The sequence below is a fragment of the Candoia aspera genome, chromosome 4 (assembly GCF_035149785.1).
Source record: "Candoia aspera isolate rCanAsp1 chromosome 4, rCanAsp1.hap2, whole genome shotgun sequence".
In the NCBI taxonomy this organism is placed as follows: domain Eukaryota; kingdom Metazoa; phylum Chordata; class Lepidosauria; order Squamata; family Boidae; genus Candoia; species Candoia aspera.
In genome coordinates, this window is record NC_086156.1 from 78460130 (window position 1) to 78532218 (window position 72089).

The 72089-nt window shown below is 40.7% G+C and overlaps 2 protein-coding genes and 1 pseudogene across 3 annotated transcripts; all 3 read right to left on the reverse strand.

The window, feature by feature from the left end:
• Positions 1 to 6748: 6748 nt before the first annotated feature.
• LOC134495331 (keratin, type I cytoskeletal 14-like) lies at positions 6749 to 19289 on the reverse strand. Its single transcript, XM_063300698.1, has 8 exons — positions 18701 to 19289; positions 16756 to 16838; positions 13476 to 13632; positions 10963 to 11124; positions 10723 to 10848; positions 9922 to 10142; positions 8097 to 8137; positions 6749 to 7003 (listed from the first exon to the last, which is right to left on the reverse strand). The coding sequence occupies exons 1-8, from the start codon at positions 19208 to 19210 to the stop codon at positions 6909 to 6911; spliced, it is 1395 nt and encodes a 464-aa protein (XP_063156768.1). The 5' UTR covers positions 19211 to 19289; the 3' UTR covers positions 6749 to 6908.
• Positions 19290 to 26584: 7295 nt separating this feature from the next.
• Positions 26585 to 39473, reverse strand: LOC134495335 (keratin, type I cytoskeletal 14-like). Of its 2 annotated transcripts, none has more exons than XM_063300701.1 (8): positions 38958 to 39473; positions 33566 to 33648; positions 33303 to 33459; positions 30529 to 30690; positions 30309 to 30434; positions 28478 to 28698; positions 27875 to 27915; positions 26585 to 26682 (listed from the first exon to the last, which is right to left on the reverse strand). In XM_063300701.1, exons 1-8 carry the CDS (start codon positions 39471 to 39473, stop codon positions 26585 to 26587), a joined length of 1404 nt encoding a protein of 467 aa, XP_063156771.1. The 2 variants fall into 2 exon arrangements, with proteins under 2 accessions (XP_063156771.1, XP_063156772.1); XM_063300702.1 differs by having other exon boundaries at positions 26681 to 26682; positions 27854 to 27915.
• A 4873-nt stretch (positions 39474 to 44346) lies between these two features.
• Positions 44347 to 51641, reverse strand: LOC134496331 (keratin, type I cytoskeletal 14-like; annotated as a pseudogene).
• Positions 51642 to 72089: the final 20448 nt, after the last annotated feature.

A 72089-nucleotide genomic window follows, 5' to 3' on the forward strand; every position in this document is an offset into this window, starting at 1 on the left:
CCAAGAAACTAGGGACGGTCCCTTCTGAGATGATTGCCACACCCCCATTCCTTCTGAGCGCTCAGCTGCCTCATATCTGACCGTTGCCTAGTCTACTGCTCCTACTCCAGTCTCCCAAGGTCATTCCCACATGCTATTACAATATACAGTACATTTGAGTGGAAGAGGTTGCATGTTGTAGTGGATTCTCTAACTTATTAATAGTAGCTAGTCTGATAAAGGAAAAAGGAAGAAGATTTTTGAGCAGGAAGTCTAAGTTTCTGGAATTTTTTTTAATAATAGAATTATAACAAAATTTCCAGTCCTTTTCTTTCTTTTTTTATTGCTATGCTTCTCAGTTCTGAGGTCAGGCTGACCCTTTAATGCTTTTGTATAGACTCAGCTTTTTTTTGTTGCCTAGTTTTGCATGTAACATAAAATAAACCAGTAGTTGGCTAATGAGCCATCACCTCATTACATTTTGTGCATATCAAAGCTGTCTTGGGGTGGCAAGGCTAATGTTGCTTTGAGCTTCATTCAGTTTCTCAGACCTCAGTTTGCTTAATGTGGCCAGCCACAAGGCCCTCCCTTTCTTCTCTGTTGTGCTAATGGAATGTTAATTCCATTAATTCCACACTTTAATGCTATTGCTGCCAACACAACAATATATGTAATGAATATAAAAAGGGGGCAAGGCTTCAATTATGTGGTTGCTACTGCCATGTTAATTCTTTTGACCCAAAGAGTCCTCCTGGGTCAAACCAATGCACCCACTTGATCAAACCTTACTGAACTTTTTAATGCATGATTAGGACAAGTTTAAGATTTTCAGCAGTGAATAAATGGCCAGGCTAACATTTACAGGTGCTGGCCTAAATGTGTTCTGGTTTTAAGAATGCCACTTTTTTCTGTGCCACCCTCTTTCTCTGTAGCATTTTATCTCCCTGCCTTTATTTCTAAGTTGGACTTGGACATTTTCTGCATTGTTCAGTGAAACCAGTTTTTTGCTTGTTTGCATGCTGCTGTGGTATCAACCTTGCTATCTCTTGAGTTAAAAGAGGTCACAGAAGGAACATTCCAAACATTTATTGCAGTGAAACTGTTGAAGATATCCAGCTGAGACTTCGCAAGATTCCCATTTTTTAAAGAGTCTGCTATCCTGTATATTTCCATCCCTTCTGCTAAACAAATGGAATAGCAGTGGGAATTTTGATGCTTCTCTTTTTTATATATAATAGTTTTACTGAAGTTTACAAATACAGAGATTAAAAAAACTAATACAAAATAAAAACATACAAAGTAAAAATAAAAAAGAAGTGCAGAGAAAAAGGAAAAAAAAGAAGAAAGAAGAAAGAAAAAGATATACAGTATAAAGAAATGACTTCCCCCTCCATCAAGCCAAGTACAAATAACTTCAGTAATTTATCACCTTCTCTGATATTTCAACAAAAGATCTCTTCTTCCCATATCACATCTCTTATCAATAAACAAGTTACAAAGCCTCATTATTCAGTCCTAATCAGCAAAAGTCCGTTGAGACTTACCAGAAATAATAACATACATATTTTAACCTTAAATAAATCAGTTTTATATTCCTTTACTTTACTTTTAACACAGTAACTTACCACTTTCTCTAAATATACAGCAAACCCCTCCTCTTCTTCCCATATCTTACCTCTTGTCTATAAACAAATCTTTAAAGCCTTGTCATTCAGTCCTGTTCAAAAAAAGTTAAGAGCTACCAGAAACAACATATATATTTTAACCTTGATCAAATAAACCTACTTTGTATTACTTCCATTTACTTTTAAGAACCCTGATTTTTAATCCCTTCAAATAGTCTCCTACAAGTTGATTTCTTATCATTTTCTCTTTGTTTTCTCTCAGAAACTCCTTCACAAGTTTAACATGTCTCTTTGGTAAATCCAAGATAAGAAAGCCAAGTCACTCTTCTGATTTATTATTTGTATGTCCCCTTTAATTAAGACATCAGCTGGTTTCATTTGTAAATCCAGTATAACATCATTTTCTATATCATTCTAATGGCCTGAAATTTTTAAATCCATTTTCAGATCTACACTGAAATCACCCTCACCCTCAGTCTCTGTTTTATCCAATAAAATCTGCTCCTGTTCCACAACTTCTTTTGAATCCATTTTTATAATAGCAGACAATTTTAAGCATAATTTCTGAGGGCACTGTTCCCAAATATCCTTGAATTCTTCCACAGTCAAATAATATTGCTCCATTCTGTACTAATGGGTCTCCTCTCCTTTAATTATAATCTTCAGTTCTCTCTGGTTGCTTCTAGTCAACCTTCAAAGTCCCCTCTTAACATGTTTTTTTTTCCTAGTCAACAACACTTTCTCATGGGAGGGTTTCTTGCAGTTAGTTTCAAAATCTTCATATATATTTTTTTGTAAAATTTTAAACAACCCACATGAAGTATTCTTGTAATTAATTTCAAAAACTTATTTCAAGTCCATCTGGCCCCTTAATCCATTTATAACTTTCCAGAATCAACATTCTAGTCACCCTTTTGCTCTTTATTCAAAAAAAATATTTTTTTAAGTCCTTAAACTGGCATGAAATTTCTTTTTATCAAGGATAGAAGGGAACTCACCCGGTGTAATGAAACTTGCCCTTCTGAAGGTTCTTAACATCCAGAAAGCCATTAACAAGCAATTTCCTAAAGTGGTTAAGAAAGGAAATATGCAAAACCAGTGTCCTTTTGTTTAAAATAATTTATTAAATTTTTTGAATAAAACAATAGAAGAGAAGCCAGTGTCCTTCTGAAGGCACCAAACTGCAGCTTAGGTGAGATGACTTTCCCACAGTTCCCAGAGCACTAAAACTCACCAGAGACTGCTGTCTTACAGTCTCCTTGTGGGGAGCCACTGTCTGGAGTGCTTGAGGGTGATCCTGGTCCTCTCCTTGCTCAAGAGAGGAATTCCAAGGAGCTGATCCATTGACCGGCTCCTCTTTCTGCCAAGGTAGTCAGCTCCACTCTCATGGAGGTGTCTTCAGTCTGCCATTGTTTCCCCAGAAGTCAGGCCACTTTGATGCTCCCCCACTATAAGTTATGGGTAACTCTTTTTTCAAATCAAATTTTGAAGCAGCTGGAATCAAATAGGTTTAACCATGAACCCAAATTGAATTACACCCTGTCAGGCTCTGCCTGCTACCCAGTAAAAACACAGACGCTAGCGTAGGCTTAGGTTCTGGATTTATTCGAGTAACAGTATGCGTGCCCTTTAAGAAAGCTGAGAGTGAGTGGAGCGCGCCGGAACAGGATTTAAATAGCCCGCGCCGGTCAGCGCTCCACCCCTTCTTACTCCGGGTGCGCCCCCGAGCCCCGTCGGTTCCGTCGTCGGTAAGTGAGGGGTCGTGGAGCCCCTCCTGTGCTCTGGGCGTTTCCTTGATTGCTTCCCTGGCCGGTGATGGTTCATTGCCGGGCGATCAGGTTCGTAATCTCTTTGACAGCTCGGGCACGCCTCGTGGTCTGGTCTTGTCAATTGCTTTCTTTGCAACATTGTATCTTTCTCTTCCATGCCTCTGGCTAGAGTTGATACTTTGTTGCCAGCACCTGTTGCTCTCTTTTGTTACCTAGTTGCTTTTTCCCTTAATCCGCCAGGGACCCATTTCCCTGTATTGTCATGCAAGCCGTTGCGATGTCACAAGCATCGCAACAGTGATCATGACACGCCCTCTTCAAATCTCATGTCTCCAATCTGAATAGAATTAGGCTGATTTACACAAGCCTGTTGGATATTATTTATTTATAGTCAGAGACCAAGACCATTACATGGTAAAAATAAATAGAGAATATTAAGGATAAAAAGAAAAAAAAATCATCAGTATGCAGCAATGCCTGATCAGGTAACATTATAACTTGGAGGTTAACAGTTGCAGCATTAAATCTAAGTCCTTCTTTCAGCCTCTGCCAATGGACAGAATTTAGTTACCTTCCTGGTTACTTCAGAATAAACTAACAAAATACACTAGCAGAAAACATGCATCTTCCTTATCCACCTGATCCAAGTGATTAGTTAGCAGGGGCAGAGAGCCAAGACTGATAGATGAGACAATATAATAAAAACTTGCAAAGCCAACTCAGTTAATCCCTCTAAGCAGGGACAGAGACAATTTTGAAGTAGGATGTTATAATACTTGCCTCTAGAACCATAGATTGCATAGCATCAATTCTAGCCAGTGGACCTACTGGGTGTGTATGGTAGCATGGGCAAAGAAGTTTAAGGTAAAAGGGGGGAAATGCTGCCAAGAAAAATGAGCATCAGGAGAACAAACAACTAATTTAACCTTTGAAGGCAGGCTGTCTCTTTAATGAGGACCATTGACATGACTGCAGAAAACTGATTCAAGTTAGTCCTATCTATCCTTCAGAGCAGAAAACTTGCAGCAGGGCTAAACTGCACTTTCAGTAAACTAATTTCATTTAGTAATAATAAGTCGAATCAATTAAAATAAAGTAGAAGGTAGCAAGAGGTCTCACCGTGTGCCCCTTCTCACCTTTGACCATGATGGACCATAGATCATAAACATCCATGGGGGGTGGGTGGAGGGGCAGAAATGGACATGTGTGTTGTGATGCAAACCATATGACCTGCATACCTAGATTTGACCTCAGGATGCAAGTACAAAAGGCCAGACGTTGTGTTGTGATGTGATGTCATGCCATATATTTCATCATTCTTATGTCATTGCAGCTTCTGTAGAATGCCTAAGCAAGGATTCCATTTCCATCATTTCAACATCATCATCTCCAGCATTTTTTTCTGGTTCTCAGGAGTCAGTAAAGGGAAGGGAAGTCAAGCAGTGCTATCTTTCTCTCTCTCTTTTTTTTCTTTTGATGTTTAGGTAAACTTGTCTGTGTGTTTGATTTGGTTTGCATATTAAGGACACAGTTTCTCCTGCAGCAATGTAATTATCATCATCCTAACCACAGTTAGAAATGAAGCTTTAGTTTATCTCTAATGCTAGTAGCGTTCCTGCTCTTCAAAGCTTTGCTCAGTGCAAAGGCAGGTTAACTTGTGTTTTTAATATACTCATTTTGATAGACTTGCACTTTTTTCTGACCATCTCTTTGTATATGCAAGCAAGCAAAGGCTATCATCCAGAGGTCTGAAATCACACCATCTGAAAGCATCAAAGCCCATAGAGTTGTGGGTATGGTTAATTGAACAAATGTTGTTCAGGGACTTGGGATTTCATGACTCCTTACTTGACAGAGTACTCTAGTAAAGTGGCTGCAGGGAAGCTAAGTCAAGCAATAACAGCTAGAAGGTGAACTCTGTCATGCAAGGGTGTCTGCAGCTGCGATCAAAAAAGTCAAGATGGCAGCTGTGGCTGTGTGATCAAAGCCCACTTCTTTTTTGTGTGTGTTGTGCATGCTATGTACATCAAAAAGACTGTGGCTTTGATGGTTCAGCTATGGTGGCTGCCTTGACTTTTTTTTGACACACACACACACACAAACACACACACACAGATGCCCCCCGGTTCTACATTTACCACAAATCTGGGAAATCTATTTCTATTCCACTTGAACAGATTTTCCCTGCTCTGTCACATTCCCAGGAGGCAGCTGTAAAGGGCATCACTGATACAGTAGTCCTCGTTTAGTGATCACATTTGGGACCTCAACTCAGTCGTTAAGCTAAGCGGTTGCTAAGTGAAACTGTGACTCTGCTTATGATCTTACATCAGCTTTCCTTTGCTTTACAGACCTACAAAGGTCATAAATGTGAGGATTAGTTGTAAAGTTACTTTTTCATCACCATCAAAACTGTGAATTGTCACTAAGTGAGGCAGTCACTAAATGAGGACTACTATCACAGTGAAAGCTTCATATTAAATTGGCAAGTATTAAGGATAATAATAGAGGAATGCAGCTAATCCAACTTTTCTGAGCCACAGGCACATTTGAAATTTTGAGAGCCCGTGGTGAGTGCCCTCACAAAATGGCTGCCAGGTTAGCATAGCCAGTCACAATACATGCCATTTACCCTCAAGCCTACTGATTCACCAGCAGCCTTTCTGCCAACCGTCTCCACCAATATTCTTGGTGACCTTCATAAGACCCAAAGGCATTCCTACAGATAAATATGTTGCTTTAATTTTATTTTTGTATTATTTATTAAATCAGATGGGCCCAGGAACATGCTAAGCAGCAAATAAACACATTGATACCTATAAGGACCAAGCTGCCCATTTCTGCCATACTTTATTGTGATTGTTGAATCACATATTTGGCAGGGAGAATTTCAGAAGTCATCTCGACCAGGCATAAGCAAGCTGATTTGTCTGGACTTGAATTCCCATCAGGTCGAGATAGTAAGGCTGGTTGGGGGTTGTGGAAGTTATAATTAGATTCCAGGCCAAAGTCAGGAATGGGCATAATTGGGACCTGCTGAAACTGTCACAGCCTGAATCCCCCTGCCCTTACTGTTTGTTCCTTTTGCTGAAATTCAGGGGTGTCAAGATGGCAGCCCTGATGGTACAGTTGAAAATCCACCTGTTTTTAAAGTGTATTATGTATTTTTCTGTCCTCTTCAAGCAGAGATAATGGTGAGGAAGAAAAAAAGTATTTTTCATGTGCTGCACACAGTTGTATAGACAAATTGGACCTCTTTTTCATTTCTCACTGAAATCCATGATGGGCTGAGCTTTGGAGAATCCCCAATTTACTTCCATGAAAAGAGCTTGTGTTTTGCATGATCAGAAGAACAGTGTTATTGTTAATTGCTTACAGACAAGTTTATTGGCTGAAAAAGGCAGATAATTATTTAACTTTGTTCCTCTTTTGACCCAAACATACATACTGTAGAATATCAACTAGACAAAAATAATACACTACAACTACTTTTTCGGATATGTCTTGGAGTATGTAGCATCAATGGTCCTTTTCACTAGGAACTCTGTTTGATCTGCTCACGTGAAGAAACCACTTTCCCATCTTCAATCTCCTCAACAACCATGCGGACTTGGCGAGAGACTTTTGACACTGCAAGAGAAAGAGACATAAAGGGCATGTTTTCTTCAGTTAAATTCAAGGGGGCACTTGCTGACATCAGATTGTAGAGAGAATATTCAGGACCTGAAATGACCAGAATTCTCAAGAAGCTTCTGTTGGGCCTTAAACCAATTAGGAGGTTGTTCTGAAAGGTCTCTTCTGCTCTCTGTTTCTTATGTAAGGAGAACCAGAAAGTGTTATTGCTTCCAAATCCCACCTTTTTTTCTCGACTACCAATACTTCTGACATATAACTTGAAGGGAAAAAGTAGACTTGCTATGAAGCAATTCCCCAACTGAGTACCCTCCAGACATGTTGAAACTATAGCTCCCAGAATTCGCAGCTGACCTCATCATATTGGCAGGAAATTTTGGGAGTTGCAATGGCATTGTGTCTGGAGGACACTAAGCTGGGGAAAACTGCAATATTACAATGGAGATCTTGGTAATAGGAAGGATTGGGAATGGGATAATATTATTACAGTCCTACACATGTTCACTCAGATATATGTTTATTCCTTAAAAGGGATGTGTGAGATTGCATCTTAAGGCTGAACAGCCTGAAATACACTTAAGATCATGGGATATTAAAATTAGTAACATGCAACTCAAGATGGTGAACATTTGACATTTCTTGAAATATCTTCTTCTGGCTTATTTAGCCAGCCGCAGTATTAATTTTATACATAACCAATATGTACTGTATGTGCTCAAATTACAGGAAGGACAGAGGGAATCCATTTACCTACTTGCTTACTGTTTTTAAAAGGTTATTGGGAAATAATCTGATTAAAAAAAATATATCAAGAGTTGGGTTTATCACTGATTCCCCATCTTTCTTTCTGACATCCCAGTCCTCTATACTTGTATGAGATGTAATCCTGGCTTCACTCCCTGGTAAGTGTGCACAGCAACTTTTCACAACCTGAACTTCTCCAGATATATTAGACTACAATTCCCATGAACCCTAATTAATGTGGCCTGTTGATAAGGGAACTGCAATTCAATACAATCTGAAGAGCAATAAATCAGTGAAAGCTAGGATGCAATGAATTTATAGTTGTTTAACTAAGTTCCATTCTTACCTTCTCTACCAGATGTAGCTGCATTGTATTGGGATGTGATGCTGTAAGAAACAAAGAAGTTCATGGTCCAGTTAAAAACCCTAATAGTTTTTCTAGCACACAATGCAATAAGCTAATGAGCCAATAATATAAAACTCATGAACATGAAAATAGGGTGGTCTACTAAATAAAACATTACTAGTTAATATTTTAATCAAATATTTATGTAAACATATTTCTCTCAACATGTAAAAATAATTACCTTTATGATACTGAAGGATGAATTTATTTATTATTTAAGAAAGAAGCTCAAGAGCTCTGGAAGACAGTTTACTTAGGAATGAAACAAACCTTGAAGATGGAATTGGGTTTTTTTTGCCTTCTGTTTTACTGGTAAACATAATTAAACCTTAGATTTCTATAAAGTATACAGAGTTAACTCTGTATATGATAACAGCTGCCACAATACTTTATACTTCTTATTGGAAACCGTGTATGATTCCCTCTTTAGAAGAAGAAACTGTGGGAGTATGCATCAAGATGAGAAATAAGTTGGTATTTGACAAATAAGCCTGATAAGGAATTCACTTCAACAAGGGAACCATTTATGGATTCTAATTCTACATATGGACTTCTATTGCATCAGAGTCTGGGTTTCTCTTAACATAGAACTTTAATATTCACTCTTGCCTGACCTTTTAAATAAGGATAGAACCTTTTAGATGAGACAAAAGCTCTGATTAATTTTTTATTTTGATTTATGGTTCTTATTGTATCAGCTATCTTTGTTAATCATTGACTGTTGAGCTGATTTTAATAACAGTTTTGCTCATTTTAAATAGGGCACTAATCTAATGTTAATTTAAATTCTTAATCAATTTTATATAACTTGTAAATCTCTTTTTGATTTGCTTATTTCTTTTCTCTTTTGGGGCTGGGGGGTGGTTTGTGCTTTTAATTATCTGTTATTTAAAAAAAAGAAAAAGAAAGAAACTCTAGTTCCCATAAATAGAAGGAAATTTCATATCTTTGGTTTCTTGTTATTATTTCTTCTATTATCACACTAAAGCCAGCAAAGTCTTTTAAAAAATCAGAAACTATTTCCCTGAAATCAGAGGAGGAGATCCTGTTTCACTTTATGAACAGGATTCCAGAAAACATGTCAGGGCAAAGTAACAATCCAAACTGGATGAGGATATGTTGGCATGTGACCCCATCATTAAAAATACTTTGCCCAGCAATCCTACTTTATTCACACATACACTCACTGACCATGCTGATTGTAAAATCCTTCTCCACTTAAAAATAGCAACTGGTAGTCAAAGCACTCAAACTAGATATCAAATTGATTCACACTTGTAAGTCAGAGCATTATTATTTATAATGGGACAGAGAACATTTGGCTGCAAGTCCATCAAGCAACACTTCTAAGTCTCAATGTGAAAAAAAAAATGCTAGAAATAGCAGGTGCAGTAAGTGACATAGCAAGGATGTGAGGGAGCCTAGCATACAGTAGATGTGAGCTAAGAACATTGGGAAGGGGTATTGCTTTTCTGTCTCTCAGTTCTGATGTGGGACTATGGATTTTGTAATTTGGGTATTTGCCAACTTTTGTGCTCAACCTGTATATGCATCCAGTGATCACTCCACAGAAAACTAAGCACTGGTAACTGCTCAGCACAAATGGAACTTCATACTGCTTTGGGAACTTGGAATAAATATTAACTAGTTATGTTCCCATCTAAAAACCCTTCATTCCATGCATGTCATTTTAGATCACTTCTCTCGCTTTTCTCTCCCAATCCAGCTATCCTTGTCAAACCCCACAGCACCCCCTTTAACATACTGGGCTTCCTCTCCTTCCAAGAGGCGACGGTAGGTGGCAATCTCCTGTTCCAGGCGTGTCTTGACATCAAGGAGGACCTTGTACTCATGGTTCTGGCGCTCCATGTCACATCTCAGGGCAGCCAGCTCCTGCTCCACATTGGTGATCAGAGTCTGGATCTGAGCAAGCTGAGCACCATAGCGAGATTCTGTATCTGCCAACGTGCCTTCCAGTGCTGCTTTCTGGGGAAGGAGAAGAGCAGGAGGCATCTGAGTTGGGGTTCCAGAAATATTAGGTGCCATCATGAATAACACACACTATCTCAGATACGAAGGAAATCCAAGTGTCTCATACACAAAAAGAAAGTCCAGTGTGAGTAAGCTTCCATGTTCTCCAGCAGGTGAACAGAAAATAAAGAATCCTAGATTGGGCCAGGCAGCTTCAGAAGAGGAAAGAAGCCCCTTCACTTGACCTTGAAGGCAGAGACAAATCTGTCATTTTATTGTTAAGAGGACTAAACTTAACCAGGACAACTAAACTTTTCTGGATTAGGTATAATGTCTCTCTTTCTTTTTAATAACAGGTTTGGTTTGGTTTGGTTTGGTTTGGTTTGGTTTGGTTTGGTTTGGTTTGGTTTGGTTTGGTTTGGTTTGGTTTGGTTTGGTTGTTATTGAGGAGAACCTATTGCAAGAGAAGATAGTCTGGATATTTTAAGTTATGACACCTCCTCACCCACTCACCCCCATCATTGGAATAACCAAAATTATACCACAAATGATAGATGTAGGGGGAAAAGCCATTAGACTTTAAGTGTCTCCATACCATGCTGAGTTGAGCCTGCAGATCTATCTCTAAACCTTGAATAGTACGTCTCAGTTCTACGATCTCTGTCTTGCTCGTCTGCAGCTGTTCAGTATTGGTGGCAACTTCCCGATTTAGCTCTTCAGTCTACAAGAAAAAAAAGAGAAGACCCACTGTTTAAACCCAACTCAGAGCACTAAGCATCTGAGGGAGTATATGGCATGTGTTCTGCAAAGGCCCTCCTATTAAAGAAAAGCACACCTTGCTGAAGAACCACTGCTCAGCATCTCTGCGATTCTTCTCCGCCAAAGTCTCATACTGTTCACGCATCTCTGCCAGGATTTTGGTTAAGTCCACACCAGGAGCAGCATCCATTTCTACAGTTATTTCTCCACCGACCTGCTTTCGGAAAATACTCATTTCCTGTGGGGCAGAAAATATCTATCATTCATATGTATTTCTATACAAAACTTTGTAGGAAGCTGTGTTATATAGACTTCTTGTCTAACATATATTGTCTTCTCCGGAAGTAGATCTTTAGTGGATTTTTTAATGTCTATCTTTAAACAAAGAACATGAGACCTCCAATGTGATCTCTCAAGCATGTCCTCACTTGCTTGTAACCCTGGTACAAACACACCCCAACAACCCTTTTGTGTGTGTGCCATGTCTTCATGATGCCAACTTCATTTGATCCTCAGCTCAAACCAGAGGCAGCCTTAGTTGTTGGCTGTCCTGAAACAACTACAGTTGTTTCACTGTAGTGTTTTCCTTCTTATCCCAACACAATTTTTGCTGTGGATCCAATCTGGCACAGTTCATCAACCATTCTGCTGCTGACATGGCCAGGTAAATCCCAGTGATTAGGATCAAACCAACACCCGTTGGCCATTTTAGGCTGGTGCAGGCAAACTAGACTCTTCTGTGCCACCATCAGTCCAAACAGCAGCTGACCAGCAATAGGGAGGTGGGAGCTTCACAGTGTGAGATAATTGGCTCTTTGTCTCTTTTTGGGACAACCCTTCCCACATCTGCCAGCTGCTGTTTGAGCTGCTTTTGAAAGTGAGTTTAGCAATCATCTAAAATAGCACTAAACCCATGACAGCACTATTTGTTGGCATTATTTGTGGCAGAATGGAATCTGCCAATGGGGGCAGTACATTACATGCCAATATAGTTTTCTGTTGGCTTAGGGACTGGGCCACCTTAACTCAGCCATGAGGAAAAGCCCTAAATATCTTTCTTATAGCCTACTGAAAGGGATCTACAAATCCAGAGCTAAAGTGCCTCTGGTAAACACATTAGCAATCATTACATACCAATTAAGATTGAGGCTGTTATGGAAATTTTATATTTCTGTGTTTTACTCTGTTATATTTTGCTGCTTTCTGGCTACTAAAGCTTTAAGAAGAAAAGCTTCTCATTTCACTTTGTTTTACTCCAGGCCATCTTGGGTTTTAAAAACAGAGAAGCTTGCCTCAGAATTTTCTTTTTGGGGTGGGGGGTGCCTGCTGGTCAGTTATCAACTCCTGGGGATTGCCTGGACTAGTCCCTGCAGTTTTCTTGGCAAGGTTTTTCAGAAGTGGTGAAGTGGCTTGCCATGGCCTCCTTCCTAGAGCTAAGAGAGAGTGACTGGCCCAAGGTCACCCAGCTGGCTTTGTGCCCAAGGTGGGACTCACAGTCTCCCAGTTTCTAGCCTGATGCCTTAACCACAACACCAAACTGGCTCCCTCAGCATTTACTGAATGTTTTCCCTCACCACTGAAGAGATTAAGTCTCTTCAACAGTTGGGGTGGGGGGGTTACCCAGTAAAGTAAGAAAGGATCTGTTCTGTGTCATTGGAGAGCTGATGGGTGAAGAGCCATATCTCCCTCTACCCTCTACTTCTTCTCCCAGTCCAAGCTGCCAGGACTGAGAGGGGTGGCAAGAGAAGAGAGGGAGGACCCCATTTACCAGCTACCTGATTGCACCTGGAGCTGATACATGGCAGGTAAGAGAGCCTCTTTGAAAGAACCAGGCTCTCCAGATGTCAAAAACAGATGATAATGATTTATTACATTTTTATGCCACTTGACTCCCAGTGACTCTGGGCGATGGGAATTATACTAGAAAACAGTGCCCAAAGACCACAGCTGCCCCAGGTGCCAATGGGAGTGAACAGATTCCAGACTGCCATTGTATCAACAACCACATTGTTAAGGAAGCATCACAGATCTTATCCACAGGAAGAATTGTGTTAGAAGAGGGAAAACACTGCTTTAAAACTGGAGCAGCTAAAGGTGACTTTCAGTTCCTCAGCTGTGTGCTGCGGATAAGACAAAAGTCCTGAGGACACATCATTTAAGAATAGTTAGCCAGCAACCTTTGTGCTACTGCTGTAGTTACAGGGACATGAGAATGAACCCATTGATATACAGTCTTTGGCAAATATCTTTCTGCCTTGCCTGCTTTCTTGGGAAATACCAGGAATTGAATTTGGGACTTTTTACACATGAACATGAGCTCTAGCATAGATTCATGTTTCTTTCTTAGGGCCATAGCCTCTAAATTAGAAGGTCTTCCTGCGCCACCACCAAAAGCCTGTGACTTAAGCATTTGCATATCATCACAAGCTGTTTTAAACATGGGCTAATACTGATTGGGCACTCAGATGTCAAATCCTGAGTCTGGCAACAAGAAATATCCATTTGCAGAGGGTTGTGTGGCCTGAACCAATAGGTGCAAAAAAATCTCATTAGTGGTGGATTAGTTTTGTCGCTGGCTTGGTGTCTTACCTCTTCATGGTTCTTCTTGAGATATGCCAGTTCTTCTTTCAAATTCTCAATCTGCATTTCCAGGTCTGACCTAGACAGGGTCAGTTCATCTAAGACTCTGCGCAGTCCATTGATGTCACCTTCAACATTCATATGCAAAGCTTGCTCTGTTTCAAACCTGGAAATACATGTATACAACAAAGCATTAAACCACATATCCATTTTGAAGCCCTGATGTTACTTGCAACTGATGAACAAGCTGCTTACAGACCTAGATTAAATGGACAATTAAAATGAAATATGATCTTCCTTTATGGAAACTGTTATATGAAACTTAATATACATATTTACATGTATGATAAGCCTTTATATATAATTGTTGTTTTGCCTTTTCTTCTTATTTTCTTTCTTTTTTCCTATTGCTTCCCCCCCCCTATTTTGTTTTATTAAAGGCAAAAATGTTTTAGAACAATCACGTATCCCTGTTGTTCAGTTTTGATCCAATATCATTTGGGTCTGAGCTGGTGTTGTGCTTTTAAAAGTCCATTCTCAAGATTAAAGTCAATGCCATTCCCGTTGGTTCTCATAATCATAAACTTGGCTAATATGTGCCTGTTTTTATTTAAAAATTTCAAGTTTGCTGAATCAACCCATAGCCTCTTGAAAGTTCATGAGATATTATTCAATGAAAGCCAAACTAGAACTCTTACTTATCTTCTACTTTGCTTGCTCATTTGTTTAAATACATTGTCAGGGAATAGGGGGAAAAAGCTGGATTCTTTAGCCTGCCATGTTTCTGGCCAAAACTGCCACCAGAGCTCCCATTTGCAATGGAAGAAAAGCTCCCACCGGCACTGATAGGAGTTTTCGTATAATTATGAACACTAGAAGGGGGGACATTAATTCTGGCCAGCACCAAAGCAGTGAAAAGGAGTTTTTAAATCATAGGCCACAGCCCTTTAGCTATACCAAGTTAGTTCATGACGATGTTATGTGCAGTTTGACCCATAGAGGAAGAGGTTGAAATGTACACAGGATGGTCTCAAGTCCCTCAACTTGACCTATAGAGTCTCAGAATATCAGCAGGGCCCTAAAGTTGCTCCAAGGGTAAACCTTGTTCTTTTTCAGTCCTTGCTCTTGACCAATTATTGTCACCACTGTACAGTGCACTGAGCACGGGAGATTTCAAGGTTGCCTTCCCTTCACCTGTTGTTGTTATTCAGTTGCAGACTAAATTAATCCAGTAACAGTAGGCAAGGCCCATCTGTGCCTTGTCACAGAGGAAATGGAGGCCAGGAGCTCAGTCAGTGATCCCTTGGTGTGAGAAGAAGTTCGAAAATGTATACAAGAATATCATTATGCACTGGTACCCACTCGTATATTCAATCCCAAGCAGACCAGGCCAAGCTGTCCCAGTGCCTAGAGCAGTGTTTCTCAACCTCAGGAACTTTAAGATGTGTCTTGGCTGGCTGGGGAATTCTGGGAGTTGAACTCCATACTGTCATGAGTGCCGTTGAGCTGAAGACATCAGCACAACGGCACACATGACAATAACGAGGAAGCAGAGGAAGGGGCACAAGATAAGCATAGCACGCACAACAACAGCCACAGACTCTAGCCGGAGGAAGCAGCCATCAGCTCACAAAGGAGAAAGAAGAAAAGACAAAGGCTAAGCGGATCGCGAGGCACACCCAAGCTGATAGCACAAGCGCAATGGAGATCGCCCAGCTGACAGCAATCACCGGCTGAATGAGGAAACCAATGATGGGCGATCCCGGGGCACCAGCTGGGGCCTCGCAACCCTTCACCTACCGGCAAGACAGCATGCAGGACAAAGGGGGGATGACGTAACCCAGGGTGAGGGGGCGCTGACCGGCGCGGGGTATTTAAACCCCGCACCGGCGCGCTCCTCTCACTCTCAGCTTTTTTCGCAACTGTTACTACGTAAGAAATAAACCTGAACCTGCTCTCATATGAATCAGCGTCAGTGTTTTACTCTGCGGTAGGCAGTGCATGACACATACATCTTAAAGTTCCTGAGGTTGAGAAACACTGGCCTAGAGGCTATGTGGGGTTGAACAGGGAGAAACAAGCTCAAGCTCAATCCTGGTTATTTGGACCCAGTGGATGTGGAGATTATCCATCCTTAGTCCTGAGTGGGATGCCACTACCCTGCTCAGGGTTGGTGCTTAAGTTGGGATATTTATGAACTTTCACTCCTGCATAAAGAACAGGTTGCAACTGTGGTCGGGAAATCCTTTGTACAAGTCCATCTTGTGCAACAATCGCACCCTTTGCTGGATCAAACACCCTTCAGACAGTCTCTTGTGCTTTGGTCACATTGCATATGTATTATTACAATGTGCTGTACATGGGGCTACTCCTGAAGATCACTTGGAAGATGCAGCTGCTCCAGAATGCGGCAGCCCAGGGAGTTACTGTCATGCCTTGGTATGCCCATGTAACACCTCTGTTTTAGGAGCTGCACTGGTTATCAATAGGCTTCCCAGTGCAATTCAAGATTCCAAGTCTGTTCTGTCCTGTTTCTGCATTAATCCATAATAATCTTCAAACACTAAATCTGATTTAAATATACAGCTTTGAATATGTTGTCTCACAAAATGCATATTTCTGAATTTCAAAAATGTGCATTTTGGCATATATTTTGATCAGAGCACTACAAATCCAAAGGATAGCTTGTCCAGCTCAGAAATATAGAATGGAGTTGACAGATTCTGAGCACCAGTATATGATCTCATGAAGTGTCTGGACCCAACAACAACAAGTATTGCTCCAAGTGTTGCAGGATTCCAGCAATCTTACCCTGAGATTTTGACAATCTAATGTAGGAATGCCAAAATCTCATATATTCTCATGAAATCTTGCAAGACTTTGGTGTTCTTGTGTAAGATCTCTCAAAATCTAATGAGAGAGCATTGTATCTCATAGGATTGCAACCTTTTTTTTATTTTAATTTTTAAAAAGTTAATTTGGGAGATTCCTGGATCATCCAGAGCTTTTGAGGATGACTTGGGACCTGTGGGACCTATGTTGCTGACCTTGGCTTAAGAAGTGAAAATCAGGTCTGCTTACTTCTAAACGGAGACCAAACAAAATCTTCAGGCATCACTACCTGCTTTGGCTCCTATTCTCATTCTTTAATCTAGCTTTTATCTCTTAAATCTGAAAGTCAATCCAGTTACTTAGTATGTGCAAAATAATTCCATCAGTTCAGTAAGCCATATAAAATTTGATGTTATTGTTTTCCATTTGTCCTTGAATTTAGAAATCAAAAACTTACTTGGTTCTGAAGTCATCAGCAGCCAGGCGTGCATTGTCAATCTGAAGGAGAACACTAGCATTGTCAACGGCAGCTGCCAAAATCTAGAAAAAACAACAACAGGTAAACTAAGAAGCAATCTTAAAGAGGTCTTCCCTATCACAATCCAGTTCACCAACCCAGGGATAGAGAACCCTGGACCTCAAATTGCTGATTTACAACTCCCAGCAACCATAGCTACATAGCTATACCTTAGTGAGGGATTTGGGGTGTTGTAATTCAACAACATATGGAAGACTACAGATTCCCCATCACTGCTGTAACTATTTATGACACCACCCTAACTATATATAGGACGAAAGCAATCATGTAATAAGAGCAGTTAACAGCACTAAGAAAAGGTGCTTGGATCTTTTTATTGATCAGGATAAGTATCTATCCACCTTGACAAATTTAATACTTTTGTCACATTGATCCTTATTTATATAGCAAATGAAGTGTTCAAAGAGCTCTGCTAATCCCTCACTTGAGCCTAGTACAAAATCATTTGTTATTATTACTCAGTACTTGAGTCTGAATCCATCAGACAAAGCTACACAAAAGGGTGAGCTGTATCAGCGCCCTGCCCTGCCCTGAAGAGCTCTCAGGCATGCAAGCCTGGAATGTGAGTAACATCTGGTATGCATCAGCAGGCCCGTATTCAGGATGTGCAGACATCATTTGCAATTTTTTAATGATTTCTGGAGGCTTTCATCAGTAGACAACTGGAATTAAATAATTGCTATCCTGAAGCAATCTGCTTTCCACTGTTGTTTTCTTGGACCTCCAATTGTCATCCGCTTAGAAATGATCTAATGAGGAAACAAATCCACTTCTCCCTTATCCATCATTTTTCATTCTTAATGTCATGAAAGATCTGGATTTTCAAAGGCAGCCATTTATCCATTATCTTCTATTTCTTGCAGATGACCGCTCTCTACTTGATTAATGGTAAAGTATAGCCTTCCTTTCTGAGAGCCACCTGATTTAAAAGTTGGCCAGTTTAAAGGAAGGAGAATGGTCTTTAATATACCCATCAACACTGACCATCTGGACAAGCAATCCTGGAGTCACACAGGTCAGTTGCTCATACTGATGCCCAACATGGCAAGACGCATCATATTACTGTGGCAGTAACTACATTTTGAACATAGAAAAGCAGTACATGCATATTTTACACCCATTAGGTCTTCCCTTGTCCTTTTTATGTGATGATGTACAAGTGTCTATTCAAAAAGCAACATAGAAACCTCTCATATTGTTGAAGGCTATATAACATTTTCTACCAAAACTTAATTCAGATGGATCCAATTATCCTATTATCAGTTCTAGGACTATCTCACTATACTAATTGCTGTTCAATGTACCAGAAATCAGATGGACAGTCCTGAATTCTGCCTTTCAAGAATAGGCCTAATCATTCCATCACTTATCCATGATAAGCAGAACTGAAATTAATTTTGCAAAACAGTAAAACATGGAAATAAAACTTACAACCATCTTACTTAGATAATGCATATGACTTCAGAGTTTATCCTCATTGGATACAGAATATGGATTACCCTGGCACAGAATATATTTGACAAAGTTTTTATCAGTTAGAGACTCATGTACCTAAGAATTTTTTGTCCTCATTATTTTGAGTACACATTAACACCATAATAATGTCAGAATTGACTGCAGCTCTCTATGAAGTATAAACACATACTGGCCATTTTAGATTTCTACAGGGATTGCAGCTAGCAGGGGGACGATGTGACAAAGTCGCATAGGCAACAAGTACCCAAAGAATGGTAATAACAGTTTATAAATATACTGATTTATAAACCAGTATTCTCTGAACCCATATGCTTTTTCCTGGCCTTAATAATGCATTGCTATAGTCAGACTGGGAAAATGTTCCCCTCTAATAGGCATCGAGTCGTACCTTGCTCCTCAGGTCCTCAATCGTTCTGAAATAAGAGCTGTAGTCACGGTCTGGACCAGGTCCCTGATTCTGGTACCACTCCTTGATCTTAATTTCCAGACTGGTATTGGCTTCCTCTAATGCCCGCACCTTGTCTAGGTAGGCAGCCAAGCGGTCATTAAGGTTCTGCATGGTTTGCTTCTCACCTCCAGTCAAAAGGACATTACCACTGGCCACAGAGCCTCCACCAAAGCCTCCCCCAAGACTTGCACCAAAGCCACTGCCAAAGCCACCACCATAGCTACTGTAGTAGCTGCTGCCTCCATAGCCACCATCAAGGGCATTGCCGACACCACAGACATAGCGAGAGGAAGAGGCAGAGATGCCACCAGCTCTGCCATGGATGCTTGAGGTTCTGTATCCCCCACCCAGAGGGACAGAGGAGAGCTGGGAAGAGCCCCCACCAAAGCTGCAGGTAGGCCCCTTCATACAGGAAGAGGAGGAAGTGTACTGCCTGATGGTAGTGGACATTTTGCAAAAAAATGGAGCCACACAAGAGAGACTTCTGAGCTAAAACCTAAAAGGCTCAAGATGGGTAGTGGCTCTTTCTCTGAATTCCTGTCTTATATCTGGGAGGGAGGCGTTGCCAAACACACAAATATTTGGCATTCCCTCAAGATTTCATCATGCCCCCACCCTACCCCCAGTGTCTAAGTCAGTTTCCAAGACCATCCTTTTCCCTCTACACATTGATTCGTGCTGATGTCATGTTCTGGCAAAAAGACTGTGCCTTGGGAAAGGGTGGGGTTTCCTTTTGATTTTATTGTTCCGTTTTTCCTCCTCGGTGCATCATCATCATCTGTTATTCAGGGAAAGAGGTTCTTCACCCAGGACTTAAAAAAAAAAAGTATGAAGGAAGTAAGAAGGACTTGTGAATGCTTCTCCCAGATGCTGGTCTGAAAAGTTGGATCTCTCTGCCTCTGTAACATTCTGGTCTTCCTTCTGGGACCTCTCGCCTTCTTCAACTGTCTTTGGAATGTAAAATGTAGAATGTAAATGTAAAAAAATACTGAGCCAACTGCTTCTTGACCCTGAAGCATGTATCACAAGTAGTTCTAAACAAAGATGCCTTGATAAAGATTGCTTTCCTATTAACTCTGACAAACCTTCAGTTGCAGGTGCACGACCAAGGCTGTTTTTAGCACAACTTCTTTTTGCAGAGCTGATTAGAATTAGGCGCTGATGAGGGTCCTCCACCATGAAGCCTCCCCATTCTTAACTGTCAGGGATCTGTTCATCTTACTAGTGATGAAGAAGGCTGAACATGACTGAGAGTTTTTGCCTCAACCCTGGATAGCCTCACCCCATGTCCGAAAATGCAGGATAATGGGAAAACTGGATTTTCCTGCTTATGAATTTCAGCTTCCAGACAACCCTTCTGACAGCACATGACTATCAAACTCAAAAATTATGAATGCTGGTTTTCAGCCCAAATTAAGGTGAGAGAGAACAAGGCTTTATGGGATGATCAAAATGATTGTTCATAGTGATTAATGAATCTTATCCCTTTTGCTTTCTCCCATTTACAAATGTTTCAGCTCTTAAATTCCTCATCTCTTGCTTATGTAGAAATGTGCAAATTCTGATAAGCTCCTATTTTTAAAAAATCCAGCCATCTTCAACAATCCCAAATCCAACAGCATTTCTAGAAGAAAGAGAACAAAGTTTTCTTCTGACATTAAAGTGCAGAAGCCTGAAAGAAAGAAGCTATATCAGCTTTTGTGCCACATCATGAATTTGGCTGAATCCACAGGGATTCAAAGTCACATTTTTAAGAGCTGAGTAATCCAGATCCTACCCTGGGTTAACAAATCTTACCAGATTTGGTTTCTCCCACATTCAGATCTCTTCCATCTCAACTCACTTGTACCCTCTTTATGAAGAAATGTGTAAAAAATTGAAATATTATCAGAAAGCAAACTAAACAACATTTCCATTAATTTCTAATCAAGGTGTGCTGTTTTTCATGTCTGTCATTCCATCTTTGAGTTCAAAACATATAAATCAATACATTTGATAACCAGCACAGGGCTGGAAAGTACACATGCCATTGTTGTTGTTGTTTATTCGTTTAGTCGCTTCCGACTCTTCGTGACTTCATGGACCAGCCCACGCCGGAGCTTCCTGTCGGTCGTCAACACATGCCATAACTTACAAAAATAAAAATGTCATCTCCCATGCAGTGTACAGAAATGTGGGACCACTGACTACAAATAGTCAATATACAGACTATATATCTTATTCACTTGTAAAATAAATATGTTTAGCATAGTATTCCATAGCATCTGTCATGCTTTTCTTTAGAGGTCTTTGGATTCCAGTCTCCATGACATCATCAACCATACACACTTGCAAGACCAGCCCAATGTGTGTCTCAGTGCTCTCTGAATGTCCTGCCAATGGTTTTGCTGTCTTTGAAAGCAGGTCCTAACAATTCCACCCAGAAGCTACAATAATATGTTTTTATAAGCTGGCTACTTCTAAAGGCAGGAAAATGCCAAGCAAGAGAAAAGCTGCAGCTTGAAAAGACATCCTAATAGCGAAGCAAAGGGACCAGGGAGGTGAAGCCTTCCCATAAAATTACACCTCAATATAAATGGACTGAAACAAGTCTTTACAATCTTTTTGGCTGCTTTTTAGCCAATAATTGTGACAACAGCATGTACTGAATTATAATTACGCCTATACAGATTCTTTTTCAATTAGAATTGCCAGCTCACTTTTGAACTACTAATTGCTGGGCTTTGAAGAGCAGTTAGGACATGTTCTAACCACAGATCATGTTTACATCCAGCATTTCTTTTCCCTGGATCTGTCCTTTGATTTGAAAGTCTCAAATAGCTTTTGACGCGTACTTACAAATCTATAATCGCCAATAGGCTTTGGGAGAAAATAGAGGTGGGCTGCTGTGTTGCACCTTTGTAAACATCAAACAGAAAATGAAAGAGACCCTAATTTGGAATGATCTCTAAATTTACATGATTCCAGTTCATTCGTTTTATCCATTAACTTTTGTCTGTTCTTCTTGGCCATATAAATAAATAAACAAACAAACAAATAAAATTCTTTGGGTGGCTCTTTTAATCTGTGTTATTATGCTTTTTTGTTGATTTACTTGTATGTTTACCCAACATCACCTTAAGAGCTGTTGTTGTAAAACAAGAGATGGCAGCATGGGGCTCCCAAGCCCACTTTTTTTTTAAAAAAAATATTTTGAACTCCTTCTAATAACACCAGTGAAAGCTGGTACAATTTCTCATGATTCTAACAATTATTTTAGGATTTTGCACCTTACAAAAAGCTTTAAATGTTTTTTTTTAAACTTTACCACCACCACTACTACTACCCCAAAAAAACCACACAAAAAACAGAAAATTGTGGCTCCAGCCCCTTGGGCAGCGCAGCCTCCCCACTAAGGGCTGAAAAGAGAAAGAATACTTCGAAAATATAGCCCTTGACATGAAAAGTTTCCTGACACTCCTACAAAGCAATTAGAGTAGTACAATTAAGTTACACAATTTTACAGTTGAATCTCAACAGCTTCGTCATGAAATCAGTTTGGATGAGAGACGATCTGAAATCATCTGTAAGCTATTCTAATTCTACACTTCCTTGGACTTACCCTGGAATTTCAATCATTACAGAACTAAGCCTCACTGTGTTCCAGTAGCTTATTGACACGTGTCTATAAGTCTGCAGCCTTAGAACTTCTTTAGTGTGAAGAAATGTGGACAATGCCAAGCTGTTACAGAAGAGATATTTGAGTTCTGAGAAAATAGAAAGCCTTAGAAGGAAACTCAGCATTAGAAAGCATTAGAAAGAAACAAGAATAGAGTTGCCAGTGGTTTTTCCATTCACATTCATCAGAAAGATTCAAACAAAAAGACTTACGGTATGGAGCAAAGAAGACAGAAATTGAAGTACAATTGTGCACTGATGATGAACATGTAATTGCTAAAATGTATAAACTTTTGTTGAGATTTGAAACAGAGGAAGAGCAGGTTAAAGAATGTATGATAAAGTGGGCTAGGAATTTCGGTTACAATATACAGATGGATCAATGGGAAAATACGTGGTTAAAAGGGTTGAAATTTACACTGTGTTATGATCTCAAAGATAATTTTTATAAAATAATGTATCATTGGTATATGACGCCAGAGAAATTATCTAGAATGTATAAAGGCACTTCAAATGTATATTGGAAATGTGAACATGAAGGGACATTTTATCATGCTCAGTGGACATGTAAAAAAGCTAAAAAAATTTGGATTCAAATACATACATAGATACAGAGGATTTTAAAGATTAATATTCAATTGAAGCCAGAATTTTTCCTTTTAGGCCTGATGAACAAACAGAAAAAAGCCACGGAAGATTATTTCAATATATGATTTCTGTGGCAAAATTATTATATGCACACAGACAGAAAGATTTGACACTCCCCACTATAGGTAGTTTGGTGAAATTGACAGATCTTGCTGAGATAGATAAACTAACTTCTTTGATTAGAGAAAAGACATTATCTACATTTACTGGTGGCCGGAAACCTCTTATGGACTTTTTGCATAAAAATGAAAAAAATGAACTTGTGATTTATGGCTTTGATGATTAGACAGGATAGATTATAGAATGAAGACAGTCATGATGTAACTTTAGAGAGAGAGATCAAAATATAATTGTACTTATAACTGCTGTGAAGAATATCAGAAGCCACTTTTTGTATCTTTTTTCTTCATCTTTTCTTTTTCTTTAGCTTTTTTCTTTCCTTGCTCTTTTTGCTTTCTCTTTGCTTGCTTGCTTTTTCCTTTCTCTTCCTTACTTTAAATTAGTTTGTATTAAATTTTATTAATTTCTTTTATTTATAAACATTTATATATAAGCTCTTGAGGTTCCAGTGCAATACCCGAATTGCATTAGAGTACATTCCAAGGCTCTTCATGACCCTGTCACCTGGCCTTGCCTCCCTTGAAGGGCTGACTGCAAGAACCACACTAATCATATTAACAGTCCTATCCAGTAGGAAGGCTAATAGTAGTTGCAGACAGCCATAGTTTGAAAAAAAAGTCCTTTGGGTGCTAACTTCCTGTTAAAAGAGTCACGGTGTAGTTTTGCAGAGTGATGTGAATGTTACCCTGCTCCTTCTACAGCCATCCATCCAAAGACTTCATGGAATCAATAGGGAGCAAAGCCACCCATGGACAGGAAAAAAAGATGGGTAGAGCAACTCACAGCTATGACAGCAACTGTGGGGACTTTTCTCATTTCCTCTTTGCACCATTTACAGATAGGTCAGTCTTGGCCCTTTCCTCTAGGAAGTCCCAGTGGGCTGGGAATTATGGGAGTCACAGTGTCGGTTTGACTGGAGGATACCAACTTGAGGAATTACGTTCTAGAGCAGAGTTTCTCAAACTTTGCAACTTTAAGATGTGTGGACTTCCACTCCCAGAATTTCCATTGCTGGCTGGGGATTTCTGTGAACTGAAGCCCACACATATTAAACTTGCAAAGTTTAAGAAACACTGGTCTAAAGGAACAAACAGGAATGTTTGGCTATTGTTCTGCCTGTTGTAGGAGAGAAATAGGGTTGTTGTTGCGAGGAAAATAGGAGGAGGAAGGAGTATCTGGTATGTTCCCCACCTTGAGTTATTAATAAAAAAATAATAAAGGTGGGATATAATTTTTTTTTTAAAAGATGACCTCCACCAACCACAGTTGCGAGCAAGGTAGTTATTCCTGTCATCTCCCAGGGCTCAAAATCCACCAGGGACCGCTGTCTTGTGGTCTCCTCATGAGGAGCAACTGTTTGGAGTGCCTGTGGGCAATCTCCTGTCCTTTCCTTGTCCAGAGAGTTTCCAAAGAGCCGGTTTAGTCACCAGCTTTTTGCTGCAGGCGTGGACTCAGCTTTTCGCAGGGCTGTCTTCAGTCCGCCATTTCTTCCTCCAGAGTCATTCCATATGAGGAAAGAGAATTCGTTTTCTGAATTTTTTAAGGGAGAAGAAAATTCTAGTGAAATGTGCAAGGGGATTAGGTGGCTTTGCCCTTCTTTGGTGATGAGGTAGTCAAGGGTGAGTCTTTCATGGTACTCTCACCTCTTCTGCAGTCTGCAGTCTTTGGACATTTCAGTTACATTCCAAGTGAAGCTATCTTGAAATGACTCTCACTTAGCTTTTTCAGCAGCTGAATTATTACTCTCACTGCCAAGGGGGAGAAACTGATGGAGAAACCCTCCTTCCCCTTGAGAAATGTTGATCACAAATGGTCTTAGCCATTATCTCCAACCACAAGGTTGCTGAGAATTTTCAAAGGCCACTAGAACCCATCTCTATTTATCTTGAATCCTAGCAATAAATGCTGTATGATGTACATTTCAACCAAAGTGCAAATTATCTTGGACCATAGCAATGAGCCACTACCTTTCCACTTTGCTTCCCAGGCACATTAAAAAATGCATTGACGTATTGACAAGCAAAGTCTCCTTCAAAAAAATCCAACATAAAATCTCTTCAATCTGCACATTATATGTTAGAATATATTAGCCTTCCCACTGCTTATATGCATTAATTCATCATTATTTGATATTATATATTGATATTAGCAAACTAAACATCCAGCTCTATGGTCTCTTGGTGCCTGTTCAGTTTTCTTGGGTAAGGCTTATAATTCCTACCTTAAGAGCTGGGATATTTTAAAAGAAAATGCTGTTATCTCCTAAATTAGGCTCTGCCTGAGCTTTCTCTCCCTTTGTGGAGATGCTGAGGCCAGAACTGTCCATTATAATGAATGGTAATTCTCTGAGAATTCAGCTACTACCAGGGCATTGCTGGCCTCAGTATTAAGCCAACTCAGATAATGTAGCCAGAATGTGTATACTAGCTATGATGGAATGTACATGCTTGTTTCAAGCTGGGTAAGTCTAGTATATTATTTTAGTAATATTATGTTTCAATTTGGATGTATCTTTTATGTTATTTTTACATTATTTTTAAGTTGCCCTGGTCTAAGCCCGTAATAAATTAAACAAGTTTCTGCCATTGCACAAAGTCTTTGGGACTAACTCAAGACTTGTACTGTAACTGTTCAGTTCGCAGCAGAGTGTTAACTGGAAGATTACCCCAGCTAAAGCAGCCTTTCCCAAGCTGGTGTCCTTTCATACGTGTGTGCCTACAGCTCTCACAATTCCCAGCACTTATGGGATAGATAGTCCAGCAGATCTGGAAGGCAGCAGGTTGGGAGAGGTTGAACTAAAACTTTCAATTGATGGGTTGCAAAAAAGTGGTTTTAACCGGGGCATTTTAGGCAAAAAAAATTATTATGATTAATATTATGATTCTGGTATGTTGTTGCAATTAAGAACATATAGTTAGTCTATTTCTTTCTGTTTCATTCTCTCACATTCATAAATATTTCCTTGCTGGTTATCCACCCCAGTCATCAAGAGCTTTATCTGTCAGTGTCATGATATGGAACTCAGTGATACTGAGAGACAGCATATAGAAGCAGCTATAGATGCTATAAGTACACATGATTCCTTGTTCCTCTTGGCTTCAAAAGGCTTATATGAGAAAGACAACAGTGCCCTATGAACTTTTCCCCATTTTAAAATCCATTTCAGAGATTCTGCTTTAGTACTTTACTCTGTCAGAAAGAAGATGATCTTTGAAAACTCAAGGAATTTGTTGAAGAAATATCATTTTCTTTTTGAAGTGGAAGAAAATAAAGCTGTATTACAGCTTGTGCATTAAACCAAAGAAAGTTCAAACGATAGATGGGAAAGAACTGAGCAAGAGCCTAGCAATAAGAGGAGCTTCACAAAGAAGGAAAAGCTGATAAGTCCACACTGTGGGCTTAATTCCCAGAGACATGAACTTGTTCACGGGACGAGATCACTTTTCCATCTTTTAACTCCTCAATAATTGTGCGGATCTGATGGGTGGTTGTGGATCCTGCAGGGAGACAGAGGAGGAATCAAAACTTAATTAAAAAAGGAAAAGAGAAGAAGTGGTACAGAATCCACCATCCACTACTCTTTTCTCCAGCACCCAACTAAACGGGATTTTCAGAAAAAAGGTAGCAAAACTAATGTTTCACCCAAGCACTTTCTTTTTCAGACCAACTCTATATGAATGTTTTACCCTTTAGAAAGAAAAGACAATGCTCTGCATTGATTCAGAGCTCCGTGTTGAGAGGAACTGGCTTTTAAAACATCGGATGTTGATTGCAGGAATACTGCTTTGCCTAAAGAGAATGGAGCTGGTTTCTATGGCCTTTATACTGTTATTCAATAACTAGGTAACTGTTGGCTACTTTTTTCATTCCTGGAACTAAGGGTGAGTAGCCCAGCATAATCTATTTGCTCCCTGAGGGTGGGAGGGGGGCTTCATCTATCTATGTGCTTTAAGCAGCAGGCTTCCAGTCTGGCAGTACTTTTCCCAGACTGTTTAGTTAAACAAGGATGATGATGATGATGATGATGGTGATGATGATGGTGATGATGATGGTGATGATGATGGTGATGATGATGATGATAGAGGCAAAGGGGGATGGGCTTGCTAGAGCCGGCCTGTTGGATCCAGTGAGAACAAAACACCGAATTCACTCCCAGCAATGACTGTGGCAGAATTTTTTTATATCTGCAACAGGGATCCATCTTATCAGACTTTTTTCTAATTTTTCTAGTAATTAGCTGGCTGGGGAATTCCGGGAGTTGAAGTTCACATATCTTAAAGTTCATGAGGTTGAGAAACACTGGCTTAGACAGTCAAAGCAGAAGTGGTCACAGCTGAACAAAGCTCCAACATCCTCTCCATGCAACAGAGAATATTTGCCTAAAGATTGGGAAGTGCTAGTTTCCCGGCAGATGGTCTTTTTTTCCCAGACTCAGCCTGCATCAGTGGTAGGCTGGCCCTGAGATAGAGACAATGTTGTAAGGACACATCCTTCACAAATGGCAAGCAACCCAGTTTGAAGCTGGGCCAGGGAGGAGGTATGGATGAGCCTTTGGTTTGGTCCCAACAAATGAATCATCATCTTGTCTATATATTTTGAAGATCTAGAAGCTTCAGGAAAGGAACTTTTAAATTATAATAGATTCAGGCAAGTGACTGATTAAATAACAAAATTCCAATAGATCCTTACCCTCTTTGTTAACTATGGCTGATGAGTACTGGGAAGAATTACTACATGAAAAGAAAAAAGAAAATAAGACCAATTAGAGAAATATAAAAAATAGTAATGCAATAAAACAAATGCAGAAGTGATTGCCAAAGTTGCTAGTCTTTAATAAGAAGGAAACAATGACACTTGAATCAAGTCTGATTTAATTCATAATAATTTTCTTTATAATAAAATTATAGGAGATATTTCAGAGTGCTGGACTACGTTAGTTATAATCATTACATTTTCATTTGTGGCCCAGGACTCTATTAGTAGACTAATAAAGGCATAGGATGGGGAATAAGATCTTGTGTTCTACCACGACCTTTGTCATTAATTGTACTTGATTTACAACCACAGCAACCACAATAGCCCAACTTAGTGTATCAACAATATGCACTAACAAAAGTTTGAAATATTGCAATGGCAACAAAAATAATCTTAAATGATTATTGTCAGTCCCATTCTGGCACTGACAATATCTTTCAGGAACCCTAATATATTTACTCTGGTGGACCTCTGACCTTCATCCTATTTTCCCTATTAGCCATTTTGAATCCAAATGATAGAATCCTTTTGACATACTAAGCTTCCTCTCCCTCCAGCAGATGACGGTAGGTGGCAATCTCCTGTTCCAGGCATGTCTTGGCATCAAGGAGGACCTTGTACTCATGGTTCTGGCACTCCTTATCACATCTCAAGGTGGCCAGCTCCTCTTCCACATTGATGATCAGAGCCTGGATCTGGACAAGCTGAGCACCATAGCGAGATTCTATCTCTGCCAAAGTCCCTTCCAGTGCTGCTTTCTGGGAAAAAGGGAGGAATCAGAGTCAGTGTTAAAAAAGAATATAAACTCCATCTTTTGATGAACAAGCCATAGCAGCCTGGGCAACACAAAACACTAGGTTACATATGGTTTACTGAGCTCAATGGTTGAGTACATATATTGCAGTAAGCCAAAAGCAAACCAACCTCATTATGGGTTAGCAAAATAGTGGTGTAATAGAGAGTCTAAAACTGTATGTAGCCCCTCCACCAAACTATTGGATATGGCTGCCAGAGCCACTAGGTTTTCATCATGATTATAAGAGAATGAGAACATTATTTACATTATCTGTATTTACTTTATCTGTTTTAATTTAACTTTTTTATTAAAATGGCATTTATTTCTGTCCTACCCTCACCCACTTCTTTGTCATAGCCTCATCTCTTCCGGGAGTTTGACTCCCAGCATGTCACTCAAAGGCCAAGTACACCCTCAGCCTAATACAGTTCCTACCGCTAGCTTAGCACAATGTGTCAGCCCAGTATAAGACCCTACCAAGATTTCCTGCTGCATTACCTAAGAGAACGTGAATCATGGAAGGAAAGCTGTCCCCCACTCCCCACTCCAAGCAGTTTGTCTGCCCTTGATAGCTTACCCACAGGGCTTCTCAGGGGACTCTGAAAACCATTTATCTATAGAAACTGAGAAGCTCTTGCATGTATGTTGATGCTATTGTCAAAAACGTATCATTCTTACATGTATAGTAGCCACAAATAAGTGTTAGGCAGAAAAAACTGCCACATTTTTCCCCCACCCATTCTCCTTCAGTTTGATAAGAAAGAATTGGCTTTTAAAGTTTTGTTCAAAAGAGAAGAGAATGTGGATGAAGTTCTCTTGAGAGGAGTTTGACATTCTGGTAGTTATTTAGCTACAAAGTGGCCAAAGAACATGTAAGAATGTCCCAGCTTTCATACCCTGGTCAACTTTCCAGTAGTCTACAGCTGTAGAGGGAATAGGGAATGGCCTTGAAGGAGAGGAAGAAGAGGCAAGGCAATGGTCAGTTAAGTGGGGCTGGAGCCCCTTCCAAGAAACTAATTTGAGGAAACATCTCAGACCAGCCCCTCCTTAGTTCACACAAAGATAAACTGAAGGAGGGGAAAGCACGTTCAGACTTGCAAGATTCTGTTACCGTAGCTGTTACAATGAAAGTAGTCCTGATCTACGTAGCATTGGTTTCTCAGTCTGGTTTACCTTATAAAGCTGACAGCAGCTTCCCTGGATTCCCACACTAAGACTACATCCTTAGGGAAGATGCCATAAAGGAATTTCTCCCTAGGGGCTTGTTTAGATTGGGAAGCCAGGAAGCCAGGAAGGCTTTGGAATAATAGAAAGATGTGTGACAGACAACAGCAACATCAGCTTACAACCCTGAATCACCTTCAGCAATAAAACCAGCTGAATGCAATAGAAAAAAGCAGTTTCATTCACAAGAGAAAAGGCAGCTTTCAGCACGGGAATACAGAGCACCTCTGGGAAGAAAAAAGGGTGTTTCTGTGCTCTCAATTAACCAGAAATATACTGTACATTGCACAACCGTCTTCTTATTTAGGATATAGAGGGGGCAAAACAAAGGCAGTCTGATTCCTATACCGTGCTAAGCTGGGTTTGCAGGTCTATCTCCAAGCCTTGGAAGGTGCGTCGCAGTTCTATGACTTCTGATTTGCCACTCTGCAGTTGCTCTGTATTGATGGCAACTTCTCGATTCAGCTCTTCAGTCTGTTAGGAAAGGGAGACTGAAATGTCATTGTGCATGTATCAAAATAGTCAACATGCTTTCTAGAAAGTATGTTCATCCCAAGGAGGTCCCTACCTTGCTGAAGAACCACTGCTCAGCATCTCTGCGGTTCGTCTCCACCAGGTTCTCATACTGTTCACGCATCTCTGCCAGGATCTTTGTCAGGTCCACACCAGGAGCAGCATCCATTTCCACAGTGATTTCTCCACCCATTTGGCTTCGAAGAAGCCTCATTTCCTGTAAGAGAAATACAGAAGGAAAGTCCTCCTGTTAGTCTGGATAATATCAGTTGGAAACTTTGGTACCTATTCCTAAAATGTAATATTGGTTTATTTTACTTAGCATGGAGTGCCTCCCAAATTTCAATCCAGCATGGTATTTATTTTTTATTTAATTAATTTTTTAATTAATCCAATTTACTTGGCCACCCATCTATCCAAGAAACTCTGGGTGGCAAACACGATAAAAATAAAGAAATCTTTACCTCAATATTAGCTGAACATCCAAGGAAGTGTGTTCCAGAAATAATACATATAGATCAAGTAGGTTATATTCCCAAGAGGAAAATGAAAGAGTATAACAGATAAATGCATTAGAATATATTCATAATGAGGAAAAGAAAGCAGCAGTGATCTTTTTAGATATGGGAAAAGCCTTTCACAACCTGGAATAGCCATTTTTAACTAGCAGTATTAAATAAAATGAATCCTGGAGAAGAATTCCATAGCTGGGTAGAAAGCATTTACCAACAGCAAACAGCAAATCTTACAGCCAATGTAACACTTTCTGCAAACTTTTCCATAAGCAAGGGTACCAGACAAGGACCTCTTTACAAGAGGCCTGCACTCTCTCCATTATTATTTGTGATTGATTTATAAGTATTAGCAGACAAGATTCAAGAAGGACTAACAAATATCAGATATCAAGATTCAAGAAGAGGAACACAAAGTGAAATGCGATGCAGATGATACAGTATTAGCTATCACGCAACCACAAAGTGCAATAAGGGGACCTGCTGGGTGACACTTTTATTGATAATACTGAGAGGATGCCCACTCTGCCAGATGTGGTGGGGTGGGCAGAAACCATTTGGGGAGAGGTGGTCCCACAAGTGACCTAGTCCTATGCCATGTAGGGCTTTAAAGGTGATAACCAGCATCTTGAATTGGGTCTGGAAACCTACTTAGAGCCAGTGCAGCTCACGCAACAGTGCGACACAGGTATACATCCAAAGCTGCATGTGCTGCTGCATTCTGGACCAGCTGAAGCTTCCAAATGCTCTTCAAGGGCAACTCCATGTAGAGCACAGTGCAATAGTCCAATCAGGAGGTAACTAGACGAGTGACCATGTACAGTGCTTCCTGATCTAGGAATGGGTACAACTGGTGCACAAGATATATTTGGGCGAAAGCATTCCTATAGTAAGAGTGAAACTTGAAATCCCTTTCATAGTTTATCTTCTTTGCATACATTTTTTTTTAAGTTAGGAATCCTCTATTACAGGACTCCTGGATTTGAAACATTTTCATTGGCTCAGGTTAGAAGAAGGCGAGGCCAATACCCATCCAATATGGTCCTCTCTTCTTCAGTCAGATGCTTCTGAGAAACTCATGAAGAGAACCCAATCTCAGTAGCTCCCTCCTGCTCATGTTCCCCAGGAACTGATATGTGGAGGCCCAAAAGCTTGGTTCACCTCACAAATCTTAATCCAGTCATTCCCAGGCATTTTGTGTGAATGAGGCCATCACATGAAGACATGGCTTAACTGTTTGGGCATAGCTAGTGATATGAACACAAGATATGGCTTTTGTTTACTTAGAATGTAACATGATATAGGGCCCTAGCCCTAGTCTCTGATGTGAGATATGAGATATAGTATTTGGCAATTATAACCAGTAGCCAATAACCTTGTGCTTCATAAATTTGTCTGAGCTCTTTTTAAAGCAGCTTCAGTTAATGGCCATCAAGGATGGACATGTTAGACATGCACAACAGCTTGCAATTTAGAAAAATTGGACAGAAGATGTATATTCCCTCTCTCAAAAAAGTAGAACCTGGGGTCATCTTATGAAGCTGGGTGGTAGGATATTCAGGACAGACTGAAGGAAATACTTCTTCCTATAGCATACAGTTGAACTATGTATCCACTGAATTCATAGTGGGGCTGCATATTTAAATTAAGGGTCAATATGCAATTCACCATGCAGGTTCAATACTTGATAACTTGCTTGTGAATGAGGTGATACAGATAAAATAGAATGAAGCACAGTGCACTTCAGTGGCATTAGAAGATGACCTGGGGTCATCTTATGAAGCTGGGTGGTAGGATATTCAGGACAGACTGAAGGAAATACTTCTTCCTATAGCATACAGTTGAACTATGTATCCACTGAATTCATAGTGGGGCTGCATATTTAAATTAAGGGTCAATATGCAATTCACCATGCAGGTTCAATACTTGATAACTTGCTTGTGAATGAGGTGATACAGATAAAATAGAATGAAGCACAGTGCACTTCAGTGGCATTAGAAGATACACTTGGGTTGCTGAAATCAAGTAAACAAGAGTAAAGCCCAGGCAAATCAAGTGTAGTATGTGCATGTGTGAATCAGGCCTAAGTCTGTGGTTTTGTAAATAAGATCACAAATCCAAAGACTTGCATGCACTCAACTGTTAAACAGTTGTGGCCCAAACTTCTCATTGGGGCACTATCTGCTGTATGTTCTATTTGTGAAATCTTTGCAATGGGTCCAAATACTTAGTTGGATTACCATAAACTAGTTGCAACTCACACTCTCCATTTTAACAATGTGTGTGCTATGTGATGGTGGCAGTGGAATATCCTTACCTCTTCATGGTTCCTCTTCAAGTGAAGCAACTCCTCAGTGAGAAGTTCAAGATCCTTTTCTAGGTGAATTCTGGTTGAGGTTAGGTCATCTAGAACACTGCGCAAGCCATTGATGTCAGATTCAACACTCATGCGCAATGCCTGTTCTGTCTCAAGCCTATAATCAGAAGGGATAAGTAAAAGAAAAAGATGGAAAAGACAGTATTTTGTCACACTGTTCCCATCATGATGATGGCCTTGATGGCAACCCACCAAAGACTTACTTGATTTTGAAATCATCAGCAGTCAACTTTGCATTATCAATCTGTAAGAGGATACCAGCATTCTCAATTGTGGCAGAAACAATCTGAAAGGACCATAGAAATGACTGATTGGAATAAAAATATTTTTCTCCCAAACAACTTTTCTGCAGGGATACCTTCACATTTGAAATATCTGTGCATGAATAGTACCTGTCCCTCACCATAGAGCAGCTGCAATCCATCTCAGCAATTTGGAGTGCTGAGTAGAATGAAGTTTCTACTGTGGCTATACCCATCCAAAATCAACTTGATAGGCTTGGTGTAAGTCTTATCAGCAAGCTAAGCTATTAACTTTGGTTCACCTGCTACTTCAGAGGAAACCCTGTGAAAGCAACTGTTTTACAACATTTCTTCTGGAGCTGCAAGGTTGATGCCACCCCATTTGTGAAAACTCCTCCTTTGTTCCACCTCCCTGGTCCTCAGAGTTGACCTTCCCTTTAGAAGACAAGACACTGTGATGCCCTAGAGCTGAATAAACAGAGCTGAATGTAAATAAATATTTAGCACTTGTCCAATATGATACTTCAGCAAAGGATCATTACCTTGTCGTGGTGCTGGAGCTTGAGCACCTCAATGATGCCATGAGCTAAACCGTGAAGGGCCACCCAAGTCGGGAAGGTCATGACAGAGAGGTCAGACTAAATGCGATCCCTCGGGAAGGTAATGGCAACCCAAACCAGTATTCTTGCCGTGAAAACTAAATGGATCAGTACAACCAGAGATATGTCAGTATACCATCGGAAGATGAGACCCCCAGGTCAGAAGATGGTCAAAATGCTACTGGGGAGGAACAGAGGATGAGGTCAACTAGCCCCAGACGTGATGATGCAGCTAGCTCAAAGCCGAAAGGATGGCTAGCAGCCGACGGTGCTGGTGGTGAACGGCGAATCCAACGTTCTAAGGATCAACACACCATTGGAACCTGGAATGTAAGATCTATGAGCCAGGGCAAATTGGATGTGGTTATTGGTGAGATGTCAAGATTAAAGATAGACATTTTGGGCGTCAGTGAACTGAAATGGACTGGAATGGGCCACTTCACATCAAATGTCCACCAGATCTACTACTGTGGACAAGAGGACCACAGAAGAAATGGAATAGCCTTCATAATTAATAGTAAAGTGGCTAAAGAAGTGCTTGGATACAATCCAAAAAATGATAGAATGATCTCAATTCGAATTCAGGGCAAGCCATCTAACATCACAGTGATCCAAGTATATGCCCCAACCACAGATGCTGAAGAAGCTGAAGTAGAGCAGTTCTGTGAGGATCTGCAGCACCTACTGGAAAACATGCCTAAAAGAGATGTTATTTTCATCACAGGAGACTGGAATGCTAAGGTGGGCACTCAAATGACACCGGGAATTACAGGTAAGCATGGCCTGGGAGAACAAAACGAAGCAGGACATAGGCTGATAGAATTTTGCCAAGACAACTCACTCTGCATAACAAACACTCTCTTCCAACAACCTAAGAGACGGCTTTATACATGGACTTCACCAGATGGACAACACCAAAATCAGATTGACTACATCCTTTGCAGCCAAAGGTGGCGGACATCTATACAGTGGGTAAAAACAAGACCTGGAGCTGACTGTAGTTCCGATCACAAACTTCTTCTTGCACAATTTAGGATCAGACTAAAGAGATTAGGGAAGACCCACAGATCAGCTAGATATGAGCTCACTAATATTCCTAAGGAATATGCAGTGGAGGTGAAGAATAGATTTAAGGGACTGGACTTAGTAGATAGGGTCCCAGAAGGACTATGGACAGAAGTTCGCAACATTGTTCAGGAGGCAGCGACAAAATACATCCCAAAGAAAGAGAAAACCAAGAAGGCAAAATGGCTGTCTGCTGAGACACTAGAAGTAGCCCAAGAAAGAAGGAAAGCAAAAGGCAACAGTGATAGGGGGAGACATGCCCAATTAAATGCAAAATTCCAGAGGTTAGCCAGAAGAGATAAGGAATTATTTTTAAACAAGCAATGCGCGGAAGTGGAAGAAGACAATAGAATAGGAAGGACAAGAGACCTCTTCCAGAAAATTAGAAACATTGGAGGTAAATTCCAGGCAAAAATGGGCATGATCAAAAACGAAGATGGCAAGGACCTAACAGAAGAAGAAGAGATCAAGAAAAGGTGGCAGGAATATACAGAAGACCTGTATAGGAAGGATAACAGTATCGGGGATAGCTTTGACGGTGTGGTCAGTGAGCTAGAGCCAGACATCCGGAGGAGTGAGGTTGAATGGGCCTTAAGAAGCATTGCTAATAACAAAGCAGCAGGAGATGGTGGTATCCCAGCTGAACTGTTCAAAATCTTGCAAGATGATGCTGTCAAGGTAATGCATGCCATATGCCAGCAAATTTGGAAAACAAAAGAATGGCCATCAGACTGGAAAAAATCAACTTATATCCCCATACCAAAAAAGGGAAACACTAAAGAATGTTCAAACTATTGAACAGTGGCACTCATTTCACATGCCAGTAAGGTAATGCTCAAGATCTTGCAAGGTAGACTTCAGCAATTCATGGAGCGAGAATTGCCAGATGTACAAGCTGGGTTTAGAAAAGGCAGAGGAACTAGAGACCAAATTGCCAATATCCGCTGGATAATGGAAAAAGCCAGGGAGTTTCAGAAAAACATCTATTTCTGTTTTATTGACTATTCTAAAGCCTTTGACTGTGTGGACCATAACAAATTGTGGCAAGTTCTTAGCAGTATGGGGATACCAAGTCATCTTGTATGCCTCCTGAGGAATCTGTATAACAACCAAGTAGCAACGGTAAGAACAGACCAGGGAACAATGGACTGGTTTAAGATTGGGAAAGGAGTACGGCAGGGCTGTTATACTCTCACCCTACCTATTCAACTTGTACGCAGAACACATCATGCGACATGCTGGGCTTGAGGAATCCAAGGCTGGAGTTAAAATCGCTGGAGGAAACATTAACAATCTCAGATATGCAGATGATACCACTTTGATGGCTGAAAGCAAAGAGGAACTGAGGAGCCTTATGATGAAGGTGAAAGAAGAAAGTGCAAAAGCTGGCTTGCAGCTAAACCTCAAAAAAACCAAGATTATGGCAACCAGCTTGATTGATAATTGGCAAATAGAGGGAGAAAACGTAGAAGCAGTGAAAGACTTCGTATTTCTAGGTGCGAAGATTACTGCAGATGCTGACTGCAGTCAGGAAATCAGAGGACGCTTAATCTTTGGGAGAAGAGCAATGACAAATCTTGATAAAATAGTTAAGAGCAGAAACATCACACTGACAACAAAGGTCCACATAGTTAAAGCAATGGTATTCCCAGTGGTAACATATGGCTGCGAGAGCTGGACCATAAGGATGGCTGAGAGAAGGAAGATAGATGCTTTTGAACTGTGGTGCTGGAGGAAAATTCTCAGAGTGCCTTGGATTGCAAGAAGATCAAACCAGTCCATCCTCCAGGAAATAAAGCCAGACTGCTCACTTGAGGGAACGATATTAAAAGCAAACCTGAAATACTTTGGCCACATAATGAGAAGACAGGACACCCTGGAGAAGATGCTGATGCTAGGGAGAGTGGAAGGCAAAAGGAAGAGGGGCCGACCAAGGGCAAGATGGATGGATGATATTCTAGAGGTGTCGGACTCGTCCCTGGGGGAGCTGGGGGTGTTGACAACTGACAGGAAGATCTGGCATGGGCTGGTCCATGGAGTCATGAAGAGTCGGAAGCGACTGAACGAATAAACAACAAACCAATATGATAATATTTTTAAAGGAACCCTATAGATGGTTAATCTACAGAAACTAATAAGATGTCCTACCCAAATGCAGGATGCTTTTAGATTTCTCCACTAGCATAAAGCTGAATATCCAAGAGAAGGGTATGCAATAGCAGGAGAGAAGAAGCACTTGCCCATTTTTTGTCTGCACCAAACTTCATTCTCCCCCCAAACCAGCATTTTCCCCCACAAGGCCACTGAACATTTTGCCAGGGTATCTCCAAGAAATGTGGCCAGAGGGTTGTTCCTATGCTCACTGTGAAAGTGCCCCACAGATTTTCTAGCTGAGTAACAAAGCATCTTACAAGCTTTCAAGTTTTAAAATTTCATGGATCATGCTAAGCAAAGTTGGTTTTCCATATGAGCAGATAGTGTCAGGGCATAAGTAACTCTCATTTAGTTGCCCGTACTACAGTCTATAGTAGATAATCAAGAGCTACACTCCCAAACTAAGACTTATTCACTGTGAGATACCTACATTTACCTATAAATATGCTTGGTCTCATATTTATCCCTCCCTTGATGCCTTATCCACCTTCTTTTTTCTCTTCACTCCATCTGTCCCACATTTAGTTGGACTTTAGACAGAAATCTTTTTTTTAACCTTCCTCTATAGTGAACAAGGATTATTTATTATGCTTTTCTAGGATTGAAATGATAAAACTTTTCAGGATTTTGGAAAATTTCTAGGATTAAAATGATAAAGCAAAGGCTGAAATGATAAAACTTAACTACTGAATTGGCATATTGCGTAGGAATGAGGGAGAAAACTGTTCAATTTATGTTTCAGTGATATACACACAAACCAAATGTACATGCAACCCAAAATGCACTTCTTTGTGAAAATATGCATATTTCTGGACTTTACAGGATAGTTTGCAGGTCCCAAAACTGTTCAGAAAGATGGGTATATATCCAGAAAAAGCAGGCACAAAAATACTTATATAAGAAGTAGTGTGAACAATATTGCATTACATCAGAGAAAATTTATTGGAAATACATGCATGTTATGAAGGAGAAAATAAACACAAAAGTGTATACAAATATTTTTGCATATTTTAAATACAGTAAATCATCTGAGTTGATTGGAAGCAAACTGAATCAATAATTATGGCAGGATAAGTGAAGACAGTTTTGCATTGCACAGATCTACAGAGACCAGAATAACACAACAGCAGGATGATTAGGCCATATCATTTCTACACAAAGACAACCTTTGTCCAAAAATATTGACTTATTCATAACACCAGGTTGATGATATTACATTAGGAAGACTAGCCACTTAACATCTACAGTAGAAAGGAATGCTTTGTCCTGATCGAATCCAGATTGAAAGGAATAAAAATGGGGATTAACAAGAAAAGCATTGGCCCTCTTCCTTCATGTGCCAATTAATTTCTGATCTCTTAAGACCAACTTGAAAAACAGGAACACATCAAGGAAGTCACTTTTGGTTTTTACCTGTTATCTTTAAAAAATTTCTACTCTGCCCATTGCTGTCGCTAACAATTGCCTGTGTGGGCTTTCTACAGAGGACTGGCATGTTTTTCTTTCTGGATCCCCTTGAAATTTCCTTGCCATACCTTGCTCCTCAGGTCCTCAATAGTCCTGAAATGGAGGCTGTAGTCGTGGTCAGGACCAGGTCCCTGCTTCTGGTACCACTCCTTGATCTTGACCTCCAGGCTGGCATTGGCTTCCTCCAATGCCCGCACCTTGTCCAGGTAGGTAGCCAGGCGGTCATTGAGGTTCTGCATGGTTTCCTTCTCACCCCCAACCAAAAAGGTATCACTTCCACTTCTACCCACAAAGCCACCAGTAAATCCCCCTCCAAAACTTCCACTAAAGCCCCCACCAAGGCCTCCCCCCAGGCCACCAGCAAAGCTGCTGCAGTAGCTGCTGCCCCCATAGCCTCCACCAAGGGTGTTTCCGAGCCCAGGGACACAGCGAGCAGTGGTGACAGAAATACCACTAGCTCCACCATGACTGCTTGGGGCTCGGCAACCTCTACCAAGATGGACCAGGTTTTCCCCACTGAAACCTGCAGGTCCCTTCATAGAGGAGGAGGAAGTGGTGGTATAGTGCCTGATGATGGTAGACATCTTGCCAAGGAATGGAGCCACCTCTCAATACTGCTCTGCTAAGTTCTAAAAAGACTGAAAAACTCAGAGCTCACTCTCGTTCTGGGCTGCTTTTATTCCCAATGTGCGGGCGTTATGTCAAAAGCCTTTTCTTTCTCTTGCATTCCCCAGAGCTTTCATCACCTCAGACATGAAAGCCAGCTTCTACAATCATTATTCTTTTTTCTCAGTGGCCTATTCAGGCATTTGTCTCTTTCCTGCAGAAACACCTTGTCCTAAAAAAGGTGGTTTTGTATTTCCCTTTCGGTTCCCAAGTGAACACTCAAGTATGCATCAGAAACAGGACCAGCACTGTTCTTGGGTGCAGTTGAACGAGATGGAAATGCGCCCAGGGGAAGAGAGTAAAAATGCCAGGTCTCACAAAGGGGAAACCAACACATCAGAAAGGAGAGTCTATAGAAAGCCCTTGGGCCCTTTGCTGTTGCTGTACAAAATCTGAAATGTTGAGTTCTGAAGGCTGCTTTATAGATTGCAGACTTTACAGATGGCTCCTGTACATGTCCATTCATCAACAAAGTCATATATGTAAGTTGTGCAATTGCCAATTGATAGTGAGTTTTCACAAAGATGGAAAGAACCACAAATTCCTACAGTGGAGGAATGGATGATTAAACTGATGGAACTGGTCCAAACGGCCAAGTTTACAATGTTGATAAGAGAAAACACCGTGTCTGGATTTGTTTCTGTTTGGCAACCACTTTTAGACTACTTGCTTGTGTCAGAAAAAAATGAAGTTTTGATTTTGGGTTTTAATGATTAAATGGTTTGATTTGATAGAAATAATGTTACTAAGGTTCAACTTATGGCAAGAGATTATATTTGTAAATGAATTTATATCTGTATCGGAGAAGGTCAGAAGTCACTTTCTGTTTCTGTTTTCTCTCTATTTTGCACTTTTATAGTTTTTCTTTTTTCTTTAGTCCTGTACTCTAACTTTTCTATATTCTATATTCTGTATTTTAACTATACTCTGAAAAGTAATGAAGTTCTTTTTAAAAAAAGGTGAGGACAGGAGGCTTCTACGGATCACAGCCTATATGTCGGAAGGGGGAATGGTTCTGTATAAATGGGTTGTTGGTTTCCAGTACTAAATTCTTACAATACAGGAAAGTAATAGGATTCAGGTGTGCCTGAACAGGTTGCGTGCTTCTTACCAATGAGTAACTACAGAATATATTTGGATATTCTGATAACCAGAGCACATTCCAGAATCTGATCTCCAGTTTTGCTGAAGGGGAGGTAAACTATTTCCTACTTGGCCCAAACTTTTCAGGATGTCTATAAATTCATCCATATTTAGAACAGCTGGACAGGGACATAATTCTTGTACTGGGAGTTGGACCAGATAATTTGCAAGGTGTCTCCTAATTTTTACATTCTATCATTCCATGAAGTAGCTGTTTCCAAATTTACTTTTAACAATAGGGAAAGTGTAAGGAACTGATAGGAAAGACTGCAAACAATTGGATGTTTAAAATCCCTTTCCGTGCGTAACATTTCAGATTTGAACACTCTCTACCCCTCATTAACTGAGAGACCCTGTGACCATCCAGATGTGTGGAATATTGCTGACTGTTGGCTATGCCAGATAGAACTGGTGGGAGTGCAGTTCTGCATATTTGGAGAGCCCAGGCTCCCCATCCTTGACTTAAAGCAGGGTTTCTCAACCTCAGCAATTTTTAAGATGTGTGAACTTCAACTCCCAGAATTCCCCAGCCAGCATGGTGGCTGGGGAATTCTGGGAGTTGAAGTTCACACACATTAAAAGTTGCTGAGGTTGAGAAACCCTGTTCTATAGAATAGAAGGTAGACTACAGAGTGGAAACACAACCCCCTCAGGCCTTGTGACATCTGTGATAGTCTTAGAACTGTGTTGATCTGTGAGATCCCATAGTGGTAATTGTGAGATCTTTTTTTTTTTAAGAAAAATGTAATTAAAAAGGCGGGGGGAGCACTTGCAACTTTTCATAACATTAGACAACAGGGATCATGTCCTGAAGAGATTGTCAGTCCCGGTAGCCTGATCCTTAATTCATAAAAGAAGTGAATGATGTAAATGGCTCTTGCATTAATGCTTGCAGGTGGAAAGTTGTACCTTTACATTCAAATTATTTCCTGAAAGAAAGGTGTTACAGAGAAGAACCTATGTCTGTGAAAACTGTGCCTGATATGATCAAATGTGAAGGGAGTGGGTGGGTGGGTGGGTGGGTGGGTGGAAAATGCAAAGCAGAGTTGGTTGCTAAAGCTCATGACAGCTGTGCCAAGGGATATTCATCATTACCACACTGAGCTTCTATCTCATCCAGGTGAATCACAGTTAAAAGGTGAGCCATGATGGTCTCATTTACCTCTTTCTGAATTCTGAAGACTTCCTTAGCAATAGCAGCATCTCAACTTTGTGGTGTTCCAATGCAATGTGCAACTCAACTTTCACTGGAGAAAATGTCATCCCTAATTCTGAGTCTTGTCCTCCTAATTGCTCCCAAGAATATTTGAGGACTGGATGGGAATGAGAGGATGAAATCTGACCAAAAATGTTACAAATTTCTTTTAGTAAGAAGTGCAGCAATCCACCAAAGCAGAATCTGCTGCCACATGGAATGCAATAACCTGATTCTGGCATAATTGATTCTGAAGTACCAGGTCCTAGTACCAAAGGCAAGACATCATGCCCACGGCTCCTGCAGTCTCTGGCCCTGATCTGGAGTCTTGACTGAAAGCGTTACTAGTATCATGTCAAATGCACGAAGGCAGAGTGATGAAGAAGCACAGAACTGCCTGATGAGGCACCTTCAGTGGGGCCATCTTCTCTGGAGATGCTAGCTTCTAAATAATCTGACTCCTGCAATCAGAGCTGACCAATGCCAGCTAAGCTGAGAACTTACAACGTTCAAAAATCTACCTGAGAACAGACAGGTGTCAGAACAACATTGGTGACAGCTTAACCACATTTAGTACTTTCATGTCTTGACCAGGGGTGGCCAGCCCATATGAGTGAACCCAGCCATTGCCTAGGCCAGTGTTTCTCAACATTGGCAGCTTGAAGATATGTGGACTTCAACTCCCAGAATTCCTCAGCCAACCTTGCTGGCTGGGGAATTCTGGGAGTTGAAATCCACACATCTTCAAGTTGCCAAGGTTGAGAAACACTGGCCTAGGGAAATGCTAAGTAGGGTGCCAAAGCCTGAAAGGAAAAAATGAATTAAAAATGCATATTTGGGGAAAGCAATAATTGCATGTTTTTACCTAGCGTGCCAGTTATTGGCAGCTGGTTTAGGGCTGCCACTGGGCTTGACTATATTTGCCATCCTGGCAAGCTCAGTACTTCCTCTGAAACAGATAATATTTTCAGTTCTGTCCACAGAGCTTCAGCTGCCAGAAAGAAATTTAACCCATCTGAAATTTGTCCTGGAATCTTTCCTGTTGATTTTAACAGTGAATTCCTCTGCTCACTGACTATTAGTGACTTCGTAAAGTTTTGTCAGCCAGAACACCTGCAGCTACTTTGGTCTACAGAAAGTGTGGGAAATCTGCAGCCTACCGTTTCCCATGCATGTTGCCCCCAAAGCACTCTCAGTTCACACTGAAACCACACATTTCCAGATGCAGTATCTTCCTCATTTGGCTTGCAAAGGACAGGGCTCAATAGGCATGCTAAGTCCCTGGAGAATTTAACATACTCATTTTGCCCCTAAAATCCCCTAACCCCCAGTGTATTGGAAAATTCACCTTCCCTTTCTCACCTCAGAAGCCAAAGACAATTAAAAACCCCAAGCGCCATTCCTGATAGCAACAAGATGCCACATAATGGCTAGATTTACATACTGTGCTACTTTATGACTTGCTTAACCATCTTTTTTTTTTTAATAAATCTCAGTGGCTGGGTTCACTGTACAAAGCAATAAACTACAAATGGGCCACATACAGTAACCTAAGACATCCTCCCCCAACCAGATGTGTGATTTCAACTCCCAGAATTCCCCAGCCAATATGCCCATTGTTGAGAATTCAAGGAATTGAAGTCCACACATCTGGAGAATGCCCATGTTGGCTTAATTAGGTTGGGCAGTGTGTGTGTGTGTGTCCTGAATGATGCAGTTTCCTTCCATTTGAGACAGGAAACATAAAAACTGTAGTGTGATTCCTAAAATAGCCTTAACTTATCTTTAAAACTCAAACCGCACAAACTACAATATGTCTGAGTGTAAAACCGGGATGTTACGTCTAGCAGTGGTGGTTGCTACTCATGGTAAAAGACTGATGGCATTTCAGTTCTTCAGGAATTGGCAACCTTTGGGTGGGTACATGAGTTTGTACTGCACTTTTTATTTATTTATTTATTATTCACATTTTGTTACTGCCCATCTCCCCCAAAAGCAGCACTTTTGGAGAGAGGCCAAGGAACACACTGACTGAGGCAATAATCTTCAGTTTTCCTAGATTTTGGGAGGGATTTTTGGATATGCAGTGTTTTAACCAAAATTATTTTAGAACTTATACAGATTTTTTTTCCTGCCTTAAAATGGTACAAAATAGTGCTAATGATTTTTAGCAAAAGTAGCCAGAGCGGGCTCTAGAGGGACAGCAAATTCTCTCCCCCTGTTGTAGCAACTAAGGAACGAATCTACAGCAAGTGTTTTATGGCACAAGGATAAATTGTTTCCAATGTTGCCTATGGTCCATACAATGATAACATGCCATAGGCCTATAAGATGAGATAATAGCAGTCCAAAGTATTAGACTGGTCCTGGGAAGACCCAGATGCTAGGCCATCCCAGCCATGTAATTCATTGAGGGATTTCAAGACAATCACTCTCTCTCATCCCAGCTTACCTCACATGCTTGCTGTTCTGGAGAAAAATGGAAGGAGGAATCACTATGTATATTGCCTTGAGCTTCTGAACAAAAAGGGAACAGGATTGCATACAAGGACCTCTGTATTGACATCACTTTGGCAACGACTGTACCAGATTTGCAAGCCGCCACAAGGCTTTGCACAGTGGCCACTTTCTGTGTTAATCAAGCTGCATTTATAGCAGCCACAGCTTGATGAAAATCACAGGCATGCAATTCACTGAAAAAAAATAATAACAATAATCAATGACTTGGCAGTTACAATACAAGACCTCCTTCCAAATATCTTTCAGGAAAATGAAGATATTTCATCTTGCAGGCTTCTGCAAATCTTTCTTTTTTAGCACCAGTTTCAAATCTGAATGTTGCAATCTCCTTTTACATACTGAGCTTCCTATCCTTCCAGCAGCTGACAGTAGGCCATGATCTCCCATTCCAGATGCATCTTGCTAACAAAATATATCTTAAATGTACTGTATGGTTCTTATGCTCCATCTCCCACCTCAGCCCAGCCAGGTTCTCTGCTTCACTGGTAATCAGAACTTGCATCTGGCCAAGTAGGGTAGTATAACAGAATTCTGAATCTGCCAGAGGATCTCCCAGAGCTACTTTCTTATGAATAAGAAAGACATAAAGGGGTCAGAGCCAGAGTTTGGGAAGAATTAGGATACATCTCCTCTGATTCATGGGTGCACAGTCTGTCCCCACCTAAGCCAGCCACCTCAGCTGTTACTTATAATTTCCAAGTATTCTTCAAGCTAAAAGTGTGATTTTAAGACTGGCTAAGATGGGCAACTGGTCACAGGAGGAAATCAACATGCGAAAGAAATGGATGAGTTAAGAAAACTCACATTCTATTTTCACCCACATTTGTGTTTGATCCCCTTGCTCCCCTTGCTCTACCCACATTTGACTTCTCCCAACTTATTTGACAAGACAACTAGTGGCATTTGACCCCCAAAAAGTTTTGTATTGTACTCTAAGGTGATGCTAGAAGTATGAACAACAGAGAGCAGCCCTGCTAAGTGACAAACAGAAAAACTTGATATAGACAAGAACAAAGTCTGGACCATGAATGGCCATGCCCTGTTCTCCAGGAGGCAGTCCAACTCAGGAGTTCCAAGATCTGTGGCCTCTGCTAGAAGCGGGAGCTGAAGTTGGATGCTCCACTCAGCTAAACAAGTCCCATCAATCTGAAGGTTTCATGTTAGCTGCCAAATTGGGAAGGTCTGACTTTATACACCTGTTTGGTTTGATGCCTAGACAGAGAATGAGGCTGGAGTAAATATCAAATAGCTCTGTACAAAATGCTACTCAGCAAAAAAGGATTGCCTATCAAAGCCTGGAAAAATAAAGGCATTTACAATCATTCTAAAAACATATGGCAGTCTCATTGCCCTTAATGCTTCTTGGGCACCCCAAATATTCTTTAATTCTATTTCCAATGCGGCAGAGGACAAAAGTACACTTCCTAGAAGAGTTGTCATCTTCTAAATATTTAGAAGAAAATATCATTTCAGTCTCATAATTTGTTGATTTTTTTATGTGAATGGAGTTTCTTCCTTGCTAGGGCATAATTCAAGAGGGAATTAGGAATGTCAGGAAACTTTGGAGACTTTTTTATAATTGATCCACCCACACTGGAACTTAGTGGTTCTTCAGAATGATAGTTTGGAAATCAAAGACCTTGGGACTTTGGGGCATATTGATAGCGTTGTCAAAACCTTACATCATCATCATCATCATCATCACTGTCACCATTATCATCATTATACAGTGGCTAGAAATGCAGAGCATCTCAGGATAGAGTCTCAGGAGTTCTTGTCCAGTAATGGACAAATCTCTTCTTGCACAAATCTCTTCTTAATTCAGGGCTGGAAAAGAGAGTAGAAAGACTGTCAGATTTCCATACCATACTGTTCTGAGCCTGCAGCTCTATATGCAAGCCTTGTAGGGTATGCCTCAGGTCTATGACCTCCAGTTGCCACCTTGCAACTCCTCTGTGTTTCTGGCAACTTGCTTATTCATCTCTTCAGACTGCAAAGAAATGAAAGGGAAATTGAGCAACCGTAGTGTAAGCATCAAAATATTCAGCATTTTTCCTGGAAAGCCTACTCATCAAAAGAAAACTTACCTTGTTGATGAACCACTGCTGAGCATTCTTCTAGTCCTTCTCTATCAGGCTCTCATATTTTTCATGCTTTTCTGCCTGGGTCCTGGTGAGGTCTGTGCCAGGAGTGGCATCTATTTCCACAGTGATTTCTCCATTCATTTCATTTTGGAGAACTCTCATTTCCTGTAATAGAAAGGTCATCCAGGTATCAGTGGCAATGCCAGCTGAGAGTATTCTTCACATTTGCAATGTTTAGTTTTCACCCGAGAATTTGTCTCATCTCCTTTTAAGGTGGAATAGTTAGTTGTTAGCCAGAATTGAATGGCAGAGGTATCTTTTAAGTAGAAAAGTGAGATAATTTTAATAAATTGCAGTAATAAAGTTGTTCATGATGTAGAAAAATTGGACAGAGAGCCTAGGGACATCCAAGGAAACAGCATGCTCAGAAAAGTAGGACAATCAAAAAGAGATCGTTTTGTTTTTTTCGCATATACAGGGATGGAAAACATGTAGGTTTCTGGTTACCTCTAGATCATAACTACCAGCAATCCTCATAATTGGCCATTCATGCAATTTACTGCTGGGAGCTGCAGTTCAGCAACTCCTGCAGAGCTACAAGTTCCCCTCATATTTAAATGATGGAGATGTCTCCACAAGATCTGATATCTACCCACTATCAGTTTTAATAGATGAATATAGTATGTAAACTCATGGAGGATAAGGCTGCGTTTAACCTCCTGAAGTCCATATATTAACTTTTCCATGGATTTCTAAGGGTTGATTCAACCAACTGGATCACTCCAGTACCCAATATAAGATATGGGGGAGAAGTTTATTTAGTTTGCATTTAATTTGCAGTTCCAAATATTATCATTCAAAATTCTCAGTCCTCTAAATTTGGCAATGCAATGTGTTAATGATAGCATGCATATTTGGGAAAAGTTGGTACAATTTGAATTTGAATTAAAACAGGATGTTCTTTACTGTATCTCTCCATGTAGTTGGACCACGGCCAAACAGTAGCCAAGTACAGACAAATCCATGTTCTTGGGATCCAGGGCCAGCAATTGCAATCACAAGATTGACATTCAACCTACTTCCCAAGGATGATTCAAAGACATTGAACTTCAGCACAGTACTTCTGCTCAGGGGCATTAGCAATGGGAGGTCAGAAAATTCAAGATTGTGATCAAGACTGCACAGTCACAACCACTATCTTGACCTTTTCTTTTTTACACCCTCTCCCCAACAATAAACACTTCTGCTCCCATTTTAGCAACATGCCGCTTGAGAGAAACTGGCTGTGGGACCTCCTTACCTCCTTGTGCTTTTTTTTCAATTGACGCAGCTCCTCAGTTAGAAGTTCAAGTTGCCTTTCCAAATGAACTCTGGCCTGGACTACTTTATCTAAGACTTTGTGCAAGCTGCAAATCTCAGCTTCAACACGTACACGCAGTGCCTGTTCTGTCTGGATTCTGTAAACATAAAGACGGGCACAGAATGAAGGAGAAAGGTGTGCAAGAAGAGTTTGCCACACTAGTTCCATTTATACAGATGCTTTGAAGGCCTCTCACCAAAGGGTGAGATACTCGACCCTTCAAGAAAATTGAGACTTACTGCTCTTGAAATCCTCAGAGATCAGCCTAGCATTGTCAGCCTGCAGGATTAAATTTGCATTGTCAGCACTGGCCGAAAGAATCTGAGAGGAAGACAGAAGACAGTGGTTTGAACTTTTTAAATACTGATTCCTCGCCATCAAATTTGCACATAATAGTTAGGGTTGAGCTTTGTAGGGCCTCTTTTGAGCATGTACAGAGTACCTTTCTCTCCCTGTGACCATAGTTAACTTTATGGAGTTAAGAGTGTGTATCTCTGTGTCCAGCACAGGATGCTTATCAAAGAGACCTAGCTGCATTTGGAGATGGTTCAGATTTTTTTAAAAAATGTCTTTACCTGGTTCAGCATCATTACATAAATTATACAGGAGATGGTTTCAACTTGCATCCCTGTTGAAGCTGGGTTGTAGAGAGCTGTGAGAGAGAAACTTCCATTATGCTAGAATACCTGTCAGTCTATCTGTGAGTAGCAGCAAACTAACTCTCCCTTTTCTTCCTCATTTACCCTGACATGAGCATACATAAACAGCGCCCTAACCCCTGTTAGTCCCACTATGATCTGGCTGCTGATGCTGATCCCACATTTCTACTTTTGGGATGTTGCTTGATCTTTTATCAGAACTTGAGTCTTTCCTTATGTCACAGGAGAGTACTATCTCCTGAAGTGCCTGCTTAGCTTATACCAGTGTTTCTCAACCTCAGCAATGGCTGGCTGGGGAATTTGCGGAGTTGAAGTCCACACATCTTAAAGTTGCTGAGGTTGAGAAACACTGGCTTAGACTGTAGTGTGTGTCTCACTCACTTAAAAACAGACATCCTAAACAGTGGCCTGGAGCTGCTTCATGTTAAGGCTGGCCCTAACCTTTCCCAAGTGTTCCCCTTTAAGATGTATAGCTCAGGTAATGGATTTGGATAGGCTGTGGACTGTTCTTTGTGTTGTGCTGAGTGAATATGAGTTGCATGGCCTTTAAATCTACCACTGCCTTTCAGCTGCAGTTTCCTCATCTGTAAAATTTTATCTGGCCACTGACTGAAATAAATATTATCTATCTATCATCTATCTATCTCATCGTAAAATGGAATCGTTGATGGAGCAAGAACAAATGAAAAACTACAGCAAATGGCTGTACAAACTATCAACAATACAGGAATATTAGATAATAAAATATGTGAGAAAAATGCACATAGCTAAGTGCTCATTCTTTAACTGAGGATCACCTTTTTAACAAAACATGCTCTTCTGCCTTCAACATTGGTTTGATGTGTAGATGTCAGCAGACTTTCGGGTTTATCAGCATTCCAGGAAAATCATCTCCTGCTGATTTCTGCAGATTAAATTGCTATTTAAAAAATGGAAGCCAGATGCCTAAGATTTTTTTCTGGGTACTTAGCACAAAAAAATTAGATCTTTGTCCCAAAAAAACCCCTATCACTTAACCACAGAAAAGGCTTTAGTATAGGTATTGCTCCACAGTTTATTGATTCAGTCAAACGCACACCCCCAAATTAGGCAGGAGAGGCTCTTCCCTTTAGCTCACCACATATGATCTTTCTCCAGTGAGGAAAACCATCCTCCATAGAAAAAAAGTAATGATGCACTTTAATTCCACCCATTTCATTGTGTATCACTTCACCTTCACAACAATGACAGCTGGGTAAGAAGAGCTAGATGGCCCCGTGGCAAAGGCTGCATTCAAATTAGCCCATTGCCTTTCTGTAATCCTATTTCGTATGCAAAGTGTTTCCCACCTCACCTCACTCATTCCTCCTCACAACACCCTGTAAAGCAGGTGAAGCAGACTTGAAAGATGAAGGTGTCTGAAGGTGGGTCCCTCTCACCCATTCCTAACCCTGGGTGTTGTGATGGGAATTGTAGTCACCAAATAAGGGAAAGTGAAGCATCCTTTACGCCTCATATTTCCTACAGGTGTGCTTTAGACTGAAAGTATTTTGATCTACATTTTCTGCTTAAGTTCACCTGTAAATATCTAGTTATGTCATGAGTTCATTTGGTACTTATTTCAGTGTAAACTACCTGGCCAATGTGCACCTCCCAAACAGATAAAAAGACCAAAGTTTATTGACAGTGCAGAATGTACTGGCCAGGTCCCTGACTTGAGTGTCTCATTAACTACATTGTATTTATGCTAAATGATCTGCGCTGCTTACCAGTCTGCTACCAAACAAAGTTCAAGGGGTTGGTATTAGCATACAAAGCAGTAATGAACTCAGGTTCAGGTTACCTTTAAAAACTTATTCAGTTATATCAGCCTTCCAGGAACCTGCCACAGCTAGGTGGTGGCATCTAGCTGACTTTGGTTGACCTCAGAAAACTAAGCAGGGTTGGGTCTTGTTAGTGTTGGACAGAAGAACATCAGGAAATAAGAGGGCTGTACACTAGACTGGGAAATAGCAAAACTCCCAAAGGAAGACAATGTCCATGAAATCACCAGGAGCCGAGCTCAGCTTCAAAGAGGTTGCACTTTATTACTCAAGCACCTACAGCCTTCCAGGTGGTGCCATGATCCATCCACAGCCTGCACTTGGTAATGACACAGAGATGGCCTTCTCTGTAGTGGAAACCTCTTGTGAAATAACCTCCTTCTATGGGGTCCCAGGCCCCCAAAATGGTGTCTACATATTATGTTGTCTTCAGAGCTAATTATTGTAAATCCTCTTAACATCTGGGTTTTTAAAAACCAGATAGCTTTTAATCTGAAATATTGTTCCTCTGTTGCTGGCTCATAATCAGTCCATTATGAACATAAAACCGTTGTGATGAGAAGCAACCTGTGAATATTTTTACTTAATATATAAAAAAACAAATAAATCAATATGATGAAATCTGAGTGTTTCTCAATTTCAGGATGTAATTCACTCACCCCCACAGACAAAAAAGCTGCATACGAATATACTTGGGGGGGGGGGAAATTATACCACGTGGTATTATGGTAGGAGAAAATGCTTAGAGAAAATTGTATGTTAGCAAAAGAGTTAACAAATATGCATATTTTGGAAGGAAAGGCTCCTAGAAATGCATACAATTTTTTCTCAGACATCTAAAGAAATGCAGATTTTCAGGTGTACCTTGTTCCTGAGATCTTCAATGGTCCTCAAATAGGGGTTGTAGTCATGGCCTAGTCTAGTTTCTTCTTTGTTGTACCACCCTTTGATCTTAAACTCCAGGTTTGTATTAGCTTCTTTCAGTGCTCATATTTTGTCCAAATAAACAGCCAGGTGGGTGTTGAGGTTTTGCTTGATTTCCTTCTCACAACCAGTCAAAAGGGCACCACTGCCCACTACAACCCCCCAGTTAAGGTTTCCCCCCAAGCCTTCATCTAGGCCAGCTTGCAAACTGCTGTAGCAGCTGCTGCTTCCATAGCCACTTGTAGAGACATGGCCAGAGGAAGAGGCAGAAAGTCCACTTGGCACCCTGCATCCTCCACCAAGATGAATGGAGGAGAGCAGAGGGGAGATCCCACCCAAACCTGCAGGTCTCGTGGTAGTCAAGGAGGATGATATATACTGTCTAATAGTGATGGACATCTTGCCCAACAATAAAGTCCAAAAAAGTGACCATCTGCTATGATCAAAAACAACTGAGAAAGCTAAGAGAGATCTCTAGTTCCATGCTGTTTTTATCTCCAACATGGGGCCATTTCAGCAAGAGCCTTTTTTCTTACTTGCATTCCCAGTTGGTTTCATCGTCCTAAACATCAAGGCCAACTTCTCACATCATTTCTTCTGTCCCTAGACCTATTCATAGAGTTGTTTCTTTTCAGCAGATACAGCTTGCCCTTGAAAGGTAGTTTTGTGTTTCCTTCAGGTGTGATTCAGCAGCGGAATGGTTACTGCATCCAGGAAGCCTCAGGGAGACCTTGAGAATGCAAAATCTCAGAAAGGGGAAGGCGGGGAGATCATTATAGCACACAAAGAGGTAATATGATTACATTTCTATTTTCAGAGTGAGATGAGAATGTGAAAGTTCTGAGGGCAACTTCACAAAATGAAATGCACTCCCATTATTGGATGATCATACAGTAACAAAGCCACACGTGCCTTCCTCCCAATGCATGTAACAGTATGGAAGGAGGGGGCTCTCCCTTTCCCATCTACTCTTGTCCCAACTGGGCTTGAAGCAGCCATGTTGCTCTGGCCCTGCACATTCAACAATGCATTTGCCACTGTTTAACTCACCAAGTTCCCAAACGCTTCAAGTTTGAGGACCCTCTTTTAATATCGAAACATTCTGTGGAACACCCCCCCCAAAATTAGTTACTTGTTGGTTGGTACTTTTGTACAATTATACAAAATCATACAAAGTGTTAGAATTTGTCAGAAATAAAATATAATGACAGAATTCTACTATGAATTCAATAATGCTTTTAGACAATTATTTCACTTTGCTGGCTAAAGGCAGTAATAAGATTGGTCTTTATCTTTATCTACTTTTACTTGGATTTATTATTTCATACTAGAATTCTGTAATTCGTAGAAAGACTGAACAAACCGATAGAGAGACAGAGAACTTGGACAGATAAAGAACTACCCATAATTAAGCAAGGGGCAGTTAAAAGAATAAAAGGTCTTTCCTAGCCAATTTGACCTTACTGGTTCCACTTCTCCAAGTTTTCTAGGCATGCTTTATTCTCTCATAATGATCTAACTTCCCTGTAACTTTCACCCTGTTCTGGGGATAGATAGGAAAAGTGTTAGCATTAGATTTCCCATGCTAGATAATAAGTAGGTGGAGTTCTATTTCCCAATTCAAGCTTCAAAATTGGGGGAAAGTTCTAACAGGCTATCTTTCTACCTGGTTACTCACCAGGCAGTTTTGGCTATTTTCAGAGCTGGAAGCTGACAAACTACCTTGTAAGGTGTAGTGAATTAATGGGACTCTTGAGTTGCAGTGGTCTGCTGATTAGCAGTGATTTCTTTAGAATGACTGTGTCCCTAGTGAGCAGGGAAGGAGTGGGGTTCATGGGGAGAAGGGAGGAGCTGCTTTGTTCTCAATGAGTCTTGAGACCCAGAGCCAACTCAGCCCAAGAATTCAGACCCAGAGTGAAATATCACAGAACTCAGTACAGCGTTTTTGAAGTTACTTTTTTAATTATAGCAAATACTTAGACCATTTCCACAGCATTCCCACGGCATCGTGGGATTTGCCAGTACTATAGCCCCACCTTGCCCTCTCCTCACACTGCCCAATATACATACTTATTGGGGACAGGGGAAATATTGTTTACAGAAAGAAGACAATAATATGATGACTTGCAGTTTTGATTGATTGATGGATTAGGTGCCATCAAGTCATTGTTAATTCTTATCAACCATGTAGACTGAATTTCTCCAGGATGATCCATTCCCAACTTGGTCCTTCCAACTGTGTATCCATTGCCACTGTAACTGAGTTCATCCACCTTACTGCTGATAGTCCTCTTCTTCTCTTTCCTTCCACCCTTCCCAGAATTATGGACTTTTCAAGGGAACCAAATTTTCACACAATGTATCCAAAATACAATAATTTGAGCCTGGTCATTTATGAATGAGAACTTGAGTAAGAACTCTGGATTGATTTGTTCTATGATCCATTTATTTGTTTTCCTGACTATCCATGCTATTTTCAAGAGTCTTCTCCAACACCGAAGTCTAAAAAGCATCAGTATTTTTTCTGTCCTGCATCTTCAAAGTCCACCTTTCACTTCCATAGAATGTCACAGCAGGAAAATCTTTGCCTGCACAATTGCCTGCATCCAAGTATCTTTTCCAAAGCCTTCATTACTACCCTACAAAGTGCTAGTTTACAGTGCATTTCTGGTTCCTTTACTGTTGATATTTCATCCTAAAAGATAAAAGCCATCTACTACTTCACTATCTTGTCACTTCTAAGGCTGGTTGCTAGACCTGATGACATTGGTCTAGTCTTTATATTTAATCTTTTTCTTTTACTGCAGTCCTTGATTTTTATGCATTTTTAGAGGTCTGGGGGTGTGCCTTCAAGTCAGTCTTGACTCCTGGCAACTGCCTGGACAAGTCCCTGCAGTTTTCTTGGCAAGATTTCTGAAGTGCTTTGCCACTGCTTCCTTCCTAGGGCTAAGAGAGAGTGACTGGCCTCTCAGTCACCCAGCTGGCTTCATGCTTAAGATGAGACTAGAACTCACAGTTTCTTAGTTTCTAGCCTGGTGCCTTAACCACTACCTCAAACTGGCTCTTGGGTAATTTTACATAGTAAAAGAAAAATGAGCAACTAATTGGTAAATGATTTATTGGAGGGATAAATGAGCAAGAGGGTAGGATTATCTTTAATCAAAGATATTGGAAAAGAAAAAAAGAAAAGAATGGGGAAACCATTTTAATCACTTGATCCCTTCAGAACATGTAGCCACAGTCCCTGGAGATTACCGAGCTCCTTTCTTAATGCACAGGCACATCCTCACTCAAGGTTTGCCCACGGTACCAGTCACTTCTACTTCTTCAGTGGTGAGCCTCTCTCAGTTAGGACTGCAATAGAAATCAATGATCATGTATTTTCTGGATATAGAAATCAATGATCATGCAGGTTCTGATCTTGTTAAAGCTAAATAATAACAATAATAATAATAGTAACAATAGATACAAGCCATAATATAAGCCATAACTGGCAACACTGTGTTGTTATAATCCAGAGAAAAGCTGGCAGCGTGTGGTAAACAGGGAAGGAAGTGAGCAGACTGTTCCAGTCAGAATATATGTGGCACAGTTTTTCTTTGAATGTAGAGTAATAATAAACTTTCAGGCTGTGATGCAAATTCATTTCTGTCTGGAGAGTGAAAGGTAGGTAGACACCTGCAGTGCTTCAGGACAAGGTGTCTCATTCATTTGCTTTAACTTCTAGTCAACTAATAAAACATAGACCTGGAAGGGATCCAGGAGAGATTACCAAATCCAACCCTCTGTTTAACAAAGTATCTTATTCAGTAAACCATGGTAACGCAGGGATAGCATGATGTGTGGATCCAAGGCTTGAACAGCTTTTATGGTTGGTCTATTTTGTCCAGAAAGACTTCTGTAGGATTGTTTTAAACATGTTATTATTTTATTTTAATTAAATGTGCTCCACTTTGGGATTGTTTTTTAAAGTACTGTAGGTCAGAAATGTTACAAATAGATAAATATTTTTTAAAAAATCCATCTACTGACTGAAGCTTGGACCAATTTCCAACTGAAGAGTACTCAGAAACTACAATACTGTAGGTTCATACAGGTAGTTCTTGCTTAACGACCACAGTTGGGACTGGAATTTCAATTGCTAAGCGAAGTGGTCATTAAGCAAATCCAACCCGATTTTATGATCTTTTTTGTGGCAGTCCTTAAGCGAATCACCATGGGCATTAAGCAAACCATGTGGTCATTAAGCAAATCACATGGTTCCCCATTGATTTTGCTTGCCAGAAACTGGCCAGGAAGGTCGAAAATGGCGATCACATGACCACAGGACACTGCAACGTTCATAAATGCGAACAGGTTGCCAAGCACCTAAATTGTGATCACGTGATCACAGGATGCTGTGACGGTTGTAACTGTGAGGAGTGGTCGTAAGTTGTTTTTTTTCAGCACCGTCCAAACCATCACTAAAAGAATGGTTGTTAAGCAAGGACTACCCATATTGCCTGATTAGGCTGCTATAACCTTCTATAGGGAATGTTATTTAAACAGCTGCATTGACTTCCAGTTTCCAGGCCCAGTTTAAAGTACTGGTGATGACCTTTAAATGGTTTGTGACAAGGAGCAATAACAAACAGCTTTTTCATGAATGAACCTTGGTTCTTATAGACCTGGTTCACACAATATGTTATGCTATAAAGTAATCTATTTGATATTGGCTTAGTGTGTTGTGTGAACCCAGCCTACTGTTCATAGCTTGGCACAATATATAAACTTCATGATGCCTTTCTGTGATTTCCTGTATATAAACCCTAATACAGAGTATGCTTTTATATAGCATACAACTCTTGGTTAGTACTGAAAATGTTTATGTTATATAGGCAAGAACAGGGAAAGGGTCTTTCGGTGATCTCTCTGTGCCAGGTTCCACAGGTGTCTGCAGACGTCAAGGATAAGTCAAGCAATGAAGCATACAACATGACATCACAACACAAACTCTGCCCCTTAGGTACCTGGTGAAACATTGCAATACAAGTACAAAAGGATGGATTTTGCATTGTGATATCATGAGGCACATTTTGTCATTTTGCCATCCTATAGTTAGGAACAGACATCTTTGCCAGGCTCTGTAATTCTCGCTTCTCTCGCAGCCATCCATAAAGTGGTCTAAACCAGACTTCCTCAGCATGGTGCCCTCCAGATGTATGGGGACTGAAATGCCCAAATTTGTCAGCCAATATGAGCTGAAAACTAGGGATTTGCAATTGCAGTTGATCTAGAAGGTGCTGCTCTAAGTCCTCCTCTGTCATGAAACATTTTGGGTTATAAATTATTATGCTTTTTAAAGTGGCATTATTATTATTATTATTATTATTATTATTATTATTATTATTATTATTATTCAATTTTATGTCCAGAGAAAGTACTCAAGCCAATTTACTTACACTATTTTTGTGGCTGCAAGATTTTTCTCTCTTTCTGCTATGTTAGTGTCTTAGAATTGCCTTACTGAATTTATTGAAGAAACCAAATTGTGTGTATGGGTGTCTTTTAACTTAGGGTGCAATTCTACAATCTTCATTCGGCCAACTCAGGACATGTGGGGAGTAATGTTAGCAGTGTTCAGGAGATCCTTTTGAATTTGACAGCTAACCTCTCCTAGATTCTTCACTCTCATTAACTTACAAAGTTGGTCTCCTTGGGTTCATTGAAGAAAGAGGAGCTTATAAAATTTCATCCCAGCTTACCTTTCTCTTTTGGGGGGAAGGTGGATACACCTGCACACAAAACACTGGCAGAAGTCCCTTACAATTTTTATGTTCTTAGGCCTTTCCCCACCTGCATCTGCACCTATACCTAACCATAACCTAAACATGACCCAGCAACCTCTCTTCATCTCATTCCTAACCCATACCTGATGCAGCCTAAAGTCATCTTTAGCTGGTCTAGTGTTAAACTACTATTTTCCCTTTTAAACAGTCAAAAGTCACAGCTGTTTTCCTGTAGTTGCAACGTTACATGGTTCATTAACCATTTGGCCGGTGTCACAAATGAATCCCAGAGGATGGGATTCTCCTGGCACCTATTGGTCACTTTAGGCTACCATCGGCTTAGGTCCCTGGGTACTGACGTCCAGGGCCACGCTGCTCTAGAAGCAATGGGAGAGGCCAGTTCTTCCAAACCAAGCTTTCTCCCTGTATTTGCCAAGTCTCTGAGCTGATTCCCAACTTAGAGACTTGAATCAGTTTGAAAAGCAACTGACCAGCAGAAGTAATGGTGTAGGGCTGTCTGCAGGGTGTGGCTAAAAAAGGTCAAGATGGTGGCTATGACAATGTGTTCAAAGATCTGTCTGTTTTTTATGTGCATCACATGTGCAACATACATACAAAAAAGGCAGAGTTTCAATCACACTGGCATAGCCACCATCTTGACCTTTTTTGACCATACACTGCAAACAGCCCTGTGCTGGTGGGAGTCTGTATGGTGACACAGGAGAGCTCTCTCTCTCTGCAGTTTCATGGATCAGCTCCTCCCATGCCTTTCAACTGTTGTTTGAGCTAGTTTTGGGCAGAGGGTTAGTGCTATTCTGGAATAGCACTAAACCCAAGTTCAAAAGTAGCTCAATATCAGCTAATAGACTCCTTTTACAAAACACTGGCCTGGACCCAGAGCTGGTTTAGCCTTCTGTCAAAGCTCATGTCCTCTCCAGCTCCAGCCATACCCCACTGCAAGGAGAGAGATTAGTAGATGTTTTCCTACTAGCTAGTGATGTTTAATAGGAGGGGAGGAAATCAAAGCCAGGAGAGTCCCTGTCCTGTACACCGTAAATAAGGACACCATATTTGCCAGCATTGTTCCTGGGATAGGACAGAGATTGGCAGGTGGGGACAGCAAATTGTATCCCAATGTAGTTTTCTACTGACTTTAAGACTAGTGGTTTAAGAATGTCTATGGGACCTATGAGGAGCAAAGAACTAGTCTCAGTATAAATGCAATACTGAATGAAATTTGGCCTTTTGCTTTGTAGCGCACTAACTTTCTGTTTAAAACTAAAAGCATCTGGAAAATTAATCAGCTATGAATGAGGACCTACTTGGTGATAAAGAAAAAACCCATGAGCATAAGACTGTCTACTAGCACCAAGTTAGGGATCCAAGAACTACAGTGTCATGGGCATAACAACCCTAACATGTGAAAGGAGACTCTTGGGTCAAGGTGCCCACAATTAATTCACAGCAATTGGGTCCTTGGTCTGAGTCATCTTTCACTGTGCGTTATTCATTCTCCTGGGTTGCTCTGCTCCTAGCAAGGTTTCCAGTTTTGTCTAGTACATTGAACTCACTGACTGAATTTGGCAATCTACAGTTTTGCATACTTTCTCTGTCTTTCTGCACCAAAAACATCTACAGTATGCATTTTAAGATGGGAACCAAGACCAACCCATATCCTATTAAAATGTTCGTGGGCCAAAGGCAAATGTGCTCTGTAAGGTAACTTCCCTAAACTGCCTGACATTTCAGTCTTGCTAAAATCACATTCCCACTTTCCTCTTCCTTTTGTACTTGTCAACTCTTCAGAGTAGGCTGGGTTGGGAAATAGACTCCACAAGGTCTTTTTTTTTTTTTTTTTTTTGCCGTTCAGTCATGTCCAATTCTCAGTGACTGCCTGAAGTAATTCCTGCAGTTTTCTTGGCAAGGTTTTTCAGAAGTGCCATTGCCTCCTTCCCAGGGCTGAGAGAGAGTGACTGGCCCAAGGTCACCCAGCTGGCTTTGTGCCTAAGGGGTACCAGAACTCACGGTCTCCCGGTTTCTAGCCTGATGCCTTAACCACTACACCAAACTTGCTCTCATCCACAAGGACTAGTAGAATTCTATTTTATTGTTGCAGAATATATTAACAAAAACTTTAAAGTCTGACCGAGTTTCTCCACTGCCCTCCACCTCCGCTTTATATTACAGTAAAGGGAATCAATTGAGTTTCTTTCTCACTCTGTCCTCTCTTTCAGGCTAAGATGATATTTACATACCTATCCTTGCATTCCTTCTTCAGGATTATCTCCATATTCCCCTAAAATACCATTGGGTGCTACAACACAACTGGGTTCTTAGCATTTGCGTGCCTGCCTGGTAAATCTAGACACTCCACCAAAGCAGACACCTTCTTCCCTTGCCTTGGAAGAAAATGCCAGAAAGCCTCACTCACAATCAGTTTCTGGATCTGATGGTGGCTTGGTGCATCTTTAGAGGACAAAAACAACTCTTGGTGTCAGTCAAACATGGTTAGAGCTAAAACACACAACCCAGAGCATCCCCAAAAGAATCATGCTATGTGTCTGTCCATTGAGGATGGAAATAAAAACAAAGACAACCTTCCATCTTTCCATGCAGAGGCATTTTATTATGGGATCAAACTTTGTACTTTTCATGCTTTTTAAAATAGTAACATATTCATATATCAAAAACCCAGTTGACTTCCTTTTCTGCTACGCTGTGGTTCTCCCACCCATTTTCCTACCCCCTGCAAGCTTTATAAAGCAGGCTTCCCACCTAGTAGTCTTTCTGCAGGCTAAAGATGATGGGAATTGTAATCCAAGACCTCTGGAAGGTACCTGGCTCAGAAATGCTGCTTTACCTGGCAGGTTGAGGTCCCGTTTGTCGCTCTGTGGTCTTTAGAAGCACAAGACAAGCTCTGACTGATATCCATAATTTCCTATTACACAAACACAGCCAGAAAACTCAAGTAATGCCAAAAGCCTGTCTGATCTCAGGTAAGAAGGATCAGCAGCAACTTCCAAATATGTATCAAGGGCTCCCTCATCTGGTGCCAGACAAAGTCACTGGAAGGATTTCTTAACCTTGAATGTCTGCTACAAACAGGAATGGATGGTACAAGACTGTCACGTACTTTTAAAATCAGTCAGGATTAAATGGTTCATCCCTGCACCAGGTTGCCAATTGACCACAGAAGCTGTAAATAACTCTGGCACTTTTCTTTAAAGACTTTGAAATATGCCACTTGTCATTATCTCTGCCCTATGATTTTATAAAACTATTTCAAGGCAAGGGTTCATCCTAAAAACAAAAACCTCTAAAATGTCTTTTTATGTAAAAGCCATAGTGCAAAGGTAATGAATTGCTTGGAGATGATCCAGGGTTTATTTGTCATCTTCAGGGAGGCCGAGGAAAATGTATTATCTGAAGCCTTGCAAAGCTGCTGCCAGCCCACATGGGTAATATTGAACTAGATGGACCAATGCTCTAATTAAGTTTAAGGCTGCTTTCTGTGTTTGAATTTTACAGACTGGAAAAAGTTTGAGACAAAAAATGTTACCACAGTGGAACAGAAATGCAAACCTTCACCTCTCACAAATTCAGGTCCATATAGTTACACACCGTCACCATTCTGTTTCTTCTCCACCGTTCTCAATGCAGTTACCATCTGAGAGATGGTGTGTCCCAGGGCACACAACCAACTATTTTTCTGAAGCCAAAGAGGATCTAGCCTTCCATCGATTCCACAGTAGATGAAAAGAAAAAAACACACGTATACATCTAAAATACATACTCCATATTCCGTAGCAGTCCTGCAGGCTCTGTCGTGTTAAAACAGCAAGCTCTAGAGCAGGGCTGTCTGACATTACTTTTGGGATCCAAAAAGGAATCTAGAAACTGCTACAGTAACACTGAACCAAAGCCATGGTCAGTTGAGGTAGTTTCCTCAGAAAGCAGAGGCTGGGAGATAACAAGATGCTGTTAAAGAGAGAGCCATATGCCACTTGGCTGCCTCTGCTAGCTTGCCCCATTGAGGTGCCAGAGGACAATGCCTTTCACTTGCAAGTCCAGTTGGCCTTTATATATAGAATGGGAGGGGACACCATTTAATTCTTTACTTCAGGCAGCAAAATACCTTGGGCTGCCCCTTATACAGTATGATAACCAACACTATTTGCAGACTAACAAGCTAGCACAGCACAATAGGTACTTGAGAAACCTCCCATCTTTGTTGCCTGCCTGAAACTACAGAACCTGGGAGTGAGTTTGCTTCTGGAAGGCACAATGTGAAACCAGTTGGTTACCCTCAGTTTGGTTGTCCAACTTTGGTATATACTTTCACAAGTATATATCCATATTTCACTAAAAATAAAGTTAACACAAGGCACTGTGTGTACTGTTGCCCCTATACGTAGCTATAAAGGGATGCAATATCACTTGCATTGCTTAATGTCCAGTTCCTGGAAATACGTTTTTTTAGTATTTATCCCATGTGGTTGCGGAGTCTTTTTTTTTTTGCACTGTCCACACCTACAGTGAAGTTCTCAATGCAACAAGGAGTTTTGCTTATCAGCCAGCTTGTTGCAGAGCCTGGCAGTGATTAGGACTGAGGGAGTGCCTGGTCCAAGGCTACCCAGTGGGCTTCCATGCCTAAGGAAGGACTAGAACCTGTAATGGGAAGAAGGAATAACCTTGAAGAACAAGAGGAAGAGTCACTACCAAGACAACAGTCAGATAAAAGAAATCTGAGTCCAGGGTAGAACTGTAACCTGACTAAGCGTCTCAGACAAGACCCTCCCTAGTTCTCTTGTAGATAAAGGCAAGGAGAGGGTAGGCGCTTTCACATTTGCAAGATTCTGTAACTGTAACCTTCTAATAAAAGTAGAATTAGCATTTATAACATTGGTTTCCTAATCTGGTCTTCCTTGAAGGGCTGACATCACTTAGGTCTTCCTGTTCCTAGTCCAGCACCTTAACCACTACACCACACTGGCTCTCAGTCCCTGGAAATGTAAAACTTAATTATTTGATGTTCCTAACTCTTTCTGCTTTACAAAGCTAATTCTAAACCCTCTTCTCATCTTTTAGTGATTGCTTTGTAATTAACTGCCTTGGAAGAGATTTTTGTACTGCATGGGAATGCAAACCAAACAGGCAAGCTTACAATACCAGTTCTTACCCAGAGATGGTGCCAAACTTCTGCTTCAAAGGCAGAAAAGGGTGGCCTGCATTGCTGGCAAAATGAGGAGTCACATGACCAATATATATGCTTAAAATGACATATAGAAGATAGACTTCTAACAGGAATGTGCAGAGACTACAAAGTCTGCAAGAAGCAGATGCGGCGTTCTATCAGTGACCAAATCCATTCTGAGTTTCTTTGGGATTAGGCCAATAAATCAAATCAAATCAAATCTCTATTACAGTCATAGAGCAGCATAAAGGCCAATATAACTTGCTACCCAGTTTGAGAAGTCTGCCTGCTGCTGTCAAGATTATGGCCTTCCTCTTGTCAAGTAGCTATGACTCTTTTGCTTTTTACCAGAATGGGATGAATTTTGTAGGAAAGCCACACCATTGAAAGAATTGCAAATGTCCAAAAAATCAGAATAATGTCCAAACAAGCCTCTTTTAAAAGTTGTGAGGGGCTGTTTTGTTTTGTTCCGTTTTGTTTTGCAGCCATGAATGCCTTGGTAAGAAGGGATTTCCATGGCAAATTTCAGACTGATAGTTGAAGCTTTTTATGGAAAAGGGTTATAAGGAAAGTTGATGCCCCTTCTTAAATGCAGTAAAGCTGATTGGAAGTTTGAGATAGAAGTATAAAAGATTATTTTTCCCCATGAAAATGTTCAAGATAACCCTAGGGAAAAATATATATATTTAGCAGCACCTTGGACCTAATATGGTGCTCTGTGAAGTATATGAATTGGCCCTCTAGACTGGACATCTCTAGTAGCAAAGTGAACACATTTGATTCTATGTCTATTTACCATCTCTTTAGCTAGTGTAATGAACTACCTTCTGCTGAATTGAGCACAGAGGTAATATTGTCCTCTCTTGCTTTGTCTGTCTTTCTCCTTCTTTTCTTTTCTTGGCTGAGCAACTGCTGTGAGGATACATAGACTAACTGAACACATTAAAGATTCTGTACAATTTTCATGGGCATGGAGGAAGGCGCCTCTAGGTTTTCCTCTTCTGAACTGTCAGGAGTAGAAAGACACTTTTGGTTGGCCAGTGCATCCATCTCTTTTGATGAGCACATCATCAAGCAGTGACTCGCTAGTGGGAAAGGTTCATCCTCATATATTAAATACCACAGACAAAACTTCTATACCTCTTCATATCACTTTCACATAGCTATTTTTAATATGGAGCTGTTTGCAAGTTTTCAAAGTTGATTATTGTTTGTATTTATTTATGTGTACATTATATTTCATAGTCTGCTTGTTCTTTCAGAAGCAGTCCTATTCTTCTTTATGTCTGGTCAGCCTCTAAAATATGCCAGGTAACAAGTGTCCTAACATTAGCCCGTACATTCCCTTTGGTTTACCATTGGTTATGCTTGGCTCATTCTTTGGATCTTTCCCCCCATTCCATTTTCATTACTGACTTGGAAGTTTCAAAGGGGGCCAGGTCTACCACACCTGGCTCAGCAGCATAAGGAATACTTGAGCTATGTAGGGAACACAACTGCTTCCCTGACTCTTTTCTTCACCAATATTGAATGATATGACAACCTCTCAGGTAGTGCATGAAAACAAGAACACTTGGCCTTCAAAAATGAAGTCAAATAGGAAATGAAATGGATAAATCTCAAGGCAGCCCATGATAAAAGTGAGAAGGAAATGGGTTCAGTTTCTTCTGGGAAGTCCTTATTTTGCAGACAGAAGGTTCGTGTTAGGTATCACAAACTTGTGCAGGCACATTGGTGCTCATTCTCAAAGGACAGTAAGTACCTGTGTCACAAAGTCATGCTGAATACATGAAGCTGCCTTATACAGAGTCAGATCACTGGTACACCTGATTTTGTCTTCCCCCAGCTCGCAGCCTCCAAATTTGATTGAAAAAAAATTCCCAGAAATTCCAGCCAGGAACTGAAACATATTTAAGGGACACCAGGTTGAAAAAAGCTGATCTATACCTACATACCGCTGTCTACCAGGACATGCAACAGTTTCCAGTCTTGCTATCTAATATTGGCTGGATTCGTACCTATTAAACTATAATGTGGATTGGGGCTTTTTGGCTGTGGCTTAGCATGTTGTATGAACTCAGTGTATTGCAGTTTTTTTTAATATAAACTGTGCTTAAACAAAACATGGTTAGTACAATGTGTGAGCCATGGTATTATCTGACCTAGTTGAATTCAATTTAGGGAGCCTCTGACGCCAAACAGATTCTCTTGCATGGCCCAACCATTCATAATAGCACCATAAACTGCATTCTCCTTGCTAGCTGAAAAATCACTTTCATTGCTCAGTTCATACTTGAGTGAGGCTGTACTACATTCTCATGTCATTTTTATCTGTGACACAGAAAGAAAACTGTACTGCATGACAAAATCTGTCACCTTTCTGGGAGGCACAGATGAAGTATGGTTTCCTTAAGGTGCAGGATTTCTCAGTCTCTGAGTTCAATGTGAGGTGGAATACTCATGATTTGCTGTCAAGTTGCTATTAAGTTGTATTCAAAGATCATGCTGTATCACCTATGGTCTACAGACCACAATGACTGGGTTCACATAGTAAGTTAAGTCTCAGCAAGCAAACCACATCATGTCTTAGTGACATAAGTGAACCAGATAGTGGACTGGGTAGTGTTATTATTCAGCTTTTGAGCCTTGGAATATTTTAAACGAGAATTTTTTCCTAACAAAATCCCCTCTCCCTGCAAATGTTCTTTCTTAAGGGAAACTATTCCTTGCAATAAATGAGGGATAAGTGTGTACATGTCCTGAGGTATGCCTAAAACCAATACTTTGAAAAGGTCTACCATCTGCCATACAAAGGATTAGGTCTCATCCCTCTGAATCACAGCTCATGCCTTTGTCAGGAAGGAACATGTGATTTTTCTCACTCATTTTGTTTGCCTCAGCCTTCTTGCTCTATTGTTCACCAAGCCCCAGATCAACCTTGCTGAAACTTGCAAGAAAATTAATTACAGGACAGGCATGGATGTCAAGGCTTCTGCATTCCTTCCCACTGAACCGCACCCATGGCAAGTTGTTCTCTCAGAAATACAGTGATTACTCAACAAGTTGTGTGGTAGCTTTTCATTCTTTTGAGGGAACGAGGCCTGGAACACATCTTTGTGGGTGAAAATGCACCAATTCTATCGCCTCATGGTCCTCTATGCCACATGGAAAGCCAATCTGTGCATTGCATCTGGGCTCCCCTCTGTGGTTTCCCACCAGGCCATATGGCAAGTAAACATATCAGGAATCTCTCCTCACTTAAAAGCTGTTCCCATGTGGGAAACAACAATAGTTTGAAGGAAAATAATCCACGTAGAGACAGCTTTTAGTCTGGAGCACTGCTGCTCTCAAGTTGACACTGCATAAAAACCTGCAGCAGCCAGCTCCAAAGAGTCCGTTACATGATAACACAACCAGTAGGCAACTTTTAGTTCAGGGATGGGCAAGAAGGGATCTCCAGAGGCTACTGAACTATAACACTTGATATTCCTCACAATTGACCATGCTGTTGGGATTTCTGGGAATAATCATTCCACAACATCTGGATTGCACCAGGTATTCCATTCCAGGTGTAATTCCTAAGCAGAGTGACTGGGAAAAATTCATATTCTAGACTGAACCAAAGAGGTTTTCTTTGCTCTGAGCCATGGAGTAGCTAAAGATTGACATGCACTCAGTTGCATTCAATTCAAGAGACCCATCATCAACCTTTGCATGTTGTCATATAGAAACCCTCAATTAGAATTTGAGGGGAAGGGAAGGCTGGAGAAGGGAGAAAACAATGAGCTTGATATTTATTCTTTAAAGATTTGTGAGGAATATTAAAGATAAAGTTGTTACCATGATAGAAGAACGAAGGTTACAGAGGGAGAATCAGCAGTCTCTGCAAAAGAAATTACTGATCCTTTGACGTTTGTCTTTTTTTAAGTATTTACAAACATGTAAAAAAGGCTTGGCCTTATACACCTTGGATTCCAAAATTTCAACTCAATTATCCCAGGCATTCCAGCCATTCTATCTTTAAATAGCCCTGCCTATTTCTCCTGACAGTAAAGGGACTGGTATTAACACTTTTTCCTCTTCCCTTTATAAATGATCAAAGCAACCCTTCCTTCCTTCCACCATGTCTGTACATCTCATTGATTCCATAATCACAGCAGCTACCAGGGAAGAGACATGATGGTTATATACCAACACTGGCACAGTGTTATTATCATGCAGCTGTGCAGATCCAAAACAGAAAAGGTATTTTAGAAGGGTTGTGGGCATGCTCACTGCAGCTGTCAGTGTCTCCTTAAAGAAGACCTGCCTTTTTTCCAGGACTTGCATGGCAGCTATTTAGTTCCAGCATAGTTATATTTGAGTTAAAGAAGCAGCGACAGTCAAGCAAATATACTCTCCAAAGCACCTTTTCTATTTCTGGTCACATCCCTATAGCTAACCTTTCAAATATCCTCAGGCCTTGGGGTGACTAAAAACTCTTTACCAAGTCATAACAACCTGGTGATAACAACCCATAACTATGGATATATTGGCATAATGCTCTGGGCACCCAAATTGCCTTGCCATGTGTTACTCTTCTTTACTAGAGCAAGTAAAGTTTTGCTTACCTTGTGTCAAAAGCATTGTTAGACACATAGCTGCAAGCTACACAGAGGTTAATCTGTCAGAGGGAAAATAGTTATCTATAATCTTTCATTGCTTTCTACTCTATAGCAAACCTAAGACAAAGATGAAAAACAGGTGGCAGTCCACACGTTATTGAACTATAGTCCCAACAACTCTGCTGCCTGCTGGGAGGTATAGTTCAGCAACATCTGATGGGCCACAAATTTCTCAGCCCTGCACTGAGATGGCCTATGGATTATCTGCAGAAAAGATCAAATGACCTTGAAGTTCAAGTGTGGGTACATCCCAGCTACATTGCACCTAATCCTCATGCAATCCAGGTCACTATTTAAGTTACCAGCAGAAAAGGGATGAACAAAGAACCTGCTGAGAAAATAGACTAAGCATAGAACAGTATTATTCAACTAACCATTATTTTACCCAAGAATTGACTTGTCTTGGAAAAGGAGATTTGAAAGGGAAAGGAGCCTTATGAAAAGGACAGAAGGGAGCTCAGGTCTCTGTTGTACATGTTTAACAAGAGCCCCCTGGTACAGGGCTATTGATGGCCTCCTTGAACCTCTGGTCAAGTGCTTTGTTGGGCCACAATGAGTTACTAGCATCTGCATGACTCATGTTGTGAACCTGAAAACTTGGCAGCAACCCTGAGAAATGTCTTCATTCCTTCTTTGTCTTTAAGATGTTGGAGCTGAACATCATGCACAGGCACATAGATGAGCTTCCCAGCATCTTCTGACACTTACTATATGCCCCTTCTCAAATAACTGCATTTTGATCCATACAAATCTTATACATACTGACCCTGCAGTTTCTTCTTCCTAGTACATAAATCCCTTACTGGCGGTGGGTATTTAAAGCACACACTATTTATGTTCAATACCTAGCCATTTTGGGGAGGAGAGGATGCAATGGTGACTTGGGTGCCAGCAAAAAGATAGAGACTTTAGAAGGCTGAAGGCCCCTATAGTGATTGTCAAGAACATCTTTCTCCTACATGATACTCTGCAAATGTGCTGGCACTACAACTTCCCAGGCAGCATAAGTGTTGGGGAACTGGTCTGGGCATCCTGGGCCGCTCCTGGAATATGCAGTCAGCGGAGAACCTGATGAGAAATCAAACAGAGCAATTTGGCTGGAGAGTTGTAGAAGCAATGCAAGCAATCATTTTTGTGCAGAGATCCAAGCTCTCTGTGTTCTTGCTACTTTTCTGCTCTATTAGGACTGGCATCAGGCTGGATCCATATTTGCCATCCTTAGTAGATGACCTGCATCCAGCAGCAGTCCTAGTGCATTTTGTGTTATCTGCCCAATAAATACGCTTGGCTATGGGCTTATCTGGTGATGGCAGCTACATCTGGGAAGCTTCCTATCGTTTACAGTTGCCAACCTTATTAGCACTGCTTCAAAGCATTATGGGAAATGTCAATGGCAGGAAGATTCCAGACCAAGCAGCTATTACAAGGAGGCCCAAACTAAGCAGGGACTGACTCCAAGATCAGTCATATCTTTAGCCAGTTCTGGGATGCATCTTTCCAGTTCACTTTTCTATCCATGGCTGGTAAAATATTTCTCACTACAAGTGTGTTGGCCTAGATAGCCACCCACAGCTCAGGCTCTTCTTACAAAAATGCCTATGTTGCAATTTGCTTCCTTATATGGTTAAAACCATGGCTTGTTTTCTGAAGGGTGCGGCAAGCAGCTCAGGTTTATACAAATATCCCTTCCCATCTGTCTAAGCACCTTGGCAAGACCTGAAAGAGAGGGAACGCCCTGGGCAGGGCTCTGGAATCCTCTCCCAGAGAAGGAGAGAAAGCACCCAGCTCTTCCCATTAATCAGTAACTAAGCTGGGGCATGTCCTGCAAAAACAGATGTGTCAGCTAAACCTAGAGATTGCCTGTTTAGCAGAAATGTACCATCATTAAAATGCATTGTCCTTCTTTGGGAACGTGACCTTCTACTCTGAAAGTCAACAGATGAGGGCCCATGGTGGTCAGGGATGGTTGGACTGGCAATTCTAGCCTTATGCTGGAGCAAGTTGTCCCTGCCTATAGAAAACTGGCAGGTTGGAAAGGAAGCTAAACTATGACTTTCGTTCATGGCATGCTGATTTCCAGCACATAAATCTTCTCTTTTTAAAAAATACGAAAATGCCATCATGTGAGCTTTTCCCCAGTTCTGAAATGATGCAGCAGAAATGTAAGTGTATTGTTGCCGTGAAAACTAGGGGCCTATCCTGAATTTCCTAAAGCATCACCATCCCTCAGTCCCACAGTGCCTCTTTTCTTAGGAAGTAATAGACAACATGGTACAGTACTCTCAAAACAATATGGCAATCAACTCCTTCCTTCCTTCTTTCCTTCTTTTTCTATTTTGCATTGTTGTTAGTTCTCAACAGGCTTTTGATACTTTACCCTCTGTAAGTTGCCTCTTAAATCTGCATATTGACAATTTCTGCACCTTAAGGAAGAAAAATTGTGCTCAAATTCCCCAGAAAGCTCTAAGACTTTTTCCTTTCCTATGTCTTCCAAACTGAAATAAGGCACGGCAATTCCACTCCTCTGGATGTTAACCATCTTTAAATATTGTATGCAGAATACTTTACCATAACTGGAGGGTCTTCTAAGGTTCTGCAGTGCAAAGATCAGTTCTACAAAATCAGACTGAATCCTAGTAATCCACTGGGGCCAGCCTAGTGGGAGTAACAAGTGGTTTAAAAAATGGGCAAGCCCCAACAGAGGTCAACCTCATTACAGTACAGTGTGTTCTAAGCTGCCCTACATTAGAGATGGGGATGAAATATCTTTGACTGCAGTTTAATAAGATTGACTTAATTTGTATTTACTGAACTAAAACATGAACTGGAATGGAATTTTGCAGCAATATTTTCTGAGGAAAAAAATACAAAAATGTACACATTAGGGAAAATTGCATTAAAAAGGCTAGGAAAGGTACTTGCTCCTGTATATTAAGAAGAACACATGTAAAACTATGTATAACACTGAATACAATTTTTTGTGCAAATATAAAAGAAATTGCAAACTGATAAGGAAGTAGGAATGAATAATTGGTTTTAAACAAGTGGAAACCTTATAGAAAGTTAAATCCAGACATGCATCCAACCTGACTACATATAGGTTGCTTTGGCACAGTGCTTTTGTTCCTGTTCCCTACAAACTTAAGATGGAGATATTTAAGCCACAGCTAGATACAACAGTCAACTATTATCCTTTCAGCATAGTTTGAAGTTTTGTACTTCACCTTTGAAGAGGGGCAAATGTTTATTTCTTTATCACTTCGTTTATACCTGGCCTTTTCCCTGGATGTTCAAAGAGGCATACATGAGATCACCCCTCATTTTCTCTCCACTCCAGCAATAACTCTGTGTAGAGGACTCGATGGAAAGAATGACTGGTCCAAAGTTGCCCAGCGGGTTCTGTGGTTGAGAAGAACCATCTTAAATTTGGATTTCCTGGGTCCCAGTCAAAAGTGCTTACACTACAGTACAATGATACTATATTTCTCTCATTGGAGGAAAATTGCCAGAAGAATCCAGACAACCATATGGAACCACTAGAATCTTCATTTACCTTAGCCTTATGATGAATGCCCTTCCATTCAAGACTAAGCTTAGAGTGCTCTATTGGTTTATTGGAAAAAGTAGACATCTATTTTCCATAGCAATGGAAATAAGTAAGTTGAACAGCAAATGCACAGGACAACTGCCCCTTGAAGAGCTGAGGGACAAGGACGTTTTGGTATCATAAAGTATGAAATGTCAGCAAATGATTCATTTCCAAAGGTTTAAGGGATTTTCTATGCCTAATGTGCCCAAATGGCTTGGATACTGTGCCCCTTGTCTTGGTGCTAGAAGGGAATATTTAGCATTCTGCTTGAGCAGTGCACTTTTGTGAGCAGCCCTCTGTTGGGAAGAGGAATGATGCCAAAGCAGCTGTCTAGAACAAAACCATTCATTTTAGCCAGAACCATTTTGCTGCCAGTGCTGAAGAACAAGATGACACCCTGTCTTCCTTTTCATGTACAAAAGCCAACCAGTCTACAACCAAATCTTACTTCTGTGTTGATGTAGAGGGATGTAATGGGCTGTGAGAATAAGCTTGGGAGGCAGGAGGAAGAACTTCAGCCTAGAGATAATGATCAGATAAAAGAGAACTGTATCTGGGTCAGGAACGTAACCTGAGTAAACATCTCAGATAAGACCCTTCCTAGTTCTCACCAAGATAAAGGGAGGGAGGGGAGAAGCACATTCAGACTGTTACTATAGCTTTACAATAAAAGTAGTACTGATCTACATAACATTGGTTGCCTAGTCTGATCTACCTTGAAGGACTGACAGTTGATGACATGGTAGCACCCTTCAATATAACAAGCTAATTTAGGGGAGACAGGGCAGATCATGTGGCACACACAAAAATCTTTCTTCTAAAATATTGCCTGTACCTTCCACCACCTACCCTCCTGGCAGCTATCTCCTTATATCTAATGGTAGGGCTGGTCCAGGTCTAAAGGGAATACATTTTCCTTGGCCTCCTTCCTTTTCACAGCTTATGACCACTGTGGACAACAGGTCCAGTGGAGGTGAAAGTAGTGGAGCTACCTCTTGACCTTACACAAGAGGAGGCCTGTTCCTCCAAGTCTTCTTCTGCTTTGTCTCCAGTGAGGTATTTCACTGACAAAGCAGAATCCAGGGTGTGTCTCAGTCTGTAGCTTTGATTCCAGCCCTCACTGGTTCCTGCAGGGCCTGGCAAAGAGGGAGGAAAACAGGGAGAGCAAGAAATTGAGACTGCTCCCACCCACAAAGCTTTCCTCCCTCAGGGCTAAACAGCAGCAGCCTTTCAAACACAGACTTTTGTGTGAGTTGTGTGCAAACAGCAACCCTGCCCAGAGCCTGGAGAAACCTGGGCCTCCAAAGCCTGTTGCTGCACCCCACCCTTTTCTAAAAAGCCCTCTCAAAGGGTTTAATTCACTGGGAACTTGTCAAGGAGGCTCCACCACCTGTTTCCCTCTCTGCATTTCCTGCACATAGTACCTGAATTTTGCAAGACAACAATTCCATGGGGCAGTTATAGTGATGAGGTTCAGAATTCACTAAACGAGAATCACAAGATAGGTATTTTCTTATCATTTAAAGCTATGTTTCTTTGAGGATACCTTTATTCATTCACTGGAACAACATATCCATATAATTAGCAGTGTTAATAGCATTATTAATTATATAGCAGTATTGCCTTTAGGTC

Bases quoted from the DNA above. Each gene is read 5' to 3' on its own strand.
- LOC134495335 (XM_063300701.1), bottom strand. From the start codon at position 39,473: ATGTCTACCATCATCAGGCACTATACCACCACTTCCTCCTCCTCTATG. The intron at 28,699-30,308 runs GTATAGGAATCA...CCTTTTTCCCAG, and splicing joins TGCAAACCCAGCTTAGCACG to AAAGCAGCACTGGAAGGGAC. The intron at 27,916-28,477 runs GTATGTCAAAAG...CTTTTCATGTAG, and splicing joins CTGGAGGGAGAGGAAGCTTA to TAATTCTTCCCAGTACTCAT.
- LOC134495331 (XM_063300698.1), bottom strand. From the start codon at position 19,210: ATGTCCACTACCATCAGGCAGTACACTTCCTCCTCTTCCTGTATGAAG. The intron at 8,138-9,921 runs GTATGTTAAAGG...TGTTTCTTACAG, and splicing joins TTGGAAGGAGAGGAAGCCCA to CATCACATCCCAATACAATG. The intron at 7,004-8,096 runs GTAAGAATGGAA...TTTCTCTTGCAG, and splicing joins AGCTACATCTGGTAGAGAAG to TGTCAAAAGTCTCTCGCCAA.